Source organism: Perognathus longimembris, chromosome 1, assembly GCF_023159225.1.
Source record: "Perognathus longimembris pacificus isolate PPM17 chromosome 1, ASM2315922v1, whole genome shotgun sequence".
Lineage (NCBI taxonomy): Eukaryota > Metazoa > Chordata > Mammalia > Rodentia > Heteromyidae > Perognathus > Perognathus longimembris.
The window spans coordinates 6668103-6735097 of record NC_063161.1 but is presented as its reverse complement, the minus strand read 5'-3'; the positions used below and the strand labels follow the sequence as shown (position 1 = coordinate 6735097).

Genomic DNA, 66995 nt, shown 5'->3' with positions numbered 1-66995 from the left:
ATCCAAGAAGGCTAGGGCTGCGGCTCTGGCCATGGGGCTAGAACACTGGCAGGCGTTTTGTCTGCTGCTGAACTGGCACACTAAACCTGCTCTGGGGCTGCACCCCTATGGCTGCTACCGGCTGCAATGGGGAACTGGCTGGCTCTGCCTGCCCGGGGGGAGCAACATCCGAAGAGAGAGTTCCCTATCAAGCAAGGGGCAGGGCTTCCTTCTGTTCTGAACTTCAACTGGGATTAAGTGGGAGCTATCCAGGGTGAGGGCCAGAGGATGGATGGCTTGCTGGGGTGACCGTTGGGGAAGGGTCTCTCTGCTGCTGGAGGAGGATGGCAGGTGGGCGGCTGGGGCAGGAAGTCCCTGTTGGCAGGGACTCAACCTGGGGGGGGGGCGCGGTTCTCCAAGCCCGTGGCAGCACCTGTGTGGATGCCCATGAGGCTGCCTATGCGACTGACCACCATGGAGTGAACAGGAAGGGCCACAGACACTTCCAATCCAAGGAGCAAGAAGAGAGGAAGGAGTGCAGGAGGTGAGCGAGGCTGCCCAGGCCTGGCCCAGACACAGCAGCAGGGTGGACCTGGGCCCCGGCCCGGGTGAAGAGGGTCCGAGGGCCGCGGGCTGTGTCACCCACCCCAGCGTCCCCCGCCCCGCCCCGCGCCCAGGCGCGCGCCCCCCGCGGGGACCCGGCGGCCTCTCCCTCCGCGCGTGCAGCCCCGGGGTGCGCACGCAGCACGCACACACGCAGTCACGACGCGGACCCGCGTGTCCGTGCAGGCGCGGGGGGGCCGACCCTCTCCGCGCCGGGAGCCTCGCAGACCCGAGCGCACGGCCACGCTCGGAGGAGCGCGTCCCCGCACGCGGGAGCGGGACACGCGGCCCCACGCGCGCACCGACCCCCGCCGCGCCCGGCCCCGCTCCGCCTCCGCCGCCCCCACCGCCGCCGCCGCCGCGCACTCCGGCGCAGCCCCGGACGCCGGGCCGTGGGGCTGCACGCACGGTCACGGGCCGGGCGCGCGCGTCCCACCGCACCGCACCGCGCCGCACCGCGCCGCACCCCCCGGGGCCGGGCACTCGCGGGCGGCGCGGAGCCGGCGGTCCGGGCGCCCCGGGCCCGGCGCGGCGGAGGCGGCGGGGGAGGGGCGGGGGCCGCGGGGCGGGGCGGGGGCGGGGCGGGGGCGGCGGGCGCGGAGCGGAGCGGGCGGGGGCCCGGCACCTCTGCGCGCCGCGCTCGGCCTCGCCGCCGCCGCCGCCGCCGCGCCCCCCCCACCCCGCTCGCCGCGCCCCCGCCGCCGCCGCCGCCGCCCCGGGCCGCAGCCGAAGCGGCCGCGCGGGGCCCCCGGGACGGGGTGGAGGTGGGGTGCGGGGCCAGCCGCGGGCCGGGCCGGAGCCGCGCCGCCTGCGATGCCGGGCGCCCGCCGCAGCCGCCGCCGCCGGAGCCCGGGATGGGGCGAGAGGCTGCGGCGGACGCCAGCATCTCCCCGCCGGGGCCCCCGGGGGCCGCGGAGCCGCCGCCGCCGCTGCTGCCGCCGCTGCTGAGACCCAGCGGGCGATGGGTGAGTCGACCCGGCGCGCGAGCACCCGCGCCCTGGGCCTCGCCTCGGCCTCCGGGCGCGCGGCCCCGGGGCGGGGGCCGGGATGTGGTGGGGGGCCCCGCTCCGCCCGCCCGCGCCCCCTCCCCCGGCGGGCCGCAGCGCCGAGCCTCGCGGCGCCCCCCCCCCCACCTCCCGCGCCCTGCAGCCCCGCTTTGTGTGCCGGGCCCCCTCCGCCTCCGGCCCGCGCGGGGCCCCGGGGGGTTCGGGGGGGGGGGTCCTCCGCGCCGCCCTCCCGGCCCGGACCCCGGGCCCGCGGCGGCGGCGGCGGCCGAGGCCCCGGCGCGGGCCGGGGGCCGGGAGGGTGCGGGGTGGGGGGGATTGGAGCTGCCCGTGGGGGGGGGGGCGGGCCGAGGCGAGTGGCGAGGGAACCCCCACCTTTTACCGGGGAAGGGCACCCGCTCTTTGCACTGCACTGCCCGGGGTGGAGGAGGGATCCTGGCGGAGGGAGGGCGCTATAAATATCGGCAAATAGTGAGTTCTGGAACCGGGGGTGGGTGGGGGGGGGACCGGGCTGAGGTGCCTGTAGCTCAGCCAGCCCCGGTGGCCTGAGGTCGGATGACGGCCCCTGCCCTGGGAGGACACCCCAGGAGGGGTGCGAACGTACCCCGGTGGGATTCCCGCGGGGCCCGCCTTCCTTCCTGGCCCAGATCCACCCCCATGGACGAGTGGAGGGCACGGATGTGTGTGTGTGTGTGTGTGGGGTGCAGCCTTTCAAAGTCCAGGCAGTGGGCCAAGCCTGAGGATGGTGGGGAGAGCAAGACTAATCACCCTCCCCCCACGGAGCGGGCAAGTGTGTGTGGGGGGCGAATTAGTGCTGCCCAGAGGGAAGGAGATAGATAGGCAGGGGTCCTGGGAAAAGTTAGCCAGAGAGGGGCTCCCAGCCCAAGAGGGAGAGAGAACTTACTGGAAGAGAGGATGGCAGGGAGGTGGGAAGAGGGAATGGTGTGACCTGGTCCTGAGGTGAGCAGGGTGGGGGGACTGTCAGAGAAGGGAGGCAGGAGGGCCAGGTGGAGGAGAGGGGGCAGGACCACCCCAGGAAACCGGCCCTGGCTCCTGAGCCGTGCTGGGGCAGGGCTGGGGTGAGCAGGGTGGCTTGGCCACCCGCTCCAGGCGCTGCCCAGGCACCTGTGCCCAGAGCCGCCGGGTGGACCTCAGCCATCCCTCCCCGCCCTGGTCTCTAACCCGCCTCTGGAAGTCTGCGCGCTGAGCCTCAGTTTCCCACTCTGTCCAGTGGGGAGGTTTTGGGAGGTTTCCAGGATTTGGGAGTGCATGGGACGTGACAGGCCTGTGGGCAGCCTGGCCCCGGAGCAGGATGGGAACTCGCAGAATGAGGGCCGCCGGGCCGGCTTCTCCGGGAGCGCAGGTGGGGGGTGTGACCCCCAGGGGCTGAGGCTTGGGGACAGTGCCCACTTTTTTTGTCCTGTCGTGTTGGGAGGAGGTCAGCCACGAGGAGTGACTGGCCACGGTGGCCCGCAGACGGGACTTCCTCCTGACCCTTTGGACAACTACCATTTTCTGTTCCCTCTCCTAGCCAAGAGATTTTAGGGCATACTACACTGCTCCCCGGGGCTGACGTCTGTTTGTTTCCAACACATGATGTGCGCACACACACCCCCCCCCTTCCTCCCGGATGGGTACACCAGGGCTCCCTTCTAGAAGTTTCCTCAGACATTCAGGCCTTGGGGGGGGGGGGAAACACAGTGTCTTCAAGTGACGGGTATTGTGCTGCGCAGTGGGGACCCAGGCTTGCTCTGAGGAGGTGAGGACCCACCCAGCCCTGTGGATGGAGTCCCAGGAAAGCGGAGTGGAGATCCGTGGGCTGATTGTGGGTCGCTGGACTTGCCGTTCCTCTCTCAGGGTGGTCTGGTGGCTGCTTCTCCCAGCCGGTTTCCTTGTCTCACACTCTCAGCCTTGGGACCGCGGGACCTGTGCTGCTCCAGCCTGGCTCGGCAGATGGGTTGTTTGCGTTCCTGTTGATGGCCACCCTGGGGTGCAGCGGCTTGCCTTTCTGTGTCACTGCTTGGGCCCGGGCCAGTGGTGTGCTGCTATCTGGCTTGCTGGGAAAATAAAACCCCTGCTGAGGAGCAATGGCCAGTTCCTGTGGCCTAAGTCTTCCCACCGACGGCTTAACTGGAGTCTCCTCATGGAAGCTGATCCAGACCAGCGTCCAGCAGGCATCTCATGATGGTTGAACGAGGGAGGGGGAAAGGACCCGGAGGCTGTAGATGGTGTGGATAGAGTTGGGGGCAGCCCATCCAGGCCTTGCTGTAGGTAAGGGAGGCATTGGAGGCTCAAGGACTGGAGGCCCGAGGGCCCCACTCTTCAGAACCTGCTCTGTGATGGGCGAGGGAGAAAGCAGAGAGCTCATGGTGTCTTCCTTTCACCCCTGACCATCCGTCCCAGCATCCTTCGGCTTGTCTTACTCCTGTTCTAGACCTTTCCTCTACAGGCTCCCTCAACTTTGGCCTAGCCTTGGGTTTTGTGCAGAATGACCCAGCGGGGGGGCTCGTGCATTTGCCTGACAGGGCTCTGCCACGCGGTCCAAACAGAGGGGGGGCCCTTTACGTTAGCTCGTGTTTCTCCTTCTCCTCGGATACCTGTTCTGTTTCACTTCCGTGACGCCAGCCCTCCATGCCAGGTCAGACAAACCCGCTCCCTCTACTGTTGGCCTGCCCACGCCATCCTGCAGATGTATGCGAGTCTCCCGTGAAAGCACTAAGAGCTGCCGTGTCCAGCGTCGCTCAAGTAACCACCCCCCCCCCCGAGGTATCCTGAAAGTCCCCTCCCCAGAGGCCACTGCTCGCTCAGCTAGAGCACCACAGGGGTGCTCAGTGAGTCCTGGTCCCTTGTGGAGACCCACAGAGCACATCCTGTTTCTCTGGCATGTTTTTACGTGTTCCCAAAAGGCTCTCAGCGCCAGACGGCGGAGGGGGCCCTTGGTAAATACGTGAATGAATGAACAAACCAGTGAGTGTTGGGCTGGGAAGGTGGCTTAGCGGTCAAGGGCTCGCCCAGCATGCACGAAGCCCTGGGTTCGATTCCTCAGCACCCCATACACAGAAAAGGCAGGAAGTGGCGCTGTGGCTCAAGTGGCAGAGCGCTAACCTTGAGCAAAAAGAAGCTCAGGGCAGTGCCTAGACCCTGAGTTCAAGCCCCAGGACTGGAAACAAAACAGAACCAAACAAATGAGTGAATGACTAGATGAAGGGATGAATGCTTCTCAGCCCAGGCCCTCTGGTCCGGCCCTGTCTGCCCTCCTTTCTTCATCCCCGATGGAGAGGATTGCCCCTCCGGAGGGAGGTCGAGCAGGGGTTGCGGCCCCCACTTCCCAGAAAGAGACCAAGAGGCTTTGGGGACTGTGTGGCACTGCCAGGGGCCGGGAGCCCAGGCCCGGGATGAGGCTGACCAGGGGGCTCGTGGCCTTGCCCAGAACCCCGGGGTGAACAGGATCCTAAAAATACTTTTCCTGGTGCTGCTGCCTAAAGTGGAAATCTCTCTTGACGGCTCGCTTATTTCCATCTTTCCTATAAAACAAAATCGGAACAAAAGAAATCATTCACATACTGACTTCCCTGTTGTTTTACAAACTTCGAGTGTATTTAGTTCAAAACTTTGGTTCCCACTGAAGCTGATTGTTTTTTTTTTTTTTTTTTTGAGAGAGAGGAACAAAGGCCAAGGTAGACTTGGGGGCCCAGCAGTTCCCAGTCCTAGGAGGCTGGGAACTTTCCAGAAGCCCAGGCTTGGGAGTCTGAATGGGAAGGAGGAGGCACCTGGAGCGGGCTCTGAGTTTCTGGCTGGCGGACACCTCCGTGGGTGGCTTTCGGGGTGATGTCTTCCCAGGCGTAGTGCCTCGCTGCAGTTTGTCCAGCTCTTGGGGGGGCTGGACAGGGGGCCAGGCACTTTGCAGGCCGGATCCCAGTGTTGGTTCTTAACTTCCGGGGCACAAGTACTAGGATTCCCACCGGGCAGCTTGGGGTTGCCTGGAATTGCGGCTTCACCACCAGGAAGTGGCAGGGCTGGGCTCGCATTCAGTTTGCAGGCTCCATGGCCTGTCGGGGCTGCCCGTCTGGGCCTCCTCCGGCAGCCGCCCTGTCCCTTTCCCCTGTGGGTCCCAGGAGGGTCTTCTCGAAGCTGCCATCTCCTAGCTTCCTTGTTCCTTGCCTCACTTCTCCTTCCTACTCTCCAGCTCTTTTTATTTTTTAAGTTGACAGTCCTGGGGCTTGAACACAGGTTCTGGACACTGTCCCCTTGGCTTTTTCACTCAAGACAGGTGCTCTGCCACTTGATCCGCAGCTCCACTTCCTTCTTTTTCGGGAGTTAACTGGAAATAAGAAGGGCTGGGAAGGCAGCTTCGTGGTAGAGGGCTTGCCTAGCACGCATGAAGCCTTGGGTTCGATTCCTCAGCACCACATGAAGCAGAAAAAGCCAGAAGTGGCGCTGTGGCTCAAGTGGCAGAGTGCTAGCCTTGAGCAAAAAGAAGCCAGGGACAGTGCTCAGGCCCCGAGTTCAAGCCCCAGGACTGGCAAAAACAAAAAAACCAACTCACAGACTTTTCTGCCTAGGCTGGCTTCAAACCTGGATTCTCAGATCTCAGCCTCCTGAGTAGCTAGGATGACAGGCGTGAGCCTCCCTCCATCTCTCCAGTTACAACCTCCCTGCCTACCCCGCCACTGTCTTAGGCTCTGCACAGCTTTAACTGGCCATGTGGGGAAAGTATAAACTTTCCAGCCCCACTCAGTCCCAAGTGTCAGAGCTCTACATGGCAGGAGTTTTTTTTTTCTTCTTCTTCTCTTCCTCTTCCTCTCTCCTCCCTCTTCATCATCGCAACCAAAAAAGAGAACTTTGCAAAGCCCCAAGAGATGCAAGCTGCCTTTTAAGACCCCCGGCTCTGCGGCCTCGGCCCCTGCTCCCAGCTACTCAGGCTCCCCTGCATCTCCTCCAACCCCAGGCCTTTCAACTCACAGGACGCCTCTTTTGGAGGCTGGTCCCCAGCCAGGCCCGAGTCCCAGAACCCACCTCCTGTTCCAGGCGTGTGGTGGTGAGCGAATGATGGTGGGCTTCTTCCAGGAAGCGGGGTCCAGGGGAAGCTGCTCATGATGGAAAGGGTTGGGCTTCCAGCCGGCACACAAAACACTCAGTAAATATTTGTCAAATGCTGATTGCAAGGGTGGTAGCTGAGGGCCACTTCCGGAAATGACACAACTTGGTTAGTTCAGGTGGAAGACTACGAAGAAACCCTCCAACCTCCACCCAGGACTGTGAATATACATACACACACATACATATATTCCAACCAACCTCCCTCCCTCCCTTCCCTCCCTTCCTCCCTCCCTCCCTCCCTCCCCTCCTCCCTTCTTTCTTTTCTTGGTTGTGGGGCTGAACTCAGGGCCTGTCCCTGAGCTTTTTCTGCTCAAGGCTAGAGCTCTAGCACTTGAGCCACAGCTCTACTTCTGGTTTTCTGGTTGTTCATTGGAGATAAGAGTCTCATGGACTTTCCTGCCTGGGATGGCTTCAAACTTAACGATCCTCAAATCTCAGCTTCCTGAGTAGCTAGGATTACAGGCGTGAGCCACCAGTGCCCGGCGAATGTTTATATTATAACTCATATTTATGTCATTAACGGGACTAAGTTGCTGGGTTGCATCCCCAGACCCCCACTGCACCCCTGAAACCCAGGTGCTGCCCATGGCACCCCTGAATGCCAGGCAAGCCCTCTGCTGCCTTCTCGCGTGAGCTCATTCCAGACTCTCGCGAGTCAGATGAACTCTCATGTACTGTGTGGCAACTTGAGTCTCCCAGGCCAGGGAGCTGACTTGCGCCTGTCACTCAGGCAGGGGGAGGGTCTGCGGGGCGGAGCCTGGCCCATGGGCTGGTGACTGGATGAGCTGGTGTTACCCCGTGGTGGACGAAGCATCTCATGTAGGAATTCACTCCTGTCACCCAGCTGTGGGCAGACACTGCCTTTTCACCGGTGCCACCTCCCCGGGCTTAGAAACTATGGGGGCTGTGTGTCTGCCTTGGGTGAGTGGGGAGAAGAGCCCCTCCGCCCAGGCTGATAAAGAGGGGCACTGGAGCAGGGCTCCAGCGCACCCCGAGTTTCGTGGCTGCGTTACTTGTCTCCAGGCCGAGCCAGGCCCACGCTGGAGGTCGAGCTGGCTGGTGTGTGGTCTGGGCCTGTCTGAAATGTTTATAATTAATTAACTTAGGCCTTGGAATGGCCCAAGATCGTCTTGGGTCTTGACGCCGAGGTCTGGAGACTGCCGTGGCCTGGCCCAGGTCACGCCGGCTGCCCGCGCCTCGTGGGCTAAGGGCAAAGCTTAGCTTTCAGGACAACCTGCCAGGGGTTCCCCTTGGGCAGAATGCCCGGCAGGCCCCTGCCCTGGGCAGAAAGCAGGCCCCAAAGGCGCTGGGGAGGTGGAGGAGGGAGGGAAGTGGCAAACCACCATCCTCAGGCTCATCCCGTTGGGGAGGCTCTTGGTGTGGGTCACATCCTGGGGGGCCATAACCCCAGAATCTGATGCTCATTATCCCCTTGGCCTTGAACAAGTGCTCTTCCTTTGTCCAGCGCGCCCTTCCCTCCTCTCCTGGGTGGTGCTGGCTAGGGCGTCTCCAGGAAGTCACCCCAGGCTGGCCTTCGCTGCGGCCCTCTGTGGTCAAGGAGCCTCCAGGGCTGGGACACTTGGGGCTTGGCTGAGTTCCGGGGTGAGGCATGGAGGGAGAGCCCGGGTTTATGGGACTGTGTCCCTCATCCTCTTCCCCACCTCCGAGCCAGCACCCCAGGGCCCAAGTGAAGTCTGTGCTGGAGAGCAGAGCCCCCGGGCTTGAAGCTGCCATCCTCTACGGTGGAGAAGGCAAAGCTGGATCAAGAAGGGGTGTCCATGGGCTGGGAATATGGCCTAGTGGCAAGAGTGCTTGCCTCGTATACATGAGGCTCTGGGTTCGATTCCCCAGCACCACATATACAGAAAACGGCCAGAAGTGGCGCTGTGGCTCAAGTGGCAGAGTGCTAGCCTTGAGCAAAAAGAAGCCAGGGACAGTGCTCAGGCCCTGAGTTCAAAGCCCAGGACTGGCCAAAAAAACAAACAAACAAACAACAACAACAAAGAAGGGGTGTCCTTGGGCTAGGAATGTGGCTTCGTGGGTAGAGTGCTTGCCCAGCATGCATGAAGCCCTGGGTTCGATTCCTCACAAGCCGGAAGTGGCGCTGTGGCTCAAGTGGCAGAGTAGCTAGCCTTGAGCAAAAAGAAGAAGCCAGGGACAGTGCTCGGGCCCTGAGTTCAAGCCCCAGGACTGGCAGAAAAAAGAAAGGGGTGCCATTAAAGAATGCATGGAGCTGCTTCATTCCAGCAAAAGGGGCCTGACGCTGGAAGAACTCAGGTCAGAAAGAGCCAGAGTGGTGGGCGATGCTACCCTGGGCCTTTTGTGGTGGTTTTCTTGAGTGTGTCAGAAACCTTGATATCCAGAACAATGAAGTTGTTCCACAGCGAGAGAGCGGAGGGGGGGCCCCCCCCCCCAGAACCTCTGCTCCGGTGTCACTCGGGGGATGCCTCCAGGCGGTTGTGTGGGGTGGAGCCCCCCATGAGGCAAGGCCTGCCACCGTATGTACCCCACTGGGCAGGTGCACCTGGTCAGGGAGGTGCCCATGTCAGAGACTCGGGGAGCCCAGGCCTGAGGCTGCCAGGGGGCAGTGTTCTAGAGAGTTCCACCGGAACCCCCTGATCAACTTGCAGGGCCACAGAAAGCCTTTCTAGGTTGTTGTTATTATTAGTATTATTATTACCAGTCCTGGGGCTTGAACTCAGGGCCTGGGCGCCGTTCCTGAGCTTCTTTTTGCTCGAGGCTAGCACTCTAACCACTTGAGCCCACAGCGCCACTTCCAGCCTTTTCTGTGTACGTGGTGCTGGGGAATCGAACCCAGGGCTTGGTGCCTGCTAGGCAAGCAGCCTACCGCTAAGCCCCATTCCCAGCCCGGCCTGGGCAGCTTGGCCTCCACACTCAGCCTCTGGGTCGTTGTGGTCTGTGTGTCTCCCTCTTGGCTCCTGACTGTGCAAGACGCTGAGTATTCATCCCCCGCTCCCCCCCCATCCCTTCAGCCGTCGTTCCCTGAGGGCCTGCTGGGTGCCGAGGGCTGGGCTAGGCGGCAGGGGCACGGAGCCACCCGCCTCAGTGTCCGTGTCCGTGTCCGTGTGTGCGCGCGCGCGTGCGTGCGCACCCGCCTGTCTCTGTCACACGTGGACGCTCGTCTCTTAGACTGTGCTCCTCCTGGGTCCTGAGTTTACCGGGTTAACTTGTTCCGTGCACGCTCATCAAGCAGGTGCCGGGCCCTGACCCAGGAGGCCACGCGGAATCTCCGTGGCCGAGACCTCCGTCTGTGGGCACTGCGGGGCAGTGGGCCAGGCAGGGGCCAAGGCGGGGACCATGGCTGAGGGCGTGCATCCGTGGTGGCTGCCTAGCTGTCCAAGGATTTCTTCTTTCTCTTTTTGTCGGTCATGGGGCTTGAACTTGGGGCCTGGGCGTTGTCCCGGAGCTCTTGTGCTCCGGACTAGCGCTCTACCATCTTGAGCCGCAGGGCCACTTGGCCACACTTTTTTTGAGTAGCTTATTGGAGAGAAGAGTCTCACAGGAACGTTTCTGCCCAGGCTGCCTTCAAACCCCAGTCCTCAGATCTCAGCCTGGGGAGTAGCTAGGATCACAGGCGTGAACCACCGGGGCCCAGCGGCAGCAAAGGGATGAGTGTGAGGATGGAACCCGCCCTGGGGCTGTGGGAAGAGAGAGGAGACCACACCTGAAAGGCTCCCCCTCAGTGGCTGGGGCTCCGCAGCCCCCCCCCCCCCCCCGTCAGCTGGAACACCAGGCCTGGAGCGGCACAGAAATGCTGGGCTGTCCCACAGTGATTGGGGAGGGGCGAAGAGAAAAGAGGGAGGGCTGGGCAGGTGGCTCTGCAGGTGCCCCGAGCTCCGGAGCCAGCCCCCGCCCTGCTGCTGCTCCGATACCTGCAGTCCAGAAGGATGGTAGCCCGCAGAGCCTGCCTTCCCCGGTTCCCCCTCATTCCCTCACTGTGGTGCCCCTCACTCCAGGCTGAAGCCATTTCCTGACACCACCCCACCCTGCCATTTCCCAGGAGGAACCCTTAGAATCCACGTCCAGCCATTCCCACGGGGGGGCCTGAGGAACCCTCCCCCCCCCACCCGAGGGCATGGCGGGTAGGATCAGGACCCGGAGACCCTTGGCGGAGCCCCAGATCTGGCCTGGAGCCGGCCAGCGCTGTGGAAAGCTGCAGCGGGGAAAGCAGAAAGGGACGGCCGCGGAGTCGCTCACAGACCCACAGACCACGTTTCAGGCTGTGGTCAGCACCTGGGGTGCTCCCTGGGGTGACGGCTCGGGCGTCTGGCGGGTGGAGACCAGGCTGAGGGACAGGTATGGAGGGAGAGGGAGATTGCACAGGAACTCTGAGCCTCCTAGGTTACTTGAACTTTAGCCCCAGGCCACTGGGTCCAAGAGGGGCGGTCGAGGCTGCATTTGCCGCTGCTCCCGGAGATCTGGGCCAGAGCCTGCAGCCACCCGAGCTGGTGAGGCCGCTGGGGGAGTGGGGGGAGCCAGCGGGGGGCGGGGACGGGTGCCCGGAGGAGTGCCAGGCAGCTGGCTGGACAGCTTGGACGATGGACGAGGAGGTCATGAGGCGGGGGGACCCCGGGTGGCTCCTGTGCCTTGTGTGTGTGTGTGGGGGGGGCTGGCTGGCTGCTCACGTCACTGTCCGGGCCGAGAAGGGACGCTGGGGTAAGCCTGGCTGCCCCTCGGGGGGTTAGGACCTCAGTCCAGCGTGCTCTCTGGCCTCTTGGCGGCGGAAAGGCCGAGGCCGGACCCGCAGGTCCCCGAAGTGCCCCGCACACCCCGTCCTTCGCCACGCCCGCCTCTCCATGCCCATCGCCCGTGTCTCTCGGCCACCCCGGGGCCAGAAAGGCCACCGGGAGACAGAGGAGGGTGGGGTGCGCCCCGCCTCCCCTCCCCCGGGCTTCTGGGCCGGAGATGGAGCCGGGGCTCTGCGCTGAAGCGGCTCTTTGTACATTGTCCCTGGAGGCTGAGGGCCCTGCGCGGGTGGGGCTGGCACCGCCGGCTGGAGCTGCACTGCGCAGGCGGGGGGGGGGGGGGGTACGGGGGTGGGGGGTTCCCTCGGTGGTGGGGGGAGAGAGCTGGAGGGATCGCCCCAGCCCTGGCAGCAAGGCCTCCAAAAACCGTTCCTCCCTTCTAGAGCCAAAGGCCCGGCCCCGGCCCCGCCGGCCTGGCTTGTTCCCGGCCAGGGCCACCGGGCCTCACGCGGCTGCCCGCCCGCAGCCCCCAGATGCCCGCGGGCGGGGAGCGCCACGGACCCCCACCCCACAGGTGTGGAAACTGAGGCAGGCGGCGCCAGCCGAAGCCCTGGCTCCTGGGTGGCCGGCTCATTCTCCAGACAGGGCCGGGCGACTGGCTTGGGTTTGGGAAGCTTAGTGACCGGGAAGTGTGGGGGACCCTCAGGCCCGGGACGGGGGGGGGGTTAAGCTTATTCCCCCACCCCCTTCAGGCTCCTGAGGACTTGGAGGAGGCTCAGTGGGTCCTCCTTCCTCTAATAGGAAGGTGTTAATCATTAATCGCTGGCCTAAGTAACCAGAGTGGCCGCCCTCCCCTCTGCCTGGGTCTCTCTGGCCTCATTGTTCCTCGGAGCCCACACCCAGCCCTGCCCCTGCCCTCCGTTCCCGCTCCCTCTGCAGGGCTGGTGTCCTTGGGACCCGGCCTCTCGCGCACTGGGCACCTGTCAGCTCTCCCACCTGGGGGCGGGGGTGGGGGCGGGGGTGGGGGGTAGATAACACCCCGTCTCGTGGGTACAGACACTGAGGCACAGCCGGGCGGAGCAGCCTGCTCTTCCAGGATAGTTATTCCACTGTTTACTGTGTGCCAGCCTGGCACTGATGTTTACTGTTTTCCAGACTAGGACTGGGAGCTGGCGCTCATGGGCGGATGGGCAAGAGGTCAGAAAGCCCAGGACACCGGAGCGGGCTGGGGCGGGACTCCCGGGGGGGAGTCCTGGGAGGCCAAGACTAAACCGAGGTGTGCAGGGTGGGGAGGGAGAGGTCCCGTGTGTGTGTGGGGGGGGGCAGCATGTGCAAAGGCACTGTGGCCTTCCCTGTGACGTGAGTGCTCAGAGCTGGGCTCACGCTCCTAGGAGAATCCCACAGTGTAGTGTGCCTGTGCGTTGTTAGGGGTCTCTTGGGCTTGGAGCGAGCCAGTGTGACAGCTGTTTGGGGGGAGAGGGGGTCTTTCCAGAGGCCCAGCCTCCGTCCTCACACACAGAGCCCTGAACTTGCCTGTCATGGAGCTGACGGCTGCCTTTAAAGGAAGTAGTATGTGTCCCTCCCCCCATGTCCTTTTCAGTTCTTGCACCTGACTTCTCAGTTTCCATTCACGGCCCCCCTGAATCCCACGGCTCCTCAAAAGTTGGAGCAAAGTTCTTGGAGCAGGGTGAGGCTCAGGGAAGACAGACCTTGGCCTTGATAGCACCTAGCTCGGGAAACATGGGTGCTGCTGGGGCCCCCCCCCCCGCCCCAGCTCCTGGCTGGCGGCTCTGGGAGGGGGAGCTGCCTCTCGCTGGCTGGTTGCCTGTTTCACGAGTGAGGAGACTGAGGCTCCGGAGGTGCGGAGCCGCCTGGGAGAGGTGGAGCCTGCGAGCCAGCCCCGAAGAGAAGGAAGGGCCCAGCCCAGGTCAGCTCCTATAGAGTCACCCAGCTGACACCTGGCCCAGCCGCCGCCGCGCCGGGAAAGCCAGCGGCGTCCAGAGCACACGTGGCACGGTGGGGCCGGAGGCCGGTACCCGTGCTGGCAGGGTGGGTGGTGCTGAGGCCGGGGGGGTGGGCTTGGTGACCTGATGCAGGGTGGCGGCGTGGTGGCAAGTGATCGGGTCGGAGCAGTGGCCGTTTGCAGGGGGGAGAAGCCCCGGCTTGCCCTTGGACTCTGGGAGCCTCAGTTTCTCCAGGCAGAAGTGGCCGGGTGGGAGGCTGGAGTCAGGATGGAGAACAGCACGGGGGTAGCGGGGGCCATGCTCCAGGGCGGCTCGGGGTGGTCTCTCCCGCCGCGTTGGTGGGGGTAGCTTGGGGCCCCAGAGTTTGGATGTCCGTTGGCTGTGGTCAGGCCAGGCAAACAAACAAACTCAAGAGACGCCACAGCTGAGCCAGGAGAGACAACAAGGAAGGATGTGGTGAGGAGGGCCGCGGGGCGGGGGGGGGGGGGAGGGAGGGGGTCCCGGGGTTTCCGGAAGCCCAGGCGTGTCCCCAGCTTTGTAGCGCGTCAGCACTGTCGCTGCACATCAAGCTGCGGGTGGCGTGACGGACGGACGGAGCCCCGTCCGGGGTGTTGGTGTGGGGCAGGGGCGAGAAGGGCAGCCCCACGGTGGTGTTGTGTTCTTCAGGGGACATGGTGAGAGGGGGCGTTCGTGCCTTGCGGCTGCTGGGGGGGGGAGGGTGTGAGGCTCAAGGGTTAGAGCACCTGCCTAGGAAGCGTGAAGTCCTGAGTTCAAACCCGGGTGTTGCCAAAAGGAACAAAATAAAAACCAAACCCACCCTGCACCCCGGCAGGTCCAGCAGAGGGGGGGTTCCCGGGCCCCAGTGTTGCAGCCTGTGCGCCTGTAGGGTAAGAGAGGGGAGGAGAGTCAGAGGTGGCGGCCCGCGACCTGTCATGGCAGCCGTGCGGGAGGCTAACGCCGGAGGCTCTCGGAGAACGGCGATACCGACGCCACGAAGGGCTAGGAGCGTGGTCCAAGTGGCGAGCACCCCACCTGCCTTACAAGCAAGCAGGAGGCTCGGAGTTTGCACCCTCGTGTGGCAGGGGGGAAAGAAAACGTTTAAGAAAAGAAAGGAGGAAAGAAAAGTGGGTGGCAGGGCGTCTGCCACCAGGGGGCGCTCCAAGTGGTCGGGGAAGGAGAGGATGATGGAGCCGCTGTTCCTGCAGGAATGTTCTGGGCACCACCCCGCCCTTCCCCAACGCTCCCGCATCCCTGGGGGCCCCTTCCCGCACCCCGGCAGCCTCGGACCCCCAGGGCCTCCCAGTTCTGTGTCAAGCAAGCCCACAATGCGTGTGGCCCTGCAGGGGGAGACCGTCCTCCCCAGGGAAAGCCAGGCCCCCCCCCCCCCCAGCAGCGGCCCCGCCGTCTCCCCGCCGCCCTGCCACTCCGGAGCAGCACCGGAGTGGGCTTGCGTGAGAGTCAGTGCTGCGTCCTTGGGTCACATCCGCGTCTCCACCGCAGGCTGCGTGGGAGGCCCTCGGAGCCCGGAGGGCCCTTCCGAACGTGCCCAGTCCCCAGGGGCCTCTGCTTCCTGACCAGTTTGAACCCCGGCTTCCGTGCCTGGCCTGGGCTGGTTGGAGTCGGAGAGTCATCTCAGCCCCCCAGGGCCTCTGTGAAGGCAGAGACCTGGGACCTGCTTGCTGCGTGAGCTTGGGTGGGCAAGCGACTCAGTGCCTTCTCTGACGGGGGTCTCAGAGCACAGCACTCAGGATCTGTCTAGCCTGCGTCGGTCTGTACTAGAAGATTCCGAGGTGGTGGAGATTCTCCACGTCTCAGCTTGCCCACGGGCCTCTGGGGACCAGAAGCCGGTGTCCAAGCTAGGCCAGCAGCCCGTGTGGAGCTGTCTTAAGGGCCCTGCCCTGGAGCCCAGCCAGGCCAGAAAGCGGGGCTCCCCATGGGGCCCAGGTATCGGCCTGGCCGGAGCAAACACTGCTCTTGATGTGGCTCTGCCTCTCCTCTCCGGTCTGGATTTCTTGGTGTTTTTTTTTCTCCTCTGTTGGTCATGGGACTCGAACCCCAGGGCCTAAGCATCGTTCTTGAGCTCTTTTGCTCAAGGCTAGCGCTCTATCACTTTGAAGGTCAGTTCCACTTCCGGTTTTCTGCTGGTTAATTGGAGGCAATTGTCTCATGGACTTAACTGACTGGGCTGGCTTTGAACTGCCATCCTCAGACCTCAGTTGGACTTGGTTTCTTGATCTACACATAGCACAATGGCAGCTGGCCCACCAGCCCCATGGTGAATAGACCTTTTTCTTTTATTTTTTTTAGTGTCAGTATTGGGGCTTGAACTTAGGGCCCGAACACTGTCTCTTAGCTTTTTCTCTCAAGACTGCTGCTCTACCACTTGAGCCACAGCTCCACTTACGGATTATGGTTGGTTAATTGGAAGGAAGAGTCTTACAAAGCTTTTCTGCCTGGGGGCTGGCTTTGAACTGTGATCCTCAGATCTCAGCTCCCTGAGTAGCTGGGATTACAGGCGTGTGCCACTGACCCTGCTAGTGAACAAGATGTTTAAGGACCTTCGGGCCACTCTGGAAGGATAGACAGAGGTCTTGATCACACTTGGTCTCTAGAGCAGAATTCCTGGAGGCGGGGCAGATGACCCCCAGACCCCCCCACACCCATTCAGCCAGGCCCCTTGTGTTAGGTGGGGAAGGGCCCAGTCTGCAGCCCCTTAGGGCCTGTGTGCCTGTCAGCCGGCCCGGGGTACCTGGGAGGTCAGCCAGGCCCGGCTGGGTCAGCGGCCTCTCTCCAGCCTCCGTCTCCTCCTCTCAGGGAGATACCCGCCTCCTTCCAGCTACTTCTCTCCAGCCTGGCGCAGGGCACTGGCTCCGGAAGGCCCGCCGGTAGCCTCGCTGATACAGGGGCTGGGCGGAGCCATATAGGGTAGGCGTGGCCCGGATGGAGCCCAACCTCAGTTGTTCCTTGAGTCTTGCGGGACCTCAGGAACCTGCCAGGTCCTGAAGCGGCTTCCTCAGCCTGTCCTTCCGCGGAGGATCACGACACTCAGGCCAGAAGGGTTCTGTTCAGTCTCCTACATCAGAGCGGATGGCCGCCGTCTCCTGAGCCCTGGCTGCGGCTTGCTCCGCCGGCCCCCAGAGCCAGCGGCAAAGCTGCTGTTGTAGACCACGGCAGTGAAGCCCGGCCAGCAGCCCAGGGGGCCTGGGAAGGGCACACGTGAACTTGGGCAGAGCAGGGGTCTGGCCTGGGGTCGATGCTTGAGCCATGCTTGACCTCCAGGGCCTTTTGCTGCAGGGAGAGAAGGCCAGACCCTACCCCCGCCCAGAGAGGCTTCCAGTGCTTGGGGTTCCAGCCCTGAGCCCCCGAGAACTGCCCTACGGCGTGTGGGGTAGCAGCCAGTGGTAAGCAGCTCCCGGCTGGCCAGTCCTTGAGCAGCGCCAGCCAGGCGCAGGGCGGGTGGGGCATTGCCATCTGCCTGTGAGTGCCAAGCAGAAAGCTCAAATGGACGGAACGGGTTGCAAATGAGCATTTCCAGGGTGTCGGCCATCGCCAGGCTTGTTGCCGAGGCTTTGATACCACACTGTTCGGGCCTCTCACTAGACGGTGAAAGAGTGGAGCGTGTTCCTCCTCCTAGGTCTGAGAAGTCTGCGGCCCAGAGAGGCCAAGCGGCCTGCCCGAAGGCCTGCAGGGAGTCACGGCCTCCGGTCTCCCAGTACCAGCCCGTACCGGGGTTTACTGAACAGCTACTGTGTGCCTAGATAAGCTTCTCAGCCACCTGTGAGGGGGTGGGGGGAGCAGGGTGCAGGCATTGTCTGTGTGCGGTCTGGTCCCATGGCTCCGGGCCTACCCCGTGTCTGGGGCTGCGGGGTGCGGCAGGCCTTGCTGCAGGGGGCACTGCCCGCCCTGCCCCAGGAAGCGGGCGGAGCCCCGGGCGCCCTGCCGCAGGCCCGGCAGGAGGTCCCGGGGCTCCACGCAGAGCCAGGATGTGCATTCCGGGAGACGGCCCTGTTCTTGGGGTGCACCCGGGCCAGCTCCTGTGCTCAGCGATGGAGACGGAGGCTGAGCTGGGAACCCCCGGGTCTCCCTCGCCAGCACCCTGAGAGTACCTGGGACACCTCGTGAGCGTGGGTGTGGCTGGCCCCTCCCAGTGCGAGCAGTTAGGTGCCCCCTAGCTGCGGGGTTGGGGGGGGGGTGGGGGATGGCTGTCGGGATGGAGGAGGCTGGAGGTGTCAGGGTGAGGGCAGCAGAGGGCACCCGAGGGCCGAGCCCCGGTCCGCGCCGGCGGCCTCAGGACCTTGGAGAGCTCCCCGGGCGGGCGGCTCGGGTCACCCTGGGCGAGGCCGTGACCATTGCAGGGCTGTGCCCTGTGTGGCCCTGCGTGGCCCCGCAGCCCTGCACCTGCCGGGCCCAGCCTGGGCCTGACTCTGAGGTCATGGCTGGGTCATTGTGATGGACACTTTAGGCCTCACCTTGCCAGATCAGGGCCAGGCCGTCATGCCATGCCAGAGCAAGCAGGGGAGGGGGTTTTCTGGAGGTGGGGGGGGGGCGTGTGAGTGGGTACGCTGTGTGGGTTGAGCACCGTGGACATGGGTGGGCACTGCCCACTCCCGAGGGGTCCTGCAGAGAACACAGGCGGTGCAGGAGGGGTGAACGTCTCTCCTGGGGCCAGGACACCACCGCTCCAGGCCTCCCGGGATAGGGACTCCAGGCCTTCCCCCAGCCGCCCCTGGGCTCGCAGGCTTCCGGCCAGGGACCGCGGGTTACACCATCGGCCTTCCCGGGTCTGAGGCCTTTGGGTTTGGACTGAGCCCCACAGCGGCCTCCTGGGGCTCCCGACGGGCGCTTGGTACGTCTAGGACTTCTCAGCCTCCATGACCGTGAGCCAGCTCCCTTCATCTTGTCTATCACTGCTCTGTCTGTCAGAAGACCCGACTCTGGCTGTGGGGGTCAGGCTCCTCTGGATTCCTCCTTCGCCCCAAGGGAAAGGGCGTGAGGAAGAGACCGGAGAGGTGGGAGGAGGGAGGGAAGGCTGAGAACCTTCCTGGGCACGGTCGTAGGCCACAGCTCTCCACCACCCTAGCTCAGCCTCAGCCTCCCCTGTCCGGTCGCCAGCATCCCAGCCTGGCCATCCCCGTCCCTGCCTTCACCCCTCAAGACGGGACACCCCGGGGTGGGAGGCATGGCATCAGCCCGTGGGCAAGGGCCACATACCTAGTGTTCACGTCCTGGTTCTAGACCAATGCACGCACGCACACACACACACACACACACACACGACAGAAGACCCGGGTCCCTGGGAGCAAGGTGCAACTCAGGCCAGCCTGGCAGCTGGTGTAGGGGGGATGGGAGGGTTGGGGTCCCCCTGTGATCTCCCAGCTGGCCTCAGACTCCCCTTTTGTGGACGGTGCTATTTCCTAGCCTACCCCTGCCTGCCAGGCTCCATCCACCGTGGAGCGCCAAACTCTGCTCCCCGTCACTGTGGAAAGACAGGTCCCGCCAGAAGCCCACTCTCCTCCGCCAGGACGGCGAACCACAGAACAGGAAGGAGCTGTGGCATTTGTTGAGCACTTCCTGTGACCCTGGAACTCTGGGTGAGGTTCTATTACACGGCTGGGAAAACAGCTGGAGAGGAGCAGAGTGCCGGGCACCAGTGGCCCAGAGGTGCCTGTGCGCAATGGCGTTCTCTCCGGCCCCGGGCAGAGTGGCTGATGGGCTCAGAGACAGAACTGGCTCCGTCCGTACGGTGCCCCCTGCCTCCTCAGGACCTAGTGCGGTGCTGGTGCAGAGGGGCGTGTCGGTCAGAGACTCGAAGGTGCTGCGGGCTGCTTGTGTCTGGCGCTGCACCGCTGTATCGCCCCTCTGGTCTCGGTTTCCTTATCTGTAAAATGGGAGTGATGGGGGGGGGGTTGCCTGCTTCCCCGTGAGGGGGTTCCATGAGGTATCCTGTTACATGGGAAGGCTAGCAGCTGGCACGGAGGCCTCACTGCCAACCCTGGCGTTTTCCCAGTGATGTTCCATAGTGGCCGGAACGCCGGTGGGGGAGGGGGGTGGAAGGGGAGGGGAGGGCGAAGCTTTAGTTCTGGCTGAGACACTTGCACGACGGGGGTGGGTGGGTGGGGGGAGGCACAGGCTGGTGGGCCTGGGCTCAGCTGCCGTCATGACGCGTTTTGAGAGAAATCGAGTCATCTTTCTGAGTCTCAGTTTCCTTATCTGTCCAATGACCCCAGTGACCTTTCCCGGTGACTGAGACTTAAATGGAGCCCCCGTGCCAATCTCTTCCTTCTCTGGGGCGGGGGGGGGAAGGCGAACGGGGCGGGGGGGCTGAAGGAGAGGAATAGGGTTTGTTTGCATGGATAAAAGTAGAACTATGAGATCTTTTGAGAATGTTTTGGGAAGCAGGGAGAGGGACAGGAGAGACAGATAGAGGGGGTATGGTTGATTTGTTGTATGTATGCGTGTGTGGAGCCATTAGTGACAGTAGGTAGAAAATGCATTATCTACCTATCAATCAGTCTATCTGTCATCTGAGGGCTCAAGTGGTAGAGCACCTGCCTAGCAAATGTGGAGCCCTGAGTTCAAGCCACAATAGAAAAGGAGAGAGGGGAAGGGAAGAGGGAGGGAGGGAGGGATACCATGGTTTATCCCATGGTGCTTCTGACTTGCTCTGGGTTGGCCGCCATGTGCCTCCCAGTAGTTGGAGTGATGAGAGAGACACGCTTAATTCCATGATTCTCAGCAACTAGCCAGCCCGAGGCCTTTGTCAGGGGGCGTCTTCAAGGAAGTGGCCAGTGAGTCAGATCCAGGCCCTGCTGAACCTGGGCTCAGGGGGCCACGGATGTCCCTGGTGTCCCCAGATCCAGGTAGCCAGCCTGGCCCAGAAGCCTAGGGTCGGCCTGACCTCAGTGGGTGGAGAGAGGCAGCGTACATCAGCAGAGCGTGCCCGGCTTCCGTCAGATCCAGTGGGGCTTAGAGGCCCGGGTCCTGCCCTTCGCAGCTCAGGGCCAGCTCCGGCCAACAAGGGCTGGGCCTCGGATGGGAGCCCTGCACACCCCCAAGGAGAAGCTGCTAACCAGGGGCTTGAAACTCCTCAGACACTCCCGGAAGCCGCCGTGTAGACCTTGGGCTTTGTGTGGCCTGTGCCAGGGCGGGAACCGCCTTCCTCGGGCCTGGCCCTGGGGCTCCAGAGCAGGAACTCCTATCTACCTTCCTCCAGGGCCTGCTCCATCTGCTGGCCTGGCCTTCCCAGTCCAGGGCTGGGATGCAGCACAGAGAAAGACCAGGAGACCCATTTTGCTTAATTTTTTTTTTTTTTGGCCAGTCCTGGGCCTTGAACTCAGGGCCTGAGCACTGTCCCTGGCTTCCTTTTGCTCAAGGCTAGCACTCTGCCGCTTGAGCCACAGTGCCACTTCTGGCCGTTTTCTGTATATGTGGTGCTGGGGAATCGAACCCAGGGCCTCATGTATACGAGGCAAGCTCTCTTGCCACTAGGCCATATCCCCAGCCCTTGTTTAATTTTTTAATTGTTAGTCCTGAGGCTTGAACTCTGGGCCTGGGTGCGATAGCTTTTTTGCTCAAGGTGAGCATACTACCACTTGTCCCAGGTCTACTTTTTTTTTTTGATGGTTATTTGTAGCTAAGGGTCCAAAGGACTTCTTTTTTTGGCTGGCTCAAAGGTTAGAACTGAGATCTTCAGATCTCCACCTCCTCTGGGGTAGCCAGGATTACAGTGGAACACCTCTTGGGCTGCTAACAAAGGTTTTTATCATTTAAACTTATCGCTGGTTGAAGAAAAACCTTGGGCTTAAGTATGTAATAAGATAATGTTTACCTAAAACACAGAATAAGTGACTGCAACTCCCTTGTGCCTGGGGAAATGAAACCGTTATCTCATTTTTAAATTGTGTTAGAATGAGACTTGCCTTGTATAAGTGAAGCGTTGGGTTCCATTCCTCAGTACCACATAAAGCAGAAAAAGCCAGAAGTGGCGCTGTGGCTCAGGTGGCAGAGTGCTAGCCTTGAGCAAAAAGAAGCCAGGGACAGTGCTCAGGCCCTGAGTCCAAGCCCCAGGACTGGCAAACAAACAAAAAACAAAAACGGTTAGAATGGAATGTATGCCCCTGAAGCTTTCTTTTTTCAATGGAAGCGTGTTTTGATTGTGTGGGGGCTGGGGCTGGGATTGGAGGCCTGGCGTTGTCCCTGAGCGTTTCCACCGAGGCCAGCACTCTTCCGAGGTTCTGGCCGCAGTGAGGCTGCTCCAGCTCCCAGCAACGCATGTGCGCCCCACAGACACAGAGTCTCACGCACCTTCCTGCCAGGGTTGGCTTTTTTTTTTTTTTTTTTTTGCCAGTCCTGGGCCTTGGACTCAGGGCCTGAGCACTGTCCCTGCCTTCTTCCCGCTCAAGGCTAGCACTCTGCCACCTGAGCCACGGCGCCGCTTCTGGCCGTTTTCTATAGATGTGGTGCTGGGGAATCGAACCCAGGGCTTCATGTATAGGAGGCGAGCAATGTAACATAGTCCCAGCCCCCAGCCTCCCCGCCCCCCCCCACCCCCGGGGTTGGCTTTGAACCGGAAACCTCGGATCTCAGCCTCCCCAGTGGCTGGGATGAGGATGTGAGCGCACGCGCACGCGCGTGGGTGGGTGCGGGCGGGAGTCGGCGAGGCGTAGGCCCGGGAGGCGGGGAGCTGGGTGCGGCCGAGAGCTGAGGAGGGGAGGGGAGGAGGGGGGGAGAGGGACTGGCGGGTCTCAGGGCGGAGAAGGCCGGGCCCTGCAGGGGGCCAAGTGCAGGGTGCGGGGTGGGGGGTTCCCGGGGGTCTCGGGGGCGGGGACGGTGGGGGCGCGCGGGGCTCCCGGGGGTGTGGGGGGGGGCGGTGTCCCGGGGCGCGCAGGCCTTGGCTGACGTGTGTTCCCCTCCCCCCTCCCCGCCCCCCCCCCCCCCCCCCCGCCCCGTCGCCGCAGGATGAAGATGAGACGGTACAAGCTCTTCCTCACGTTCTGCATGGCCGGCCTGGGCCTCATCTCCTTCCTGCACTTCTTTAAGACTCTGTCGTACGTCACCTTCCCCCGCGAGCTGGCCTCCCTCAGCCCCAACCTGGTGTCCAGCTTCTTCTGGAGCAACGCCCCGGTCACCCCGCAGGCCAGCCCGGAGCCGGGGGGCCCCGAGCTGCCGCGCACCCCGCTCTCCTCGCACTCGCCGCTGCTGCAGCCGCTGCCGCCCAGCCGGCCCGCGGCGGCCGTCGAGGAGCTGCACCGCGCCGACCTGGTGCTGCCCGAGGACACCACCGAGTACTTCGTGCGCACCAAGGCCGGGGGCGTGTGCTTCAAGCCCGGGACCAAGATGCTGGAGAGGCCGCCGTCGTCGTCGTCGTCGGGGCGGCCGGAGGAGAAGCCCGAGGGGGGCGGGGGCGGGGGCGGGGGCGGGGCGGAGGGCGGCTCGGCCCGGGGCCCCGCGCGGCGATCCCCCCCTCGACGGCTCCCCCCCGCCCCCGCCCCCCGCCGGCGGCCGTCGCAAGTGGGTGGAGTGCGTGTGCCGCCCCGGGTGGCACGGGCCGAGCTGCGGCGTGCCCACCGTGGTGCAGTTCTCCAACCTGCCCACCAAGGAGCGGCTGGTGCCGCGCGAGGTGCCGCGGCGGGTCATCAACGCCATCAACGTGAACCACGAGTTCGACCTGCTGGACGTGCGCTTCCACGAGCTGGGCGACGTGGTGGACGCGTTCGTGGTGTGCGAGTCCAACTTCACGGCGTACGGCGAGCCGCGGCCGCTCAAGTTCCGCGAGCTGCTCACCAACGGCACGTTCGAGTACATCCGCCACAAGGTGCTGTACGTGTTCCTCGACCACTTCCCGCCCGGCGGCCGCCAGGACGGCTGGATCGCCGACGACTACCTGCGCACCTTCCTCACGCAGGACGGCGTGCCGCGCCTGCGCAACCTGCGCCCGGACGACGTGTTCATCATCGACGACGCCGACGAGATCCCCGCGCGCGACGGCGTGCTCTTCCTCAAGCTCTTCGACGGCTGGACCGAGCCCTTCGCCTTCCACATGCGCAAGTCGCTCTACGGCTTCTTCTGGAAGCAGCCCGGCTCGCTCGAGGTGGTGTCGGGCTGCACCGTGGACATGCTCCGCGCCGTCTACGGCCTCGACGGCATCCGCCTCCGCCGCCGCCAGTACTACACCCTGCCCAACTTCCGCCAGTACGAGAACCGCACCGGCCACATCCTGGTGCAGTGGTCGCTCGGCAGCCCGCTGCACTTCGCCGGCTGGCACTGCTCCTGGTGCTTCACCCCCGAGGGCATCTACTTCAAGCTCGTGTCCGCCCAGAACGGCGACTTCCCCCGCTGGGGCGACTACGAGGACAAGCGCGACCTCAACTACATCCGCGGCCTCATCCGCACCGGCGGCTGGTTCGACGGCACGCAGCAGGAGTACCCGCCCGCCGACCCCAGCGAGCACATGTACGCCCCCAAGTACCTGCTCAACAACTACGACCAGTTCCGCTACCTGCTGGACAACCCCTACCGGGCGCCCACCACGCACGGCGCCGCCCCGACGCCCCAGCAGCAGCAGCAGCAGCAGCAGCAGGCCCGAGGCAGCCCCGACGGCGGGGGCGGGGGCGGGGGCTAGCCCCGCGGGGTGGGGGGAGCTGGGCTGCACACCCCTGCGCCCCCATCTCCACCTCCCCTCCTCCCCCCACCCCCCCGTCGCCTCGAGGGAGAGGACCCTGGGCCGCTGGGTAGGTGGGTGAGTTGGGAGGGGGGGGGTGTGTGGATGGAGAGAGGGGAAGGGGGGTGTGTGGGGGGGAACCTGTGAACCAGGGGATCGGGTCTGTTCCCCACCCTGGGAAAAGAAGGGAAAAAGACACAACACATTAATAATAATAATAATAATAATAATAATAATAAACCCAGCCGGGAGGGCAGCCAGCGCACGCGGAGGGGCGAGGCCGCAGGTGCCAGGGCCTCCACGAAGGGGACACTGAGGCAGGGCGGGGCGGGGCGGGAGTCAACCAACACCAGCATCCCGGTGGGGAGGACCCGCGGGGCACCCTGCGGCGGTCCTCACCCCCCCATCCCCCCCCAAGCCCACAGGCCGGCTCAGATGCGCCTGGCGGAGGGGTCCATACCCGGCCTTCGAGGGGTCCCTGTTCCTCTCCCCATCCCCGGTCCTGCTCAGCAGCTTGCGAGGGCTCCGAGGCCCTTTCTCAGGGCGGGGTGGCGGTGTGCATAGCCGGTGGGGGGGGCATGGGGTGTGGGGGGGGTGGCTAAGGTCCCATCCTCTGTCCGCCTCTTCCCTCCCCATCACTGCCTGAGCCTCAGCCCCAGCGCGCCACCCTCCCCGCGTGGAATCGCTCTACTTGGGGCCGGCCTAGGAGTCAGGTGGGGGGGGGGTCCATGAGGCCCTCGGAGCCCCAAGGGGGGCCATGAAGGCCAGTCTTAGGGCAGCCCATTCCTCATGCTCTGCCTTGTGGGGCCAGCGATTGTTGGAGTGGTTTCTACACTGCTGTAAGAGACACCCCCGCCCCCCCCCCCCCCCCGCCCAGTGCACAGTGGTTTAAGCAAGACGAGCATCTATCTAACCACATTGTCACACCGTCTAGTCCTGGGGGGTGGGGGTGGGGCGCTCCAGCTCCCACCGAGGTAGGTGCATCCAAAGGACGGGGAAAGGCAAGGAAACGCACACCCTTTACTGTGAAAATGCCGCTCTGGGTGGCATCACGCCGGTCAGGATTGAATCGCGGGGGCACAAGTAGCTGCGGAGGAAACTGGGACAGGTAGCGCCGCCCACCGTGATCCCGGCCTCATCCTGGAAGTGGTGTACACCCCTGTAATCCCAGCACCCACAAGTCTGCAGCAGGAAGATCAGGGGCTTCAGGCCAACAACAACAACAACGGAGAGGATGGATGTCGGGAACAGGCAGTCTCTCGGGGAGGGGATAGAAATGGTTAATTTTGCGGGGCTCCCGTGGCGCACCCCTGTAATCCTAGCTACTCAGGAGGCTGAGATCCGAGGAACACAGTTCATAGCTCAGCCTGGGCAGGAAAGCCGGTGAGACTCTCATCTCCAGTTAACCAGCAGAAAACCAGAAGTGGAGCTGTGGCTCAAGTGGTAGAGCGCCAGCCTTGAGCTGAAGAACTCAGGGATACTGCCCACGCCCAGGGTTCAAGCCCCTCCACTGACAAGTTATTTTCTCATTGTTCAAACTTTCTTGTTCCCCTCCTGTGTGCCTAGGACCGGGGTGCGGGGTGGGGGGGTGTGATGGGGGGGAGGTGGGGGGGTGCCCCCCTCCGACCCCCCCCCCCCGCAGACATGGCCCCTGACCCCAGTGTGCCGAGCTGCCTGTGGAACGGTACCTGTCTGTGCGCGTGTGTATATTTATGGGCATGGCTGCATGCTTGGTGTGTATTTGTACGTGTCTGTATCCGTGTGTCTCTGTACATAGATGCTCATGGGTGGGCGTGGGAGCCCGGGACCTGGAGCAGGAACTCTCCCAAGATGAGTAAGGCAGGAAGCCCTCGAAGCGCCTAGAAAGCAAAGCTCCAGGGGATGTGGGGGGGTCTCCCGTCTGTCTTTCAGTCTGGGGAATGCGAATCCTTCCTGAGGGCTGCCTCTCCCCTTCCCTCCCCCCCCCCCCCCCCCGTCTCTCCCTCCCGCCTTCCCAGAGGGCTTTTCCTAGATGTCTCCCATGCCCAGGACATGAGGAGCCCGCCTCACAGCAGCCCCGCTCCCCTCCCATCCGGTACTCCCCCCCACCCCCCCAGGATCCTTTCCTTCCAGGTCACAGGAGCACCCTGTTGCAGGGGAGCCCGGGCTTCGGAGGCCCTGGGCAGCCACGTGGCTCTGGGTCGCTCCAGGCCACCTCTGCCCACCCTGTGACGGGGCGTCCAGGGGCCTCCGAATCGCCCTGTGTTGTGGGTGGCCCTTCCCCCGGCTGGCAGGGCCCTGGCCTGGGTTCCCCAGCTCGAGGGCAGGAGAGCAGCCGTGGGGAAGGGCCCAGCCCAGCCCTCCTGCGGTCAGCCCAGTGGAGGGGCCGCTCACGCAGGCAGGGCCTGGCCATCGGGGAGCAGCGCAGCCAACAGTCGCCATAGCATACACTGGGAATTGGGGGGCAGGGAGTCCAGGAGCACCCACCCCCACTCTGAAGGGAGAAAGGACAATGTGAACCAAGGCGCACTAGCCCCAAGTGAGCGCCAGGTCTCCGGCTGGTCGGGTCTGCCCAGAGTTTGTGTCAGTTCTAGAGGAGGGTTGGGGGGCAGTTTTGGGGGGGGGGAATAGTGAGAAGTAGGGTGGGGACACGGGACTCGCTCCAATAGAAGACTGGACCCTGGGAAATGTATAATTTAAGGACATCGATAACAATAATAGTATTATTTTTTTTGTAAAGGAAAAATCGATATGTACATTCTGAAATCATTTTCTCTGCAAATGGTTGGATTTCATTTCACCCTTAAAGGGATGCTTAAAGGAAAAGATAATATTAATAATAAAAACAGCTACAAAGTCTGGAGCATGTGCGTGTGGGGCAGGCTTGTGGGCCTTCGGGTGGGACGGAGCAGGGGGCTGTGGGCTTTGGGGAGAGCCCCTGCATTCTGAGAGGTAGTCCCCCACAGTGGCGGGGGCGGGGGGGGGGCACAGCCTGCCTTCCAGAAGGTTCCAGCAGGCTCCTGGGTGGAGGATTTAGAGCCTCGTCCTGCACAAGGAAGACACAGACCTGCGCCCTGGTACCAGTGCCAGCCCTCCTGAGGTCACTGGGGGCGTCTGGGGGTCTGGATGGGGCTTGGGTGGTGAGGGTCCCCGGATCTGCTCTGGCAGCATCGGCACGAGTGCCCGCAGCGACTTGGCAGAGGTGATGAACTCCAGATGACACAGCTGCTTAGGTGACAGACCTGGATTCTCTGCCAGCCTTTCGGGGTGACATCGCCTTCTGGAGCTACAACCCCATCCTGCAAGGCTCCTCCTGCCTTGGGTCAGCACTGGGTGGGTCTGAGGAATGGCAACAGTGTGGTCTAAGCAGGGACTTTCAGGCTTCTTGAGCAGGGGACACCCAGGCTTACAGCCACACCCCCACACCCAAGCCCCGGGGGGAGAGCGATAGGCTACTGGGGGGCCCTCTACCGGGCTGGGAAGGGGAGCAGGTGTAGTACTCCAGCCTGACCACAAGGTGGCGATGGCGACTCGCTGGCCGTTTCAGATCTCCGCCATGGAATCCTAAGAATCCTGGTCGCTATGGACAAACTTTGGGTTTTTGTGTGTCAGTACTGGGACTTGCACTCAGAGCAAGGCACTGTCTCTTTAGCTTTTTCTTTTTTGTTCATGGCTGATGCTCTACCACTTGAGCCACAGTCCCACTTCCAGCTTTTTCCTGGTTAATTGGAGATAAGAGTGGCATGGATTTATTTTTGCACCCTGGCTGGCTTTGAACTGGAAACCTCTGGTGTCCGGATCGCAGTAGTGAGCCATAGGCACCGGGCTAGACATCAGTTAATGACTGTTTTGAGCTAAAAGACCCTCCCTCCCCCTCGTTCCCCTTTGATGGGTGTGGGGCGTGGCCTAAGGTGTTCAGTGGGCAGAGTCTGGCAGAGTCGGAGAAGCCCTGTGAACAGAGCTGGACTGGTGGGATGGAGAAACCTGTCTGCTCTGGAAGACTCGCCATCGAGGGGACCAGGGAAGCACAGGATCAGAGCAGTGGCCAGCCTGGCATGACGTCAAGAGTCCAGGACTCACGAGCCGTCTGTGAGCAGCTGGCCGCCTGGGTGGGTGTAGGGGTCCCTGCAGAGCCGGGGGTGGGGGGTGGGGGGGGTGGAGGATGCATGTTGGCCTCCACGCCTCATGTCTAAAAATGGTCCCTAGAATACTGGGTGCACCCAGCAGAGAGATGAAATCAAAAAGCTGTGTAAGGCTGAGAATGTGTTTTAGTGGTACAGTGCTTGCCTAGCCTGCCTAAAGCCCTGGGTTCGATTCCTCAGCACCACATTATCAGAAAAAGCTAGAAATGGGGCTATGGCACAAGTGGTAGAGTGCTAACATTGAGCAAAAAGAAGCTCAGGGACAGTGCCCAGGCCCTGAGTTCAAGGCCCAGGATGGGGGGAAAAAAATCAAAGGGACAAAGCCATGTTGATGAAAACTGTTATGAAGCCTTACAGACAAGGGCCCGAGTCTCAGACTCAGGTGGGACCTTTCAATGTACCCCAAAGTAGAGTACACTCAAAATCTCTGGTTAAAACCCAGGGGAGTCGGGTGCTGGTGGCTCACACCTAAAACCCTTGCTACTCAGGAGGCTGAGATCTGAGATCTGAGGATTGCAGTTCAAAGCCAGCCCAAGCAGGAAAGTCCATGAGACTCTTCTCTCCAATTAAGTACAAAAAGAAAAAGAAAAAAGCCAGAAGTGGGGCTGTGGCTCAAGTGGTACAGTGCTAGCTCCTGAGCAAAGAAGCCCAGGACAGCATCCAGGTCCTGAGTTCAAGCCCTAGCACAGGGTCACAAGAAAACCTCAAGGGGGGCTGGGAATGTGGCCTAGTGGTAGAGTGCTTGCCTCATACACATGAAGCCCTGGGTTCGATTCCTCAGCACCACATATATAGAAAAGCCCAGATGTGGCACTGTGGCTCAAGTGGTAGAGTACTAGTCTTGAGCAAAAAGAAGCCAGGGACAGTGCTCAGGCCCTGAGTTCAAGCCCTAGAACAGGATTTTTTTTTTTTAAAAAAGGTCTTTCTCTGAGCACCTGGGATTCCTCGTACCAATTCTGTGGTTGCCAATCGGTGGCAGTACCACAAATGACTTTCCATACTCTAGATCAGAAAGAGCTTCTAAAAACATCATCAGCAACACACGTCTGTGCTACTGCGGCTTTGAGGTGGGGCCTGCTTGCCCTACCGCTCCCAGCTGACCAACCGGAGACAGGAAGAACCACCCTGTCAAGTCTGGCCTGCACACTTGCTCATATACTTGAAGCCTCCGAGCTGTGGGGTGTTTCGTTACACAGCTTAATTATAATAGTAGGTAACCAATACACTTTGTTTCTCCCTGAAGGACAGAAAAGCCAGCTGTAGTTCCTAGAGAGACCAGAGAAGGACTTTTCTGGCTTTCTAATGGCAATGTTGCCTTTGGGTGCAGCTTGAGGCCCGCGTTCATGGGCTCGGCACAGCCCCGCTTCCCACATCATCTTATTCCGCGTGTCTTCAATAGAGCAGCAACAGCTCCAGTCATCACACCCTCTCACTTTCCTACTCAGCCCAGGAGAAATAGACTCTGGTCTCTGTAAAAGTCCTGGTCCTGGAGCTCATTGGCGTGGGTTTAGGTCAGAGCGGAACTGATGAGGACATTGTGGGATGTGCAGAGGCTGACGCACAGCTGGAGCTTGGTGAGCGCTTTCTCCTTACTCCAGTGCCACGGGCCTGGCCCTCCCTCCATTGCCTTTGATGTGGCACCTGTGACACGGAGGCCACACATCCCTCCCTTCCTCGGCCGCGGTGACACATCTGTCTGTGGCTCTCCTCCTCCTCTCTCTGTGACATTACTTCCTGGACAAGTTCCCCTCCCCGCCTCTTGTGCCTTGTGATGAAGGGGCTCCCCGGGGTGGGATGCTGAGCCCACAGTCCTGCTGGCTGCGCCCCCCCTCCCCAGGTGGGGCTGGCTCTGCCTTTCCAGGGACGAGCCCCCAGCCCATGCACCCAGCCGCATGTTCAACGAGCCCCTAAGATGTTGTGGCCAGCTCCGATGTCCCAGAGCCAGAACTGGAGTCGGCGTCCCCTCCACAGCTCTCTCCTCTTCTTTCTGTACTCTGCACCCCACTCCCGACACCTCAGTTCCCACTCACACCAGCTCAGATCTCTTCCTGTGTGCTTCCCGATTCTACTTTCCCTTTTCCCAATGGCTACCGGGAGAGCTACGTTCTAACCACTGAGATTTTCCCCAGCCAATCAAATGACTGTTTGCCTGGGGCCTGGCCTTCATTCGTCACTCGCTGAGTGAGGCGGTTGCCTCCTTTCTCCTTGTTGTGAGTACTGAAGGATGCATGGAAAGAAGGGCATGTCTTGGGCACTTGCAACTGTTCTGTCTAGCATCCCTTCTTCCAATATTTCTCCTCGTCCTCCTTCTGTTAGTACTAGTGTTAGGACTCTGCTGAGCCAAGACTTAGGCCAAATCTGGTGGTTAATTGGAGCTAAGAGTCTCACAGACTTTACTTCCCAGGCTGGCTCCGAACCGCGATCCTCAGATCTCAGCCTCCAGAGTCGCTGGGATTACAGTCATGAGCCATTTGACTGCCACCTCTGATTTTTCTGGGCCTTACAAATCTCGGAGGAGTAAGCAGAACACCTCTTGATCCAATCCAACATGTACATGGCCCACAATCAGGGGGAGGGGTGCTCGCCCATCTGTAAAAGAGGTGCATCGACACGCAGGCCTGGGGGGGGGGGCTACAGAGAGGAAGAGTGAGGAGGAAGGATGTAAATAAAAATCAACTACCTTGTGGAGTGAGCGTGTTGGCCTGGGCTGTGGTGTGTGTGTTTGTATGTGGGGTGTGTGTGTGTCTGTGTGTGTGTATTTGTGCAGTTCCACCTTCTCTTTGACGTTTGCAACCCCTCCAGGCTCAATGTGAGGCTGCAAAGATTTCACAGGCCGATCTTGGTGGGCAGGGCTCCCTCCTGCCCAAGGATATCTGATTTCAGTCCGGGGAATGACAGGAAGGATGGCAGTGAATGACGGCCCACTCCATTAAGCGGGGAGCAGCATGCTTTGGGACTGATGGCTCAGTTCCTGGCTGGCTTCGCTGTTCTGGACACAGCCAGCGGCTCCATTACTGGGCAGCGGGGACCATCCCAAGGGGGGCAGGGGAGGGAGGCAGGCCGGGCTGGCTCGAGCTTTCTGTCCTGTCATTTACTAGCAATCGCTCACTATTTCAGGGAAACAAGCAGGCTCTTTTTTTTTTTTTTTTTTTCAGGCACCACCATTGGGCAAAGAAAAGGAAGGGACCTGCAAGCCGCAGGCTCCTTTGCCCTGGAGTGGAGGCCTCTGGGAGTAAGGGGCGCCTAGTGGCTGTCAGCTCTCTTCTGTGATCTTCAAGTTCCCTCTGTCTCCTGCCGTTGCAACTTCCTTTCCTGAGCTGGGTTCTGCTTCCCCTCCCCCCCCCCCCCCCCCCCCCGCCCCTTAGCAGGAGAACCCAAAGCCAAGCCCCCAGATAACACATACAATTAGCTTTTGTCCCTCTGTGATCTTCCAACTTGCTCTTTAAATTCCCAGCAAGGCAGCTGGCACCCGCTTGCAATCCTAGCTACTCAGGAGGCTGAGATCCGAGGATCCCGGTTCAAAGCCAGCCTGGGATGGACAGTCTAGGAGCCTCTTATCTCCAATTAACCACCCAAAAAGCCAGAAGTGGCACTGTGGCTCAAGTGGTAGAGTACTAATCTTGAGCAAAACAGCTCAAGGACAGTACCCAGGCTCTGAGTTCAAGCCCCGGTACTGATGCGCGCGCGCGCGCGCACACACACACACACACACACACATTCTATAGATTAGGAAGGTCAGGAGACATGTGAATGGTCAGTTACCTGATCTTTTAGCTGGAAATGTCACCAGTTAGATTTATTTGGGTCACAAAATCATTTCTTTCAAGAATAAAGTAGGGCAGCCGGCAAGAATGGAAAGAATACACACTTGGGAGGGAGAAGGACAGGCTTGGCTTCTTAAGTTCAGAGTTCTCAGCTGCCAGGCTCTCCCCCCCTCCCCCCCTCCCCCCCTCAGGCTCACAGGAATTCCTGAGGCTGTCTAGGTCTTTCTCAGCTATGAAACTAGGATGCTCAGCTGGGCACTGGAGTCACATTGTAATCCAGACTACTCAGGAGACTGAGAGCTGAGAACCGAGGGTCAAGCAAGTCTGGGTAGAAAACTCAGCTAAGCGCTCTACCACTTTGTGCCACAGCTCCACTGGTTAATTGGAGATAAAAGAGTCTCATGGACTTTCCAGCTGGGGCTGGCTTTGAACCACAATCCTCAGCTCTCAGCCTCCTGAGTAGCTAGGATTATAGGTGTGAGCCACCGGCGCCTGGCTTTCAGTGAGACTCTTCAATTAACCAGCAAACAAAACAAAACTGGAAGTGGAGCTGTGGCTCAAGTAGTATACAGCCTTAGCCTTGAGCACTAAAGCTAAGGGGCAGCCTGCGCTCAGGGCCTTGAGTTCAAGCCCCAGGACTGGGGTCTGCGCGCACACGGAGACCGTGGGCTATGGACAGGGACGCTGGGTTATAAGGATCATAAGGCTTTGTACTGAGTCCAAATGGGGTGGCGGCTCCTTTGCACGCATCTCGGTCCTCTCCCCTCCCCTGAAAGTGCCTTCCCCAGCCCCGTCCCCCCACTTTGATCCTCAGCCCCGAAAGGCCGGGAAAGGTACCTGTACCCTCGGGGCAGCTATCCCGACCGACTCCCAAGGCCCAATCCGGCCAGGCACCGGGGGTGACCGCTCCCGGGAAGTGGACGAGGGCCAGGAGCAAAGCCACCGGGGGCTGCGGCTGAGCGGGCCGCAAGCCGTCAGCGTGGCTGCAGAGACGTCCGTGGGGCTCTCTGAGGTGGGCTTCGAAGGGAGGGGAGGAGTTGCCTCGGAGCCCCGGGGGCCCCGGGAGCCTGGGGCGGGAGGGAAGGAACGGCACCCGAGAGTGCGGATCTGGAAGCCCGGAGGAGGAACCGCGTCTGGGTGACCGGGACGGCGGAGAGTGCGGGGCTGGCCGGGCCTGGCAGGCGGGGGGGGGCCCGCAGCAGGTGGCAGCCGGGGACGGCGCCATTGCGGCCGGGCCGGAGCCCGCGGAGCCCGGCGTCTGCCCCCCGGCGTCCGCGCGGCGCCCACTGCCCGACTGACCCCGCCCCCCAGCCCCGGCCTCAGGGACCCGCACGGGGGCGGGGCCTGCAGGGCGCGTGACGTCACGGAGCGGGGCGGAGTCCCGCGGGGGCGGGGCCCACCTCCGGAGGGAGACCGGGAGCGAAGACCGGAAGTCCGGCCGCCTCCGCCCGCCCCTGAGCTCCCTCGGCCCGGTGCGCGAGGTCGCGCCCCGGAAGTAAAGGAGCCATATTGATGGGTGACCCCGAGAGTGGTACCGGGCGAGAGGCGAGTCCAGAGCAGAGGTAGCGCGCGCGGCCCGCGGTGAGTGAGGGGCCGGGGGGTGGGCGAGGGTCGCCGGCGAGCGCAGACTCGTCGCTCCTCCCCTCAGGGCCCTGCCGGGGCCCCCGTCCCGCTCGGCCGGGCTGCCGCCGGCGTCGGGGGCTCGCCCGGCGCGCCCCGGGCCTCCCCTTCGCCGCCCCTCCCCAGCCCCCCGAGCCCTCCAGGCCGCGGGGCCGCCGGCCTCGACCCGGAGGGGGTGCATCCCGACTCGGCCCGCCCTAGGATCGGTGGTCCCGCGCCGCCCAGCGCCCCTGGGGAAACAGCCTTCGCGTGGGGGGGGGGTCTCCGAGCCCGGCCGGCTCCTCCGGGACGCCCCCGGCCCGGCGGCCCCTGTGTGGCCGAGGAAGGAGGCTCCGGGACAGCGGCTTGCCCGAGATCGTCCGGGACCCGTTGGCGAGACCCGAGGCCAAGCCCGGAGCCGACTTTGGGCCCAAAGTCCACATTCCTGGTCTCCAGGCCCTCCTCTCTCCCTCTTAAGGCCATTTCTGCATTTCTGAAACGGGGGGTCATCATTCTCGCACATAAGGACCCGTGTTGGGGGGAGAATTTTTCCAGTTTAGCATAGTTTTGAACCCTTGTTTGTACCAGTTCCTACCTAAGAAAGTTCCTGGAGCGCCCAGAAGTGCTCAGCACTCGGAAAGGCCCAGCGCATGGTGACCCTCCGGGGCAGAGTTGGGGTCAGGGAGGGCCCCTGCCTCCCTCCCCACTTTTACAGCCGCGGCCTCTGGGCAGGTTCTTCGGTTAGCATCAGTTGCCTCTACTTAAAATGAGGATGATGAGTTGTTAGATGGGGTGTGCATAGAGCACCCCAGCGCGGGCGGGCGGTAGCCCCTCTCCCAGAGGACCACTTATGAATCCTGACCTCCTCTTAGGCTTTTGGTTGAAATGTAACAATGGATGACAGATTACTTGTGTGTGTGTGTGTGTGTGTGTGTGTGTGTGTGTGTGTGTGTGTGTGTGTGTGTGTGTGTGTGTGTGTGTGTGTGTGTGTGTGTGTGTGTGTGTGTGCTGTTACTGGGGCTTGAACTCTGCCTAGGTGCTGCTAGGTCCACAAGCTTTTTCACTGAAGGATAGCCCTCTGCCACTTGAGTTACCACCCCGCTTTTGGCTTTTTGGTGCCCAATTGGAGATCAAGAGTCTCAGGGACTTTGCCACTGGGGTTGGCTTCGAACTTTGGCTCTCAAATCTTAGCCTCCTGAGTAGATTACAGGCGTGAGCACCAGTGCCAGGCAGAATGTCAGAGCACTCAGCCCACGATAACACTGCTTGTGTAACAGTTTATAGGTGCCGAAGAAAGGCGGTGACATTTAATTTATAATTGACTGTAGTGTTTACTTGGAGCTGTTCTTTCAGCGATAGAGTGCTCAGTATGTATCAAATGGTGTTCTGCACATGTTCCCATACATTGACATTTCATGTTAGGGCTGACCACTTGACAGAAACACAAGGCAGCCACTTCGAAGAGGAACCAGTCAAATGGAGGTTAGGAAATCTTGTCAAGTTAATGCCAGAGTCCAGTGTGGCCGAGTCCTTGCCTCCTGCCACTCCAGGCCACATCTTGTGGTAGAGTTCTATTAGAGTTACTTCTTGTGGACAGTTCTCAAAATGACCTTATGTGGTAGGTGCCATTACCTAGAGTATACAAGGGAGAAGCTGCTGTTCAGTGGGGTTAGGTCCTTTACCCAAAGCCTGTGGCAGGTAAGTAACTGAGTCAGGATTCAAGACCAGGGGGCTATAGTTACCAAGCCCTGGTGCACCCTAACTTGGGAGGCTGGGGTGTAGTCCTAGCTCTGTCCTGAGGTTTGAGTGTAACCTAAGCCGTCTCTGTATCTTGGATTAAGAACTCTTGGCTTACTATGTCTATAAGGTCTACTGCATTAATTCTGACTATGTTTCCTGCTTCTGCCTAGAACACAGCATCCAACCCCTGCCAGTCCCCCATGGCCCCGTGGAGCCGAGAGGCGGTGCTGAGTCTCTACAGGGCTCTGCTGCGCCAGGGCCGAGAGCTCCGCTACACTGACCGAGACTTCTACTTTGCTTCCATCCGCCGTGAATTCCGGAAAAATCAGCAACTCGAGGACCCTGTGGCCCGGGAGAAGCAGCTAGAGAAGGGCCTATTCTTCCTCCACCGCAAGTTAGGGGGGCTCATTTAGAACCCTCTCTTTTTCCCCTCACACCCTAATTCTAAGGGAAGGAGGACAAAGGTGCCTTCAGCAGACACTCCTGCCCACTCCCACCTCACAGATGCGGTAAGCAGGGCCTTGTTCCTGGGAGCTTCTGGTTGTCTGATTTGGGGTGCTAGGAAGGGGAGACGCTTTCCTTTAGTGACCACAGCTCTTCCTTCCTTTAGCTCTTAGAATTCCATCGAGGCAATACAGAGAAATGAACAGAAGTTCCCTCTCTCTCTCTCTCTTTTTTTTTTTTTTTTTTTTTTGCCAGTCCTGGGCCTTGAACTCAGGGCCTGAACACTGTTCCTGGCTTCCTTTTGCTCAAGGCTAGCACTCTGCCACTTGAGCCACAGCGCCACTTCTGGCCGTTTTCTATAGATGTGGTGCTGGGGAATCGAACCCAGGGCTTCATGTATACGAGGCAAGCACTCTTGCCACTAGGCCATATTCCCGGCCCTCCCTCTCTCTTTTGCAGAGCTGGCAGTCGTTCCCAGGCTGTGTGCATCTGAGGCGAGTGCACTCCCACTTGAGCCATGCTCAGCCTCAAATGGGTTCTCTAGTTCAGAAAAGTAGGCCCCGAATTTAAAAAATAGATATAATTTCGTTATTACTAAGGTGTTACCATTTCATGAGTTATGGGCACGTTTCTTTTTTGGACAGTGTCACCCCTCCCTTTAGTTTCTCCTAGTTTCCCTCTCCCGTCCTTGTCTACAGGTTACACAGGTCATTTTCCACACAGTGTGTTCTGAGTAGCTTGATTGAATTTGTTCACCCTTCTTGCCCCGTGCCTTTTCCTTTGCCTCCCCTAAAAAGAAAAAAAAAACCCAAACAAAAGCCACCACCACCACCAAAAACCCATGTTTCTATTTCCTAGAATTCATTTCGATATCTAACATTTCAGATGTTCCGAAGAGTTACACCTTTGGGTTCCTCCTCTAAGAGTGTCCTCTGTTAGGCCGATTCTGTGTGAATGCCTATTGTCCTGGATAGGTTATCATGTCCAGTTGTATTTTATTTTAGATCCAGCTTCCACATAGGAGAGACAGCATGTGCCATTTATCTCTCTGAGCTTGGCTTACCTCCCTTAACATTTATTCTAGGTCCACCCATTTCCCTGCAGATGACATAATGCTGTTCTTTCTAATGGATGAGTGAAATTCCACTGTGTACATTTACCACATGTTACTGATCCACTCATCTACTGTAGGGCAGCTGGGTTGTTTCCATAACTTGGCTATTGTGAAGAGTGCAGCAATGAACATGGATGCACAAGTAATCTTTACTGTATCCCGACTTGTAATGCTTTTGGGAGATGCTCAAGAGTGGTATGGCTGGGCCATGGGGAAGTTCTTTTAAGTTTTCGAGGAACCTCCAAACCTAAGGCCCTGAATTTTAGGCCTCACCAAAATAGATTACTGTAGTCATTTTATAGAACCTATTTGTATAGGAACATGTTTGAAAAGACACTGCTTAAATTCACTAGACTTCAGTTCTAACCTCATTCATTCACTCATTCATATTCATTGATTGGTTGTTCTGTTCTGATCATCAGTGTATCAGATCAGATCACATTCCTTAAAACATCTGTTGTTACAGCAAGTGTAACGTATAGACTTCAGAGTTCAGGGCCTGGGTTCAAATACTGGCCTTGCTACTAATAGCTTTGGATTTAAGGCATGTCTCTAAAACTGTTCAGGGCTTTCATTTTGTCATTTGTGAAGTGAAACCGACCCCTTTAGGTTACAAGGAGAGTGCACACACAACTCTGACTGTGGTCCTTGGCAAGATGAATGGTAGTCCTACTCCTCTGGAAGCCAGTCTCACCCAAGAGTCTTCCCTGTGGCATAATGACCCTATTTAATTCAGCAACCTTCCCAGAGGCCCTTGTATGGCCCTGGTATTATGTACCCTCTAGGGATAGAGAAGAAAGCTCTGGCTCATTAAGGAACAGGAAATCATTCCAGCAGTGTTGCGCATAAAGAGCTGTGCAGACAGTGGTGAAGGTAGCCTGCCTTGGGGATTGGGTGGGAAGGATCACAGGTGGCCGTAGAAAAGGAGGACAGATAGCAGATTCCTGGCACTGGAAACTGCACTTGTAGTCTGGGAACAAGCCCGGCGTGGCTAGAGTGGTGTACCTGTGAGGCAAATGGCAGGTGTTGAAGTTGGGCCAGGTGTGGAGGGATACTGAATCCCCTGTTGAATACACTAGGCACCACCACAGCTTTGTAAGAAAGAACCGCAGCAAGTCTGTGTTTTAGCATGTACCAGGGTGATGTGGAGAGAGTAAGTTAGTAAGACAAAGTAAAGGCAGCAGCTGGGCACTATGGCTCACACCTATAATCCCAGCTACTGGGAAGGCTGAGATCTAAGGACTGTGGTTTGAAGCTAGACCTGGCAGGAAAAGTCCCTGAGACTGATCTCTTAATTAATCACCCAAATCCAGAAGTGGGGCTGTGGCTTAAGTGGTAGAGTGCTATCCTTGAGCACAGAAGCCCAGGGACAGCTCCCAGGCCCTGAGTTCACACCTCAGAATGGGCACACAAAAAAGAAAGAGATAGAGGCAGCAGTGTGGCCAAGTGGATTGAGGGATGGAGGAGGTGGGACAGTTGCTGTACGACAGCCAGCGGGGCTTCATGACCAGGCTGAGGCCTGGAGAGAGGAGGGCAGCTGGGGCGTGAGGCCGGCCATTTGGCCGGGAGGGAAAAAGTCCTTTGGTCCTCAGCCATTTATATTGACCAGCGGGTCGGCGTGCTGCCTGCACAGGCCCTGTCTTGGATCCCAAAGAGAAACGACAACCTATTGAAATCGTCGCATTCCTAATCTGCTTTGTATGGTATACTTTGCCACCAGGAAAAAATCCACTCCACAGGGTTAATAGTTGATTCCTGCAACAGATAGTTACTGGGTCAAAGGTACTGGTGAGCGTGCCAAAATGTTTCCCAAGCCCTTTTGCCTTAGTGGTGAGTGGAGAGGAGATATGCAAGAGGTGGGGTTGCACGCTGTTTGGGACTCCTTAGTGTCTCCCTTCCTCCTGTGTGTGTGTGTGTGTGTGTGTGTGTGAAAGGTTAAGAGAATTAGTGTGCAGATTGCCCAACAAGTATTGCGTACTTGTAGGCGTAGGAAAGAGTTTTTATTTATTTTTTATATTGGGGTTTGAACGCAGAGCTTCTCACATCCTAGGCAAGTGCTCTTTGAACTGTGTCCAGCACCTAGAGTAGTGTTTTCATTCTTTGCTTTATGACTGGCTTTGGGAGAAAAAGGGTTCCTATTTATATGGTCTGCCTCTGAGAAGAGTGCGGGTAGGGGGTCAGAGAGAAACTGTTTTGGAGGTGTTCACTGTGGAGGGTGCTTGCTTGGCCCCTCACACTCACTATTAGTTATTCTCATGTTTACTCAAGCCAGACATGTTTATTTACATGCCTATGGCCGTTTAGGCAGTGAACATTCACAACGGGAGTCTTCCTGGTTCTGTGCCATTAAGTTAGGAATCTAAAATGTGAGGTGCTTACTGTGTTGGACTGACGGATATCCCCCTTCCACCTCTTAAATTTTCTTTGTGCTGGACCTGGGGCTTGAACTTGGGGCCTGGGTGCTGTCCCTGAGCTTTTGGGCTCAAGGCTAGTGCTCTACCACTTGGAGTCACAGTTTTACTTCTGGCTTTTTGGTAGTTAACTGGAGATCAGAGTCTCATGGGCTTTTTTTTTTGCTTGGGATGGTGTTGAACTGTGATCCTAAGATCTCAGCCTTTTGAGTAGCTAGGATTACAGGTGTGAGCCACTGGGGCCTGACCATTTTTATTTTTATTTTTTATTTATTTGTTTATTTTTTGGCCAGTCCTGGGGCTTGGACTCAGGGCCTGAGCACTGTCCCTGGCTTCTTCTTGCTCAAGGCTAGCACTCTGCCACTTGAGCCACAGCGCCACTTCTGGCCATTTTCTGCATATGTGGTGCTGGGGAATCGAACCCAGGGCCTCATGTATATGAGGCAGGCACTCTTGCCATTAGGCCATATCCCCAGCCCGACCATTTTTATTTTTAAACTATCTTAAGTAGAAGTGCAGAGTTGAGTATTACGAAGTCATTTGTAGAAAAGATGTCTAGAATTTTGAAATGTAGATATTTGAGCCTGTGTCCATTTAAGAAGTATTCTTCCTGGATGGGCCCACGGAGCCAGGCTGGCCCTCCTGGCCAGCGGGGAGCGGGATGTGCCTGGTGCTGCTGCCCACATTGACTGCAGAGCATACGGGGCAGAGGCTGGCTCCTTGGAGCAGGTTGGAGTAAGTTTTAGCGTAGGGGCCATGTCTTCCTGTTGGAGCTGTGGCCGTGTCCTCCAGCTGGCCATCTGGTCCCTGGGGGTGGGCTGGGGTGATGGTGTTACACTGCGGCAGGAACAGCCTTCTGCTCTGCTGAGTTTGGGTCTCAGACCCAGGGCGAGTTTCAGAGGCCTTTGAGCTCCCTCAGAAGGTACAGTGTGCATTGCGGCTGCTCTGTGGAAGCTGACCTGTGTCCTGTGTGCTGAAATCTTTAGTATCATTTGTGGAACATGTGTACGGTTTATAAAGTGTTTGAGTAAAGTACTGTAGCAGGTATTTTCCGATACCAGCCCTATCATTTGGCTCTGTAGGGATCATTATCTCTTTTCATAGCCAAGAGGTAGGTAAAGTAATCATTTGAGGTCACTCAACGAATTAGCCTGGGATCAAGGCAAGCACTCAATTTCAGGATTTTTTTTTTCCAGTCCTAGGTCTTTAATTCAAGGCCTGAGTGCTATCCCTCAGCCTCTTTGTGCTCAAGGCTTGTGCGCTACCACTTGAGCCACAGCACCACTTCTGGCCTTTTTGAATAGTTTGTTGGAGATAAGAGTCTCATGGGGACTTTTCTACTGGGCTGGCTTTGAACCTAAGCCCTCAGATCTCAGCCTCCTGAGTAGCTAGGATTACAGGCTGAGGTAGGAGTACATTGTGCTTGGCCATGTGGTCTCATTACATCCCTAAGCTGCAAACTTACTGATTGAAAGGTAGAGAAGCCGGGCACTGGTGGCTCACATCTGTTGTCCTAGCTACTCAGGAGGCTGAGATCTGATCTTAGTTCAAAGCCAGCATGGACAGGAACGTCTGTGAGACTTACCTGCAATAAGCTGTTAGAAAGCTGCAATGGGGCTGGGAATATGGCTTAGTGGTAGAGTGCTTGCCTAGCATACATGAAGCCCTGGGTTTAATCCTCAGCACCACATACACAGAAAAAGCCAGAAGCGGAGTTGTGGCCCGAGAGTTAGAGTGCTTGCCTTGAGCACAAAGAACCTTAAGGGATAGTGCTTAGGCCCTGAGTTCAAACCCCAGGACTGGCAAAAAAAAAAAAAAAAAAAGCTGCAAGTGGAACTGTGGCTCAAATGGTAGAGCACAAGCCTTGAGCAAGAGCAGCTCAGGGACAGCACTGAGTTCAAGCCCCAGGACTGGCACACACACAGGTAAGGTAGAAGAAAGGAAGGCAACACTCAGGTTCTGGACTCTAGTGAGGGGAGAACTCATCAGGACTTGTCAGCAGTGATGACAGGTGGGTGTGAGCATGCCCAGCTCCTCCTCACTTGTCAACCTGCCCCCGCCACTGTGACGGGGTAGAGAGGGTGTTGTTGTGTTGTGTGGTAGGACACTTCACAAGGGCTGATGTGAGACTCGTTGCTTTCTACAGTCTCCCCAGGTTTTGCCCACTGTCACAATACAAGGCTCTCCGCCTTTCGTCCCTATATCCTGGGACATGGTCCCTCCCTCTGGCCCTCGAGTGGGCTGTGCTGGGGGTGGGAGGAGCCCTGGACTTGGCGGGCGAGGTGGCGCAGGGGTTGGTTCTTGAGGGCCACTTGGTGATGGCTGTGTTCTGTCTTCATTCTCAGGTGAGCAATGGCAGGTGCTGGTGAGCGCAAAGGCAAGAAGGATGACAATGGCATCGGGACAGCCATTGATTTTGTGCTCTCCAATGCCCGGCTGGTGCTGGGGGTGGGCGGAGCGGCCATGCTGGGCATCGCCACGCTGGCTGTCAAGCGGGTAAGTGTGCAGGCAGGGCCGGCTGCGAGGTGGAGAGGTGGCTCGCCGGAGTGCGGCCCTCTGTTGGAATGAGGCTTTGACACTGTTCATGTGAGTCAGCATGGTGGTTTGGCATGCTTAGACAAGACCTTGAGGCTTTAGGAGGCCTGCTGTCAAAGAAGTCATCACAGAGACAAAGTTTACGCCAGCAAGTAAAAATTGGGAATAACCAAAAATTTTTCCTTGACTACGTTAAAGTTGCAACAGCACACTTTACTTTGTGTTTTTCTTTTTGGTGCTGGTCCTGAACGCAGGACCTGGGGGCTGACCCTGAGCTTTTTCCATCAAGGTTAGCACTCTACCACTTGAGGTGCAGCTCTGCTTTTGCTTTTTTGGTGGTTAATTGAAGATAATGTCTTATAGACTTTTCTGGCTGGACTGGCTTTGAACCACTGTCCTTGAATTCTATCTTCCTGAGTAGCTAGGAGTACAGGCAAGAGCCACCCACAATGATTTTTTTTTCTCTTTCATACTTTTTTTTTTTGGCCAGTCCTGGGGCTTGGACTCAGGGCCTGAGCACTGTCCCTGGCTTCTTTTTGCTCAAGGCTAGCCACCTGAGCCACAGCGCCCCTTCTGGCCATTTTCCATATATTTGGTGCTGGGGAATCGAACCGAGAGCTTCATGTGTTGGAGGCAAGCACTCTTGCCACTAGGCCATACTCCCAGCCCTCATACTTTTTTTTTGATGGAATAATTTTCCTACTCTTATTTTTAAAACATCTTATCTTTGTCTGCATCCTTTGTAGTCTGTGGTTGAATGAGTCAGGGGTGTGGAACCCCTGGTGCAGAGGGTCCTCGGTTTGTAGGGATTGCTGTGTGCCAGGCATTGCCCCGGGTGTGAAGAATACAGAAAACCCAAGACACCCTGCTCCTGCCCTCACGGGGTTTCCAGTCTAGGAGGCAGTATGTAATAAGCGAATGAGTTATAAAGTATGCAGCTAGAACCAAAGTGTATTATATACACCTGAAAATATAATGAAACCCCTTAAAATGTTATCTTCAAGCCGGCACTGGTGGCTCACACCTGTAATTCTAGCTACTCAGGAGGCAAAGATTTGAGGATCGTGTTTAAAAGCCAGTCCGGGCAGGAACGTCTGTGAGAGTCATCTTGAGTAAAATACTCAGAAAAGGCTGGACGTGGCGTTGTGGCCCAAGTGGCAGAGAGCGAGCCTTGCACCAAGCACAAGGACAACACATGGAAGAGCTCAGCGGTAGCATGCGTTACCTAATTTTTGTACAAGGCCTGGGTTCAATCCTCAGCACCAACTGAAACAAGAAAAGATCTTAGTAGGTAGGGTGAGGAGAGAAGGTTGGCATTTGTTCTCGATCTGCTGTTTCAGATGTACGACCGCGCAATCAGCGCCCCTACCAGCCCCACCCGCCTGAGCCATTCAGGGAAAAGGAGCTGGGAGGAACCAAACTGGATGGGCTCCCCCCGAATGCTCAACAGGGACATGAAGGCCGGCCTGAGCCGCTCCCTGCAGGCCCTTCCCACCGATGCCGCAGCCTTTGATACAGGTGAGGAAGGCCTGCCTCCGGACGCTGGTGCTACTCACGTGTGTTACACTTCTCCGTCGTGGATGGCAGGCAAAGCTGGCCCTCGCCCTTTGTGTGAGGCAGCGTGGACTGAGCAAGTGTGGGAAGAGCTCTCATGCCTCTCTCTCTTGCCTTGGCAGATACATTCTGCCCGCCCCGGCCCAAGCCATTGGCCAGGAAGGGCCAGGTAGACTTGAAGAAGTCACGACTCCGCATGTCCCTGCAGGAGAAACTGCTTGCTTACTACCGGACCCGGGCAGCCATCCCTGCTGGAGAGCAGGCTCGGGCCAAGCAAGCTGCCGTGGACATATGCGCCGAGCTGCGGAGCTTCCTTCGGGCCAAGCTGCCTGACATGCCACTTCGGGACATGTACCTGAGTGGCAGCCTCTATGATGACCTGCAGGTAACCAGGCAGGTGTCCTCGGGGGCGGGGCGGGGGGGCGCCCAGCAGTGCGGTTGGTCAGGAAAGTCAGTGCCCCGCCTCCTGTCCTTTCTGGTGGCCTCACTGTGTGATTGGCTCCGTGCCGTTGGCTTCCATCTTGCTGGGGGAGCTGGTCTTCAGCAGGTCAACCCTCAGAACCTCTCGTTCTTGCCGTAGGTGGTGACCGCTGACCACATCCAGCTCATCGTGCCGCTCGTGCTGGAGCAGAACCTGTGGTCCTGCATCCCTGGCGAGGACACCATCATGAACGTCCCTGGTTTCTTTCTAGTTCGTCGTGAGAACCCCGAGTACTTTCCTCGTGGGAGCAGTTACTGGGACCGCTGTGTCGTGGGGGGCTACCTCTCTCCAAAGACAGTGGCTGACACCTTTGAGAAGGTCGTGGCCGGTTCCATCAACTGGCCGGCCATCGGCTCGCTCTTGGACTACGTGATCCGACCAGCACCGCCCCCAGAGGCCCTGACGCTAGAAGTGCAGTATGAACGGGACAAGCATCTGGTCATTGACTTCCTGCCCTCGGTGACCCTGGGGGACACCGTCTTGGTGGCAAGGCCACACCGGCTAGCTCAGTACGATAACCTGTGGCGGCTGAGCCTGCGCCCCGCGGAGACGGCACGCCTGCGGGCCTTGGACCAGGCCGACTCGGGCTGCCGGTCTCTGTGCCTCAAGATCCTCAAGGCCATATGCAAGTCCACTCCAGCTCTGGGCCACCTCACTGCCAGCCAGCTGACCAACGTCATCCTCCACCTGGCCCAGGAGGAGGCTGACTGGTCCCCAGACATGCTGGCCGACCGCTTTCTGCAGGCCCTGAGGGGACTCATTAGCTACTTGGAGGCCGGAGTCCTGCCCAGCGCACTGAACCCAAAGGTGAACTTGTTGGCAGAGCTCACCCCTGAAGAGATAGATGAGCTGGGGTACACGCTGTACTGCTCGCTCTCGGAGCCCGAGGTGCTGCTGCAGACGTAGGGCAGGCGAAGGCCAGCGCGGCGTTGGGTGGTCAGGTCTGTGTTAGAAACACTTGGCTGCATGGTCGGTGCCTCGCAGGTCCCCAGGTGCCTCCTGTCTGCTGGTCACCGTCCTGGTCCCCTCATGCCGGCTGCTGAGAATGGCATCTCTTCATCTCCCGTTTTCTCACTCACCCTTTTCTATTTTTGTTACCAAGCACTGTGCCCCTCCCGCCCCCCCCCCCCCACCCCCATGGACGGCAGCGCTCCAGCCTGAGCTGTGGAGAGGGCGTGGAGGTTGGTGTCAGGCCCCGCTTTCCTGCTTCTGTGTGCTCTGCCCTTGTGCATCTTCCTGTTCCGTGTCTCCCCATTGTTTCCCTCCCGTTCTCTTTGTGTTCTGCCTTTTTGTCCGCAGCATATCTGCCCAATCAACACGTTGCCTTTTAGTTGAACATCATGGAAGAGCCATGATTGTCTGTTTGCAAGCTGAACTCTGCAGCAGATGCTGAGGCAGGCAGTATTGAGGGTTTCTGGGGCTGAGGTTGGAGGAAAAGCCCGGCTCCTGGACAACACACCTGTTGTGTCCCTCTGAGCACCCACCTCAGGGGGTGGGAGGGCTCTGCAGCCCCACACCAGAAACTGGATATGGAGCTGTTTGGGGGTGGTTTCTTAGCAGCCGACAGTGAGCTCAGGTGAGGTGTGGGTGTGGAGCTGCTCGGAGAGCCGCATGCCCACTTCTGCATCTCCTTTGTGGGCCCTGGCACCAGCCTAAGGGAGGGGAGGGGCTGCCTGCACCCGACTTCCCGATGCTGGCCCCACCCCTTCCCTTTATTGCCAATTGGACCAGGCCGTGCAGGAACAGCGCCTTAGTGGTAGAGGCTGCAGGCTGTCAGCTGGAGGGCCCAGTGGCCAGTTGGGGCTCAGTGACCCTGTTTTCTCCCCCTACAGGCCCTGCCTTTCTAAGATGTTGCCTTACAGCAAGAACATGCCCTGGGCCAAGCCCTCCCTCTCCCATGTCCAGCTCAGCAAAGGCAGAGCTCAGCGGGCCCCTCGAAGGGCAGGTGAACACGGCCAGGCCTCACCCCCTTGTCCTCTCTCTGGCCACCGGGACGGTTGGTGCTACTTGGGAAGAGAGCACACGTAAACACGGGAGGGAGGCGGGCACTTCCCACGCCCCGTCTTATTTTCCGCTGCTAAAATTGCACTATTTATGGTAATTAAATGTGTCCTGGGTGGGGAAAAGTGTTGACTACACCACGTCAGTGTCTTCTGTCTTCTTTCCTGTGTGGAGAGCTGACCGTCTCAGTTCTCATCTACCCATCCAGTATTATTTTGCTTGTCATGTTTTGGGTTTTTTTTTTTTTTTTTTAATCTCTTCTTACTACCTCTCCGTCTGCGAGATCGAGGTTAAGCTCTGTGCGGTGGTCTTGGCCCTTCCTGGTGACCTGGACCAACACCCCCTGAACTCCTAAGCTTAGGGGAGAGGCAGAGGCTTGCCCCTTTTGTTATGGATTGGGAGGTTAACTAGGGTGACTGATTGTGTTTCTGATGCTTCTTCCCCCATGTCTGCAAGGACACCTTGGATTTCAGTTGTTTCACTTGGGTAAGGAAGGTACTGAGAACGATTGAAAAGAGCAAGTCCAGAACCTTGACAGAAGCATGCCACCCTGGGAATTTGAGACATCTGTGTGCCTAAGCACTCCATGGGGCCGACCCTTGCCCCTTGAGGTGTTTCTTGGAGGCGAGGCTTGATAGAATGCTGCCATGTGGATGTTCTCTGTTGACTTAGCACCTCACTGCATTACAAAACAAACATTTCCCAAGTGAGGGGCTGGGGATATGGCCTAGTGGCAAGAGAGCTTGCCTCGTAAACATGAGGCCCTGGGTTCGATTCCCCAGCACCACATATACAGAAAACGGCCAGAAGTGGCGCTGTGGCGCAAGTGGCAGAGTGCTAGCCTTGAGCAAAAGGAAGCCAGGGACAGTGCTCAGGCCCTGAGTTCAAGGCCCAGGACTGGCCAAAAAACAAAAACATTTCCCAAGTGGTCTTTAATCAGATTCCACGTAAAACACTGGAAAGAGCTTTAAGGACAGCCCCCCCCCCCCCCAAGATTTTAGAGTCCCAAGTTACCAGAGTCAAGTGCCATGTTTTTACCCCTGGTCTGAGGACAGCCCCAGCTCTGGACTGCTGCCCAAAATCAGAACCACAACTTGATTTCAAAAGCAAGAGCTGCTTCCGAGGCCACAAGGCCGGGAGAAGGGGGCTTGCTGACTGCCGGGGCAGTTGCTGCTGCCGTTCACTCCGAACAGTGTAGCCGGCAGTGCTCTAAGATCCCTGTAGGAAGGAGGCCAGCCTTGCCCCTCGGGGAAGGGCAGCGGCAGCGGCAGCGGCCGTCTCCAACATCTGCCTTTTTTGTTCAGTAGCTTCTATTTTTGTCTGAAGGACTAGCAACTGCTCCTACTTCTCTATCTGGAGACCTTTTTTGGCACTGTCTAGATTAGCAAATCCAGTGCCTGGAAGTATTCTGATTATTATCTTGAACACCTAATAAATAACAAATTTATTTTGGTCTGGCTGCCCCTTTCTAAAAAAAAAAAAGATACACAACACCAGTATGTTTATATGTTTAGTGGTGACATTTTAGAAACAGGGAAGCCTCTCAGGTTTGGAGACACCGTGTTGAGGAAATGTATGTTTACTGGGCCCGGGCTCTGTTGACACATGAGCTATTTTGCTCCTTTGTTCTCCGCTTCAGAGCTCAAATGGTTCCGACAGGAATCAGCCTCGGCATCAGGGGCACAGAGGGCTCCCTGTAAGTAGGGATAACTGGTTCTATCCACTGCCCTTTCCATGTTAGACCTTCCTAGGGATTATGACTTGGTTGAAAATTTCTGGCCTTTTGTGTGAGGCTCAAGGTCAAGGAAGATGTAAGAGACCCATGGAACTAGAGCTGACCTCTGTACCAGACTGAGCTGACAATCTGCAGTGCCTTTACATGCTACCTGTAAGTGGTCCATATGTCACAGCTGGGCTTTTGGTGGTCAGCTTCACGCTAGGGAAAACCACCCTGTGTTGATCATCTTGTAGTCTATTTTTTTGGTGGGTCATGGGGCTTGGACTGGGGGCCTGGGTTCTGTCCCTGAGCTCTTTTGCTCAAGGCCAGTACTCTACCACTTTGAGTCACAGAGCCACTTCCAGTTTTCTGGTGGTTAATTGGAGATAAAAGTGTCACAAGGCTTTCCTGCCCAGACTGGCTTTGAACTGCAGTCCTTGGATCTCGGCCTCCTGAGTAGCTAGGATTACAGGTGTGAGCCATCAACACCAGCTGTAGTCTTTAAATGTATTATCCCAGAGGCTAAACCTGCCACTTGCATTCCAGTCACCTGCCTGTCCTTTAGTGGTAGTCGATGTGGTTAGCTGGTAGACTTGGAATGGCACCAGTTCTTGTGTCCTGCCTCTGCTAGGTCCATGTAGGAGTAGCTTAGCCGGAGAACTATACATTTTCTCTGTGAATGAAGAAATTAAACTGGGGAACACTTTCTACAGAACAGGAAGAAGGAAATAAAACTCTCCAGCAACTTTGATTTTTGTATGTGGTGTGAAACATTGTCCTGTGGGAGTGCTGGGACTCCATTTTCAGCCGGGAGAAACCTGGGTCATTAAGAGTGGATGGGACAACAGCCCACTGCGACCCCTGCATTTTCTAAAACAAGCAGTTTCTCACCCAGTCTGCATGGTCACATCAGAGTCTTTGCTAGGGTCTAGAGCCTATTTATCGCTTTCAAAGACATAATGGCTCAGGATTCTTACTGCCTTTAAGCTTAAATGACGACTTCAGGGCTGGGAATGTGGCTTAGCCGTAGAGTGCCTGCCTAGCATGCACAAAGCCCTGGGTTCGATTCCTCAGCACCACATATATAGAAAAAGCCAGAAGTGGCGCTGTGGCTCAAGTGGCAGAGTGCTAGCCTTGAGCAAAAAAGCCAGGGACAGTGCTCAGACCCTGAGTCCAAGCCCCAGGACTGGCGGGGGTGGGTGGGTGGGAGACAACTGTCCATCCACATTCAGAATTTCCTACAAGGAAAGAAACCTCACGTTCACCCCAGCGTCCTTGTGCATTCCAAAATAATGGAAGGGTTCGCCGGGGAAGAGTGACTCATGGAGAGGGCGGCTAGGTCAGCTCGGAGGACCTCAGGGCTGTCAAGGAACCATAGCAACTGTTTACGAGCGCCTAGGTAAGCCAAGCGCCTTACCAGCGTGGTTTCACCCCATTGCAAGGACAAGGATGCCGCTCCGCGTGAGCCTCAGTGCAGAGGAGGAGCCAGGCTCACGGGCCGCCGGGCCGGCCCTCACCGGGGCGCCCTCCAAGCACGCCCCTGGCCAGCGGACAGGAGCGAGTGGATCAAAGAGCCACGGCTTCCCGACAGCCCGACGGGCACTGTGGAGACGTGAGGCGCTGGGGCTCAGGAGCAGGGACGGCCCGACCCGACCGCACGCCCCGAGGCTCGGAGCCGTGCCAAGCTCTCCCGGGGCAGGAGGCACGTGGCCGGAAGTCCAGGCGGACAGCGGCAGGCGCAGAGAAACCCCACAGCCGGCAGACGCCGCGTCTGGCCTTCCCGGCTGATCCTCAGCTCCCAAACCCAAGGGTCCCGCCCACTGCACTCCCAGGACCAATAGGAGCTCGGAATATAAATGACTCATCACGATCCGGCCAATCAGGTTGAGGCGCTTCCCGCCAGCGTCTCGCGCGATCCTCTGTAGGCCTGGATCTTCATAATAAAACGCGGCCTTAGAATGAAAGACTTCTCCCCGCCCCTGAGGTGACACCGGAAGTGGGGCGTGGATGAGAGATCCCTCCGCGCCCCATGGCGGGAAGGAACGAGACACTTTGATCATGGGCCTGGCGCAAAGTAGTGCACCCTTATCTCTATCTCTTACGGCTTTGAAAATAAGCTTCTATTCCTAGCACAACCCGCGCAAACTGGTCGGGGACTGGAGGTGGCGGACACGTCAGCGAGAAGGCGGCGAGCAAGCCGGCCAGCAGGATCACGTGACCCTGGCGGAAGGATGCGCCCCAGTGCTGCGGCCCGCGGGCGGAGCTTATAAAAGGCCGGCGGGCGAGACGCCGCAGCCATTTTCCTCAGCTTGCCGGTGGATGTAGACGCGTTCGTGAGCCCGCGCCATCCCTCCTCCCCTCCCTCCGGGCGCGCAGCCACCATGGCGTATTAGAGGCAGCAGTGCCCGCGGCAGCTTTGGCTTTTGCAGCAGCGGCAGCAGCACCAGGCTCTGCAGCGGCAACCCCCAGCGGCTTAAGCCATGGCGTGAGTTACCCGGGCCGGGCCTGGCGGCGGTGCGGGGTCGGGCCTCGCTGGGCGCGGCTGGCGGCCCGGGCGCGTAGCTCTGGGGGAAGCGGTTTTACGAGCGCCAGGACGCGAAGCCCCGGTCGTGGCGTCCTGGCGGGGGGGGGGGGCGGGCGGGGAGAGCGCCCGCCGCTCTCGGCGCGGGGGGGGGGAACGCAGCCCAGCCGCGGAGCTCCCTCCTCCGGGCCCCGCCGCGCGTTCGGCCCGTGTGTGTGTCGGGGGGGGGTGGTGGTCCCGGCGCCCCGCGAACGTGGCAGCGGCCAAAATGGCGGCGGGCGGGGGCGTGAGTCACGGCGGGGCGGGGCATGGCGCTCGTGGCCGTATTTGGTGCGAGCACGAGCGCCTTCCTCTGGGCGGTCGGCCCGTCCGGGAATGGCGCAGCCTCCATTTTGTGCAATCCAGCCGGCGGGTGAATGAAGGTCGGCACCATGGCCCTGCGGCCATGTGCTGCTCCCTTCCGCTCTCCAGCTTGGTTTCCCATCTGGCCATTGGACGGCTTCGGGGGAAAAGATGGAACTCTTGGAAGAGTTGCCCTTTGACGGGAAAGGCTTTCTCGTTCCTCTTCAGGCTCTTCACGAAATCCAGCAGCAGCGTTGCTGTAACCGACAAAGACACCTTCGAATCAAGCACATTCCTCGATTCCAGCAAAGCCCCGCATCATGACGGAGATGAGCTTCCAGAGCAGCGAGGTGTTGGTGGGGGACTTGATGTCCCCCTTCGACCAGTCGGGTTTGGGGGCTGAAGAAAGTCTGGGCCTCTTAGATGACTACCTGGAGGTGGCCAAGCACTTCAAGCCTCATGGGTTCCCCGGCGACCAGGCAAAGGCGGGCTCCTCCGAATGGCTGGCTGTGGATGGGTTGGTCAATGCCTCAGACACCGGCAAGGGTGAGTGGCGGCGTGGCTCTGCTTATGACGGGTTTGCTGCTTTTGTGGGTCTGGTTTAATCGGTTCGTTGTCAAATCTCTTGCAGAGGATGCTTTCTCCGGGACAGATTGGATGTTGGAGAAAATGGATCTGAAGGAGTTTGACTTTGATGCCCTGTTTCCTTTCGATGACCTGGAAATGGAAACCATGCCAGATGAGCTTTTGGCCACGTTAAATGACACGTGTGACCTCTTTCCTCCCATAGCCCAAGAGATCAACAAGGAGCCCCCCCAGACAGTGAACCCAATTGGCCATCTCCCAGAAAGTTCAGTAAAGACCGAGCAGGCTGCTCCCTTCACCTTACAGCCTCTTTCTCTTTTTACTCCAGATCATTCCTTTAGCTTAGAGCTAGGCAGTGAAGTGGATATATCTGAAGGAGACAGGAAGCCTGACTCCATTGCTTACATTACCATGGTCCCCCAGTATGTAAAAGAGGAAGACTCCCCCTCAGATAATGACAGTGGCATCTGTATGAGCCCTGAGTCTTACCCGGGCTCTCCCCAGCACAGCCCCTCCATCTCCAGGGGCTCTCCAAGTCGCCTGCCATCTCCGGGTGCATCCCGTGGGTCTGCCCGCCCTAAACCTTACGACCCTCCTGGAGAAACAGCAAAAGTCAGGGTTGATAAGCTGGATAAGAAGCTGAAGAAAATGGAGCAAAACAAGACAGCAGCCACTAGGTACCGCCAGAAAAAGAGGGCAGAACAGGAGGCCCTCACTGGTGAGTGTAAAGAACTGGAAAAGAAGAACGAGGCTCTGAAGGAAAAGGCAGATTCTCTAGCCAAGGAAATACAGTATCTTAAAGATCTGATAGAAGAGGTCCGGAAGGCAAGGGGGAAGAAAAAGGCCCCCCAGTAGGGTAGTCGGGAGTGCTGTGTAGCTTGTATATAGGAAATCGTGCTGAAGGTGTTAATAAATTATTTTGTAGTGAAAGTACCAACAGTGCATTGCATATTAATTAACCCTACTCCCACCTGCAGGTGTGTGTGGTCCTAATGGGATTGTTGGGCTCCTTGGGGAGGGACTCACTGACCCAGGAATAAAGGGTGGCAAGAAGTGGGTGCTTTTTTTAGGGACTTCCTGGCTACCACCTGGTCAGTGAGCTGGTGTTTTTCCAACGTTTGCCATGCAAAGTGCCCCACCAAGGTGGCATTCATTCATTCATCAGACTTGCCTGCAGTTACCCAGCATCACTCAGACCTTGCTCTCCTTAAACTCCAGTCTGTAGACATTGACTTACCCAAGATTTATGGGATAGTTATTTGAATCATTTTTTCCTCAGCCTAAGTTGTACCACTTGTCTTGATAACAGGACAAGACCACTTTGCTTTGGGGAGGGGCCATTAAGATGTGTAGAGAAGTACAAGTGAGGCTTCTCAAGAGCTTTCACTTGTGTGCAGCATTGCAGCCGTCAACATTTTAGGGGGGTGGACAGCTCTGCTTCGCAAGTAGCTGGTCTCCAGTCTACCAGCAGTCACTAGTCTGGCAGAGGGACAGGTGGCCCAGGGCTGAGAGTGGCATGGGGGGGGGGGAACACAGCTCTGAAGTGGACAGGTGACTGACCTAGAGCGGGGTTCTTGAGAATGGGCTGCTCACTGGGCCGAGGAGCGGACGAGCCCAGCCAGCCTACAGGAGCGACAGAGCTGCCCAGGCAGGGAAGAGCCAGACTCTTGCAGCAGGCAGGTGATTTGTGCCAACAGGAATGCCCTTGTTAGGGGCCTGGCGCCCTTATCCTGTTAACTGCTGAGCTGGCCTGTTAAGCTGCTTAAAGTGTGATTCCTCAAGGACACCGGAGCAAACCCCAGCAGGCTGGAGCAGGGATCCGGAGGGTTTCAAGGGGTACCATGCACTGCTTTCCCTCACCCTTCAACCCATCTAAGGTGATCCCCAAAGGGCACGGTCACTAGGCGGCAACCTCCCTTCTGTCCATCTGCACACCTCGGCTGGACAGAAGGGCTTCTGATCACTCAGGCCGATGGGGCCCAGGCCAGCAAGATGCCTGAATGGGGGGTGAGGGTGGGGTACAGGCCCACCACCCTCATCAGGACCAGTTGACATGGTGGCTGGTTGCCACTTCCCTGTCCCTCAGGAGCCACTGACCCGCACAGGCCCTGGGGTAGAGGAGGCAAAGCCCCAGGGAGAGTTGTTTTATGAGGGGCCCTGTCTCCACTGAAAGGCGTTCCGGCTTCTGGGTCCCATCATTCCCTACATCTATCTTTGCTTTGGCCTCCACTTCCTTGCTCGGCCTTTGGGAAAGAGCCTGCTTTCCCTAGTGGCACAGACAACACCCTTTGTTTCAGCACGGACCTGAGCCCGAATTCTGAGGATTCTTTTGACTCCTTACCCATGACCCTACTTCAACACTTCACGTGACACAGGAAGGACCCATCGAGAACCCTACAGGGTGGTGCTGCCATGGAGACCCCACACAGAGAAAAGGTGACACGCCCACCCTCCCCAGACCTTGGGGGTCCTTTTCTGAATAGAGTGTGTTGCCTCAGCAACCATGTTGGGGAAGAAGGCGCCTTTAATGAACGGCAGGGGATGCGTCCCAGATCAGTGCTGAGGGACAGAAGACCCCCCCCCCCACGCCTTAATTCAGACCAGTAGCACGCACAAAGGCCACATTTACTACCACCCAGCAGCCTTCTTCCTTCTTCTGGAGGTATGGCTCCCAGGGGCCCAGCAAACAAACAGCAGTTCCCTTTTGGTAGGTGCACATGGCGCCTCCTAAACCTCGGGGAGTCTGCTCCTGTCCCGCTGTAAATCTGCCCCAGGGTTTTCTGCGTGCCAGCTCCATCCAGTCCAGTGTCCCGGGGGCTTCAGCTCTGGGTGTCCCAGAGCCCGGCTCTTCCTGCATGACCATCACTGGCCGTCCACCACACAGTAGGCCCCCACAGGCCGGCGGGGGCAGTGAAGCCCATGGCCGCTCTAGGGGCCTCTCCCATCCGTTGAGCCCCACAGGAGCTAGCTGCCGAAGTACTCAAGCTGGAACTTCTGGAAGTCTTCCTCCGTGAACACCGTGCCCTCGGCCTTCTTCTTCTTCTTCTTCATCTTCTCCACAGGACGATCACAAGCCTTGCGGCCCTGGTTCTGCTGCAGAATCTGGGAAGGGTGGCAGAGGGCACACAGTTTCCATTTACAGCAGCACAGAGGGAGGCTCCTGAGGGGCACAGGTGATCAGGGCTCAGGGAATGGATGTACTAGCCCCGCCCCCGGGGATCCGGGGAGCCCCTTCCTATAGCCCAGTATGCCCACAGACAAACCTGCTGGGTAACAGATTCCGCCACGGTGCTTCTCGCACTTGTCATAAACTTGAGGTTTGCTCTGAGGTGGTCTCGACGCTCCCGCTTCTGGTACTCAGCTGTGGGTAACAGGCAGGAGTGTCACTTCAGACTGACTCCTTGGATGTCTCCTGGATCCCTGCCACGGACAAAAGCCCACTGTCGCTCCTCCTTGGTGACTGCAACCGTTTGGAGCCTTCTTGGCCAAACCCACTCTCCACAGTGGTCTTTCCTGAAAGTGCCTCCTGCTCCCACTTATTCAACAAATGGATCCTGAGCCTGCATGTCAGGCATTGTTCTAGGTGCCTAGGTGTTCTAGGTGTTCTGGGTATTCGTTCAACAGGAAGCAGGATGGGAGAGAATGCCTGGCCTCCTGGAGCTTCCGATGGGAGGCAAAGTTAACCAAGTACGAGATGTTGAACGCAATCTCCAGTACCATCAAAAAAAGAAGAAAAAAAGAGACTACCAGGGGAGCGGTTATATAGGAGGTGCAAACCAACTGGGAGGTGTAAGGCACCAGCCACACAGCTGTCTGCTTCGGTGGCCATCCCTCTCCCCACTCTTGCTCGTGTCAGGCCTTGGGCTGGGCGGCAGAGCCTCAGAGCAGTCGGAAGGAAGTCTTGTGCCCTCAGCAACTCCCAGTCCTCCTTCACAGCCGCCATAACCACCTCTCTCCTCCACACACGCTAGGTTTCCTCCTCCGAATTCTTACTTGTAACAAGTACCTGAATGAAAGCCTTTTATCGGGGCCCGCGACTCCAAAGACAGGAGGGGAACTCACTATCCTGCCCTCATCTTACCCAGTCTCCATCCTCAAGACTGGCCACAACCCCCAAGATGCACTATGAGACATGGGGCTCCCTCTTTATGAGGGGTCCTCCCCTTGACTGTTGTTCGGTCTGCAGAATGCGAGTGATAGGATGCGAGTGTTAGGATGGGAATGAAGTGACATTTGCACACCGGACTCTTGTTCATTACGTGTCACCTTTGCCAGCCTTTCTTTCAAATTAAAAGACAACACTGCAGCGCTCCATCAAACTACGGTCCACGATGGCCTGGGCCACGCGCTCTGCTTCCTATCTCCATCTGTGGGCATCGTGCCGACGTCCCGGACTCACCAAGCGCCGACTTGGGGACCTTGCCCTTGGCCGAGTTCCGCAGCTTCGGGGCCTGAGTCGCCTTCGCCTTGGCTCTCGCCCTCCGGCCTCGCTTCGTCGGAGCCCCGCTCGGCTGGGCCCGGCCCGGCGCCGCTCCCGCACCGGAGGCTGCAGGGGGAGGAGAGGAACCGAGGAGCCGAGTTGGAGGACGCGCGGGGCTCCCTCCCGCCCTGGGTCTCCCCCGCCCGCAGCCCCGCGGCAGACCCCCCCCTCCTCACCTTCGGAGGCCGCCAGCAGCTCCAGGCCTCGCCGCAGCAAGGCGGCCGACATGACTGCGCCCCGCCCCGCCTCGCGCTGCTTCCTTCCGCCTTGGCGGTGCTCCCCTTCCGGTGGAAACCCGAGCCGGAACACTCCGTTCCGGCGCAGGGGGGCGGGGCGGGAAAGGTTCCGCCTGCCTGCCTTAGGGCGCATGCGCGGGGGGTTGTGCTGGGGGCGGGCCTAAGGAGCAGAAGGACGTCCACTCCCAGCGTCATGCTCCAGTCACGCCTTCTCCCGGAAGACGTCCGCCGCGAGCCGCGCCCCGCCCCTCGGCCTGGCCCCTCGGAAGGGGGCGGGGCCGAGCGTTGACGTCCTGTGAGTGTGTGCGTGCGCCTCAGGCTTCTTTCCAGCACTCTGACACTTGAGCCGCAGCGCCACTTCCGGCCTTTTCTATTCTCTGTGGTGCTGAGGAATCGAACCCCGGGCTTCATGTATACGGAGGCGAGCACTCTACCGCTAGGCCACACTCCCAGTCCTGGCCAAGGCGGGGACCAGGCCCTTTCATCATCTTCATCTCCATCAAAGTGTCCGGCACACAGCAGCTTTGCCCAGCGTTTGCCAAAGGGCAAAGTAACATAATTTTTGTTTTTGAAAAAAATAAGAGAAGGAGGGAGAGCTGCTGGGGGGGGGGGGGAGAGGGGGGAGGGGGAGGAGGGGGGAATGCTGAGGCTGAGGCACTGAAGATTTCAAGTTCAAGACCAGCTGCCTAGCAAAAACGTGTCTGAAACCAAGTCTTCTCGGCCTTAGTTTCGAATATGACAAATACCAAACTAGATCCCTGCCCTAGCCATGTCCCCTTCCTTTCGCTGTTAGCTTTCGGATGGGGCTGTCTCCTCCGCCCAGGCCAGCCTCCGGCCTCCATCCTCCCTACCTAGCTGGGGTTATACAAATATGACCACCCTGCCTGGTGGGATCTTGAGTTTTTAAAGAGAGCAAAGGTTTCCGAGACCAAGAAACTTCCAGAAAGCCTTTGCCCTAGAGATAACTCTTCTCGCCGGGGTGGCACTCTGGCTGGTGCAGCTGCTCCGTCTGGCACCCGGCAGGCGGGGAGGGAGCCAGACAGCTCTGCTCACTCAAGGAACGGTGACAAAATTCACTGAGAAGACTCGTTCTGAGGGCTTTCGGCCGCTGTGTGACCGGGGAGATGGCTCAGCGGCTTCCACCTGGCCCGACCACCAGCTAGCCAGAGGAAAGTGTTGTCGTCCTCCTTACTCCGGAGGCTGAGAGCTGAGGATCGCGGTTCAAAGCCAGTGTGGGCCAGAAAGCCCATGAGAATCTTATCTCCAGTGAGCCACCAGAAAACCGGAAGGGGAGCTGTGGTTCAAAGTGGCAGAGCGCTAGTTCTGAGCAAAGAAAGCTCAGCCACAGAGCCCAGGCCCTGAGTTCAAGCCCCACAACCAGCCACAAACAGAGACACAGAGGATCCCTGGAGGGGATCTGTCTGCTTCCCAGGAGACCCTTGGTCCCCATCCCAGGTCACCGCCTGATCTGGGGGTGTGCTCTGTTTTGCCAGGCCCTCCTGATCCTCTCCTTGAGGACAGTTTTGGTCTTTGGCATAAAGCCATTCTTCCTGGAACTGAGAGTGATTGCAAGAGAGGGACTTAGAGGAGAACGGGGCAGCATGGGGGCAGGGAGGACAAGCTTTCCCCCTCCCCTCCGCCCCCAAAAAAGGCTGTTTACCTGTTCTAGCAGTTCAGAGGCCAAGGAATCAGGAGACCACACCGGTGGGGCCAGGGCTGGGGGTCGAGACACCACACATGTGTCCGGGTACCACGGTGCCAACTCCGAGGATATCCATAGTGTTTGGTGCTAGGTGGGGCCTGGGGATGGGGGGGGACGAGGAGGTGCTGACCTAGTGGGGGAGGGAAGTAGCCCAGACAGGAGCGTGTTGGAGTAACAGCGGTGCCCCTACAAGAGCGGGGCAACTTCTCAAGGGTCAGACTCTATAATCGTGCCTTAGTGGTGGTGGTGGTGGGGGGTGGCGGTGGGGGGAGGGACTGGAGCCCAGCCATGCGGCCAGACAGACAGGTGTCTGTTTCGTCTCCTAAAATAGCCGCCTTGTTTTCTCGCACGTATTTGTTGTTTTGCTGTCTGTTTCCCTTGCTGCCCCCACTGGTGGCTTTGAGTGGGCAGCGGAGCAGCGCTCAGCATACAGTTAGCGCTTCATAAAGGCCTTCCTAGATGGAGGAAGGGGCAGTTTGGGGCACCGGTGGGCAGCACGTTAGGGATGTGCAAGTTGGACTTAGCAGGACAAAGGACCAAGCTGTCCTCTGGCTCTGGGCTGCCCGGCAGAGCCCCTCGTGGAAGAATTCCGTGCATTCCAAGGTCCCCCTGGGAACAGGGCCTCTTGGGGCTGTGCGTACCCTGTGTCAGTCATTAGGGGAGATCCTCTAGGGAGGGGTGCTGAGAACGTGGACTAGGATTGCTGGGCCGGTGCCACTTGGCCAGGCGGCCACTAGGTGGCGCCACAGGATAGCTTTCTCCTGCCACTGCCCTGGTGTCTGTACTGTGGGGTCTCAGGTTTCTCCGCGGGCCCTCGGGGTCTTTGCCGCCTTCCGTGCGCAGGGCAGGGCAGCCCTCCTGGGCTTGGCATGAATGGGGAAGCTGAGTCAGAGCCATCAGGCTGGCTGCACTGCCCAGGGCCAGGCGTGAGGTCTTTTTCTAGGAAAGTGTGCCCGTTGCTGCCGGGGTTCCTGAGCGGAGCGTGCCTCAGTTTCCTCATCTGTCAACTGGGGCTTGAATGCAGGAGGCAATAAATGACTCCTAGCATGGGGAGGGAGCATGTCCTGGGCTCTTACAGACAAGAAGCCCAGGCACCCCCAGTGTTGTCTGTGTCTCTCCACTCTGGCGAGAACCAGGTGGACCCAGTCTGCAGCCCACTTGTGGGTCATTTGTTGCGGGGGGAGGGGGGGGGCGACAGCGATCCAGGGAAGAGTCCAAGGTGGCTTTTCGTTTTTGTTTTTCAGTCCTAGGGCTTGAAGCCAGGGCCTGGTTGCTGTTCTGAGCTTTTATGTTTTGCTCAAGGCTGGTGCTCTCCCGCTTTGAGCCACAGCTCCACTTCTGATTTTCTGGTGGTTCATTGGAGAGCAGAACCTCAGGGACTTTCCCGCCTGGGCTGGCTTTGAACCGTGATTGTCACATCTCAGCCTCCTGAGGAGCTAGGGTTACAGGTGTGGGCCACCAGGCCCTGGCTCCGCACCCGGCTTTTTTTCTTATTGGTTGAGATGGGGGTCTCAGGAATTTTGTTTTGCTAGGGCTGTCCTTGAGCCATGATTCCGCTCATTTCTGCTTGGGGTCACACGTGAGAGTCGCCACCCCTCCAGGTGGGATCATTAACGAACGTCCTCAGTGCCCACATCTACTCACTGGACCCTCTGCCGGCTGGGCGGGGCTTGGGGAGGGGAGGGAGGGGCAGGAGCAACCCTGGCATGAGGGGGACTCTGGCTTCCAGGAAGCTGGGGTGTGGGCCAGGGGGGTCATGTCCCTTCCAGCCTCAGTCTTTTAGGTCTAATTATGTCTCCATTAAAATGCAGATTTTTCAGAATGGAGGCCCATTGCTATGGCAACGGAGTCCAGGGATGGGTTTCTGGGGACTAGTCTCCATTTCCTGATCCTTCCAGACCAAGCTGGGGCCTGGCTGAGCCTCTCAGCCATGGCTTCCCATCCTGCCCGAGGCTGGCACTTAGGGTGGATGCGGCTTCCTCTTGACCTCAGTTTCCCCATCAGCAAATTGGGGACAAGGCCTCCCTCACAGGATAGTTCTGAGGATTCAGTAAGTGAAATGTCGGACCCTGGAGGAACCAGGTCTGCGATGGATGAATGCCCGTCTAAGTCTTGGCTTCCACCCCTTCTGGGAGGTGTCAACGCTGTCACCTGCTCTGGGGTTCTGACCTCTGCTCCTTCTGAGGACAAGGACACAAAAGATGGTGTGGGAGTGGCCTTCGAGGCTTCTGGCTCATCCTGTAGCTGCTCAACTGGATGCTATTTTTTCCCTGCACGGGGGATATAAATAACTAACAAAGGGTGGGAGGAGGATCTTTCTGTCCCTAGTGGATCTAAAAACAAAAAGAAAGAACTTTAAGAAGGGAAAGGAGCTGGGTGTTGGTGGCCCACGCCTGTAATCTTAGTTATTTAGGAGGCTGAGATCTGAATATGGAAGTTCAAAGCCAGCCAAGGTAGGCAAGTCTATGAGACTCTTATCTCCAATTATCAAAAAGCCAGAAATGGTCTGTGGCTCAAAGTGGTAGAGTACTAGCTTGAGCACAAAAGCTCATGGACAGCGCCCAAGCCCTGTGTTCAAGCCCCAGGACTATCACACACACACACACACACACACACACACACACACACACGGTAGGGGGAAGAGCTAACTAAGGCAGCAGGAAGAACTGAATATATGGAGGTAGTTCTTTATTGCCTCTCCTGCTAGGAAGCTCAGCTTGGAATGTATTATTCAACTGTTACAAGTGTAACTTATTACATGATTGAATTAGGTTACTGAATTATTTAACTTGGAATTAGTATTCATTTCAACTCTTTTTTTGAGGGGGTGGGGTCAGTCCTGAGACTTGAACTCTGGGCCTGGGTGCTGTCTCTTCAGCTCAAGGCGAGCGCTCTACCACTTAAGCTACAGCGCTACTTCTGGATTTCTGGTGGTTCATTGGAGATAAGAATCGTCTCACAGGGCTGGGGATATGGCCTAGTGGCAAGAGTGCCTGCCTCATATACATGAGGCCCTGGGTTCAATTCCCCAGCACCACATATACAGAAAATGGCTAGAAGTGGCGCTGTGGCTCAAGTGCCAGAGTGTTAGCCTTGAGCAAAAAGAAGCCAGGGACAGTGCTCAGGCCCTGAGTCCAAGCCCCAGGACTGGCCGAAAAAACAACAACAACAAAGAATCGTCTCACAGACTTTCCTGCCTTGGCTTGCTTTGAATCTCAGTCCTCAGATCTCAGCCTCCTGAGTAGCTAGGGTTACAGGTGTGAGCCACCAGTGCCCAGCTATTTTCTTCTGTCTGTCTGTCTCTCTTTCTCTCTCTCTCCCATTCTGTTGTGGGGTTTAAACTCAGCACCTGGGCACTGTCCCTGAGCTTTTTTGCTCAAGACTAATACTCTACCACTTTGAGCCACAGCACCACTTCCAGTTTTCCGCTTGTTAATTGGAGATGAGAGTCTCACAGATGACGCCTGGGCGGGCTTCGAAGTGCCATCCTCAGATTGCAGCCTCCTGGGTAGATAGCATCAAAGGCCTGAGCCAGGCACTCAGCTCATTTTTACTTTCGAGTACTTACGGTTTCCTCCTGTTTCCTAACTGATTTCAGCCTGAGATGGATGTGGCCTGGGACTGGCTGCCAGGAAGGGTCCTCAGACCCTCGCGAATAGCAGCCCTCACGGACCTGGAAAGTGAGGAAGCCAAAGACTCACTGATCGCTCCAAGGCTGCCTGGATTCTGCCTATGCCCAGGCCTCTCTCTAAGCTCAGGATTCCACCTCAGCAGTCTCCACTTGCCCCTCCCTCCTGTCCCATAGGCCTGCTCCTCTCCTGCCTGCCCCCTCCCCCTGTCCCATAGACCCGCCCCTCTCCACCTCCCCCTCTCTCCCGTCCCATAGACCCGCCCCTCTCCTGCCTGCCTGCTCCCTCCCCCTGTCCCATAGACCCACCCCTCTCCTGCCTCCCCCTCCCTCCCGTCCCATAGACCCGCCCCTTTCCACCTGCCCCCTCCCCCTGTCCCATAGACCCGCCCCTCTCCTGCCTGCCCCTCCCTCCCGTCCCATAGACCCGCCCCTCTCCACCTGCCCCTCCCTCCTGTCCCATAGGCCCGCCCCTCTCATGCCTGCCCCTCCCTCCCATCCCATAGGCCCGCCCCTCTCCACCTCCCCCTTCCTCCCGTCTCATAGACCCACCCCTCTCCTGCCTGCCCCTCCCTCCCGTCCCATAGACCCGCCCCTCTCCACCTGCCCCTCCCTCCCATCCCATAGACCCGCCCCTCTCCTGCCTGCCCCCTCCCCCTGTCCCATAGACCCGCCCCTCTCCTGCCTGCCCCTCCTTCCCGTCCCATAGGCCCGCCCCTCTCCTGCCTGCCCCCTCCTGTCTTAACTCCTAGGAGGAGATGGGAGCCATTCTCCTTGCCTTTCTCTGCCCCTAGGATGGGGGACCCCGCGGCCCATCTGCTCCACCTTCTCCATCACCTAGGACTCCCCCATCTTTCTACCCAGCCTTCACCCCCAGCCCTCCCTCCATGGCCCTCTGCTCTGCCCCAGGTGCCTCCTGGGAATGTGCTACCACAGACATGGTTGGGGAGGGGGAACGTGGTGTCCACGGGCCATCCCTCAGTTCAAGTGTGATGGAGGGGCTCCTGGGGGGAACAGCAGGGGGTGTCTGGAGGGTAGGAAGCCCCTGGGCCTCTCCTCCTTTTCCTCAAGGAGAGGAGGAAATCCTCCCTCCCGGGAACGCTCGAGCATTTCCTTAGACTCTAGCTCACAGCTCCTGGGAGGCCCAGATGAATTAAAGGTGTAATTAAATTAGGAGTCGTTCATTATTTGCAGGCTAGGATCCTCGGGAAGGTGGGGTGGTGGAGGAGGGAGGGAGGCCACCTTTCCTGCCTGTCCTGAGGGCTGATGGGCGCCGAGGGGCCCGAGCGAGGCAGCTCCCCTCCCCACCCTCCATGGACGCTCCACAATGCCAGGCAGCTTTGGGAGCCCCGCTGCCCCCCCCGCCCATCCCCCATAACCTGGCACCCAGCTTTGCCTTGCTAAACCTCAGAGTTCACCCCTGCAAAATGAGACAGAGGTTGAGGGGTGGGGTCCTGTTAACTCGCCCTCAGTGTGGGTTATAGCAGGTGTGTGTGTGCACATGCGTGCACGAACTTGTGCATGCGCCTGTGCTAGGGCTAGAACTCGGGGTCTGGGCACTGTCCCTTAGCGTTCTGTACTTAAGACTAGCACTCTACCACTTTTAATCGGAGATAAGAGGCTTTTTGCCTCGCTGGCTTCAATCCATGATCCTCAGATCCCAGCCTCCCGAGGAGGCGCTGGGATTACAGGCGTGAGCACCGCCTGGCGGAACGTCGTTTCCATCTACAGGCTTGGTGACCTCCCCGTCCCTCCCGCCCTGCAAGAATGCCTCCTTCCTTGAAGTCACCATTTGCACACTCAGCCTCAGCCTAGGATCTTCACCCTCGACGCTGTTCTCCCACGGAAAGAAAGAAAACCACGTGACCAGGCAAGGCAGTCTGTCTTTCTGTCCCCTCCAGCGGCTTTCTGTCTGGTGGGGGACGGAGGACTTGGGCCGCCAAAGGAGAGTGAGGGGAAAGGAAGGCACCGAGTGGGGGGGGGGGAATGGAGTGTGCAAAGACCTAGAGGCAGGGTAGGGAGGGAGAAGTGCTGACCATGGAGGAGCAGGTGTGAGCCGAGAGGATGCCAGGGGAGGGGTGGGCCGTGGGGAGGTGGGGACGGGGGGGGGGGACGGGAGTGGGGTGGGTAGAGGCTCCTCTCCGTTCCCAGAGCAAAGTGACATTTTCAGAAGTGTCACGGTGTGATAGAGCTGTCAGGAGGAGAGGAGACAGCCGCGCACCTGGGACACGGAAGTCACGGCTCTTTTTGTTTCGTGAGAGTGTGAGAACTCACAACCTTTTCATTAAGGGAGGTAACAAAAAAACACACACGAGAAGACAGGAGCGCGGGTTAAGCCCCCCCATCCCAACCCCCCTTCTGTCCAGATGCCCCTGACCCCTGATTCCTTGTCACCTCTGCTTGGGACACTTATTATTATTTTTTTCTTAGTCATTAGTGGTTTCAAAATGGTGTCAAGGATGAAATGGCTCTCTCCTGAAGAATCTGCAGCTGGGGCGGCTGCTCTCACGAGCTCTGAGCTTCCCCCTTCTCCGTCCCTTCCTTGGTCTTTGAATCCCATCCAGTCCCGAGGCCCAGCTGGGGCCTGAATCCCAGCGGCGCTGCCCGGGCCAGACCGGAGTTCAGCACCACGGACAGCGGCAGGCGCGGGGCTGCCCGGTTAGCAGGTGGGGAGGCGTTCGTTCCTTGGAGAAATGGGTCCTGGAACGCCCTTCCAGGAAGTCAGGGTGCAGAATGGGGGTGTTTGGGGGTGCCTGAGCCCCGAGGGGCTCTGTCACAGGATTGAGACCTCGTTTTCCCCAGGACCCCTGTCCCCGCCCCCCCCTCCCCTCGACATCACGAGTCTGCCCTGGGCACATTTCACGCCTTCCCCGGTCTGCACTCCCTCAGCTGCCTGCTTGCTCTTGAGAACGGAACCCCATTCCCAGGCCCCCCGCCCCGCCTCCTGACAGGGAGCTTCAGGCCTGGAGCCACGGATGCTTGGGCCTGGCTTTTGGACTTGGTGCGGTGTGACCTTGGGCCAGCCTCCAGCCCTCCCCTCCCACCCCACCTCCTGGCTTCAGAAAGGGGACGTGTGTGTGTGTGTGTGTGTGTGTGTGTGTGTGTGTGTGTCGTCCAAACTCTTTGCCGAACCCTGCAGTCAGCTTCTGACACTGACACCCGGGAGGAGAGAGCTGTGGACAAGGGCCGTGTGTGCTGAGGGCTGCAGGAGAGGAGGCTGGGGCGTGTGTGTGTGTGTGTGTGTGTGTGTATGTGTGAGAGAGAGAGAGAGAGAGAGAGAGAGGTGTGGAGAACACGGGAGCTGCTGGATCAGAACAGAAGAGCCCCTCAGCCTGTATATTTAGCTCGGGGAGATATATAAACAGAATCCTGGGGCCCGCGCAGCACACCCCCAGTGAGTCATCCCTGCCACCGAGCTGCAGCTAAAGTTAGGCTCCAATCACAGGCTCCCTCCTGATCCCCACTGCCCCCTTGTCTCCTCATCTTCTGCTCCTCTTTCCCCTCTCGGCTCCGCTGGTCCTCCATCTCCTCCCTCAGTCAGAGGCTCGGCTTCCTCTCCTCTCCCCTATCTTTCCTCTCTCTCCCCTCCTTTCCCTCTGTTTCTAACTCTGGCTGCAACTTTGCTCCCTTCCAGAGCACACTTGAAGAAGGGCACGTTTGCGCCTGTGTCTGTGTGAGTGTGAACCTGGTAATAACGCACACATGTCTGTGTGTACTTGAGAGGCGGGTGAGCATGTCTGGGTGAGTGTGTGTCTCGCCGGGAGAGTGCTGTTTGTGGGAACGGTATTTAGCTACATGTACGTGTGAGGGTGTGTGATGGCGGTGGCCTGCGTGAATTTGCGTGTGTGTGTGTGTGTGTGTGTGCGCGCGCACGCACTGGGGACGGTGAAGATTGTCCGTGTCTTGGTGTGTGTCCGCTCTGGGGAAGGGCAGCTCTGTCTCCAGGCCCTTCCCCCTGTTCTTTCTCCGGAGCTGGGGTGCTGGGGGGGGCCCAGGGCTGGGGGCCAGGGAGCTGCAGGCCAGGAGGGTGGGGTGGACCCAGGCTTGGCTTTGGCCTGTTCTGCTACTTCCTGCTGTGTGACCCCCGAGTCCATTTCCGGCCTGACCGCTGGGTCTTCCTGTCCCCCAGGCCCTGCGCAGCTCTGGGCCAGGCGAGGGGGTGCGTTTGCCTCTTGGGGACGCGCTGGTCCCAGGGCTCCGGGCTGCTCTGCTGGCTTTGCTTCCCCCACTGCTGATTCCTAACCCACACTGGCTTCCACAAGGGGGGGAGGCTGGCTCCTCCCCTGGGCAGGGCCCCCTGCCTAATGGGGGGACAGACACCCCATCCTTCAAGGTGCTCCTGAAAGCCGCTCTGCAGGAAGCTGCCAGAGCCCTTTGAAGGATGGTGTTGATCTCGTCTCTCCAATCACCCAACTTGCCGGGCACTGTGGTCTGTGTGGAATCCTGGAAAGGTTGTGTGTGTGTGTGTGTGTGTGTGTGTGTGTGTGTGTGTGTAAGAGATGGGCGCCAGGGGCTGGCCTGAGCCCCAGCATGGCTGGGGGTCCTGGCTGGGAGGGGCGGGGGGGAAGCAGGCAGGGCGCCTCCTCAGGATTTGATCAGATCACGTCTACCTCGTTGAAGACGACGGCTTGGAGCTGGGGAGGGGGTCTGGTTTGGCGGGAGAGGGTGTACCCCACATGCCTGTGGCTCGGTGCCATCCCTGGGGTGAGGGTGGGGGAAATCCTAACATGGTGAGGACCCTTCCTCTTCACCCCTGGCCCGCCTCCCGACTTCACTTCCCCTTGCAGGCGGGCGGGCGCCCACTGAAGAATGTATCCGGGCATCTGTTGGTGGTCTCCATGTCCCCTCAGGGAGGTGGAAACGGCAGGGGCCAAGGCTGGCTCGTCGCTGCCGCCCAGGGTCTGGTTCTGGGGATCTCGGTCTGCTCACTCTCTCGTTCGCTTGCTCTCTCATTCATTCACTCCGCAGATCCTCTCGCGCATGCCCTGTGCCCAGCTCTGGGCTGTATGGGCGGTCCCTGCCTTGTGGGGTTCCCACTGGCAGGGAGGGCAGGGTGGAGAAGCCAGCCAGCCAGCCGGGGGGGGAGGACGAGGGAGGGCCAGGGAGCACCAACACTGCCTGGTGAGCTCCTGCAGGATGTGGGGCTCCCAAGTGGGGCTGGAGGGGCACAAATGCCCCACGTGGGAAAATCAGTCCAGCCTCGTTTCCCTCCCAGGAGACCATGGTGAACAGAGTGCAGGGCTGAGGTCATTTCCTTCCTTCCTTCCTTCCTTCCTTCCTTCCTTCCTTCCTCCCTCCCTCTCTCCCCCCTCCCTCCCCCCCTCCCCCCCCTCCCTCCCTCCCTCCCTTCCTTCTTTCCTTTGAAGTTGCCAGGGTTGGATTCAGAGCCTTGCACTTGTCTGGCTTGCTGGCTTAGATGGTGGTCCACCACTTGAGCCATACCTCCAGCCCTACATTTTTGTTGGTTGTGGGGCTTGAACTCAGGGCCCGGGCACTATCCCTGAGCGATTTTGCTCACTTTGAGCCACAGCTCCGCCTCTGTTTTTTGAGTGGTTAGTTGGAGATAATAGTCTCACCAAGAGTCTTTTCTGCATGGGCTGGCTTTGAATCGCGAGCCTCGGATCTCAGCCTCCTGAGTAGCTGGGATTACAGGCGTGAGCCACAGTACCCGGATCAGCCCTACTTTTTGCTGATTCGCTTGGAGATGGAGTTTCACATAGTTGACTCCCAGGCTTGCCTTGCATTACAGTCCTACAGATCTCAGTCTCCTGAGGAGGCTCTTGGCGGCTTGAGAAGCTAGGTTGACAGGCGTGAGTCAACAGCACGCAACTGGGGATTCTTTTCTGAAACCCAGAGCTGGAGTTGAGCTCAGAGGTCGCCTCTGAACAGGTGACTGAAGGCCTGTCCCGCCCTCCAGTTTGACAAAGATTAAAATGTCCAAAGAAAGCAGGGTCAGGGTGTGTGTGTGTGTGTGTGTGTGTGTGTGTGTGTGTGTGTGTCAGGT

At 58.9% G+C, this 66995-nt stretch overlaps 5 protein-coding genes across 8 annotated transcripts; 4 read left to right on the top strand and 1 right to left on the bottom strand.

The window, feature by feature from the left end:
* Nucleotides 1-11140: 11140 nt before the first annotated feature.
* Mgat3 (beta-1,4-mannosyl-glycoprotein 4-beta-N-acetylglucosaminyltransferase) lies at nucleotides 11141-23977 on the top strand. The gene is given in 3 exon segments (XM_048340299.1): nucleotides 11141-11155; nucleotides 22314-22844; nucleotides 22846-23977. Coding segments are annotated over 2 exon segments (1662 nt in total). The 5' UTR covers nucleotides 11141-11155; nucleotide 22314.
* Nucleotides 23978-33376: 9399 nt separating this feature from the next.
* On the top strand, nucleotides 33377-35653 carry LOC125358181 (MIEF1 upstream open reading frame protein). Of its 2 annotated transcripts, none has more exons than XM_048355129.1 (2): nucleotides 33377-33432; nucleotides 35411-35653. In XM_048355129.1, the coding sequence occupies exon 2, from the start codon at nucleotides 35441-35443 to the stop codon at nucleotides 35651-35653; it is 213 nt and encodes a 70-aa protein (XP_048211086.1). In that variant the 5' UTR covers nucleotides 33377-33432; nucleotides 35411-35440. The 2 variants fall into 2 exon arrangements, with proteins under 2 accessions (XP_048211086.1, XP_048211078.1); XM_048355121.1 differs by having other exon boundaries at nucleotides 33398-33482.
* Nucleotides 35654-41561: 5908 nt separating this feature from the next.
* Nucleotides 41562-45922, top strand: Mief1 (mitochondrial elongation factor 1). Of its 3 annotated transcripts, XM_048355101.1 has the most exons (5): nucleotides 41562-41705; nucleotides 43085-43262; nucleotides 43421-43683; nucleotides 43879-44586; nucleotides 45612-45922. In XM_048355101.1, exons 1-5 carry the CDS (start codon nucleotides 41562-41564, stop codon nucleotides 45624-45626), a joined length of 1308 nt encoding a protein of 435 aa, XP_048211058.1. In that variant the 3' UTR covers nucleotides 45627-45922. The 3 variants fall into 3 exon arrangements, with proteins under 3 accessions (XP_048211058.1, XP_048211049.1, XP_048211066.1); XM_048355092.1 differs by having other exon boundaries at nucleotides 43879-45922; XM_048355109.1 differs by lacking the exon at nucleotides 41562-41705 and having other exon boundaries at nucleotides 43095-43262; nucleotides 43507-43683; nucleotides 43879-45922.
* Nucleotides 45923-49784: 3862 nt separating this feature from the next.
* On the top strand, nucleotides 49785-51878 carry Atf4 (activating transcription factor 4). Its single transcript, XM_048355078.1, has 3 exons — nucleotides 49785-49982; nucleotides 50589-50906; nucleotides 50992-51878. The coding sequence occupies exons 2-3, from the start codon at nucleotides 50681-50683 to the stop codon at nucleotides 51798-51800; spliced, it is 1035 nt and encodes a 344-aa protein (XP_048211035.1). The 5' UTR covers nucleotides 49785-49982; nucleotides 50589-50680; the 3' UTR covers nucleotides 51801-51878.
* Nucleotides 51879-53559: 1681 nt separating this feature from the next.
* Rps19bp1 (ribosomal protein S19 binding protein 1) lies at nucleotides 53560-55724 on the bottom strand. Its single transcript, XM_048349347.1, has 4 exons — nucleotides 55602-55724; nucleotides 55345-55491; nucleotides 54209-54306; nucleotides 53560-54047 (listed from the first exon to the last, which is right to left on the bottom strand). The coding sequence occupies exons 1-4, from the start codon at nucleotides 55651-55653 to the stop codon at nucleotides 53910-53912; spliced, it is 435 nt and encodes a 144-aa protein (XP_048205304.1). The 5' UTR covers nucleotides 55654-55724; the 3' UTR covers nucleotides 53560-53909.
* Between the last annotated feature and the right edge of the window lie 11271 nt (nucleotides 55725-66995).

Excerpts from the sequence above, each read along its gene's own strand:
- LOC125358181 (XM_048355129.1), top strand. The coding sequence starts at position 35,441 with ATGGCCCCGTGGAGCCGAGAGGCGGTGCTGAGTCTCTACAGGGCTCTG.
- Mief1 (XM_048355092.1), top strand. The coding sequence starts at position 41,562 with ATGGCAGGTGCTGGTGAGCGCAAAGGCAAGAAGGATGACAATGGCATC. Across the intron at positions 41,706-43,084 it reads CCACGCTGGCTGTCAAGCGG|ATGTACGACCGCGCAATCAG; the intron begins GTAAGTGTGCAG and ends CTGCTGTTTCAG. Across the intron at positions 43,684-43,878 it reads GCCTCTATGATGACCTGCAG|GTGGTGACCGCTGACCACAT; the intron begins GTAACCAGGCAG and ends TTCTTGCCGTAG.
- Atf4 (XM_048355078.1), top strand. The coding sequence starts at position 50,681 with ATGACGGAGATGAGCTTCCAGAGCAGCGAGGTGTTGGTGGGGGACTTG. Across the intron at positions 50,907-50,991 it reads TGCCTCAGACACCGGCAAGG|AGGATGCTTTCTCCGGGACA; the intron begins GTGAGTGGCGGC and ends AATCTCTTGCAG.
- Rps19bp1 (XM_048349347.1), bottom strand. The coding sequence starts at position 55,653 with ATGTCGGCCGCCTTGCTGCGGCGAGGCCTGGAGCTGCTGGCGGCCTCC. Across the intron at positions 55,492-55,601 it reads GCTGCTGGCGGCCTCCGAAG|CCTCCGGTGCGGGAGCGGCG; the intron begins GTGAGGAGGGGG and ends CTCCCCCTGCAG. Across the intron at positions 54,307-55,344 it reads GGTCCCCAAGTCGGCGCTTG|CTGAGTACCAGAAGCGGGAG; the intron begins GTGAGTCCGGGA and ends TGTTACCCACAG.